At 44.7% G+C, this 71,607-nt stretch overlaps 5 protein-coding genes across 6 annotated transcripts in view; 3 read left to right on the forward strand and 2 right to left on the reverse strand.

Moving 5' to 3' along the window:
• Nucleotides 1-4,867: 4,867 nt before the first annotated feature.
• LOC136502836 (putative HVA22-like protein g) lies at nt 4,868-8,704 on the forward strand. Its single transcript, XM_066498091.1, has 7 exons — nt 4,868-5,088; nt 5,186-5,231; nt 6,022-6,120; nt 6,211-6,267; nt 6,343-6,406; nt 6,479-6,700; nt 7,888-8,704. The coding sequence occupies exons 2-7, from the start codon at nt 5,200-5,202 to the stop codon at nt 8,413-8,415; spliced, it is 1,002 nt and encodes a 333-aa protein (XP_066354188.1). The 5' UTR covers nt 4,868-5,088; nt 5,186-5,199; the 3' UTR covers nt 8,416-8,704.
• Nucleotides 8,705-19,160: 10,456 nt separating this feature from the next.
• Nucleotides 19,161-22,181, forward strand: LOC136548630 (uncharacterized). The gene is made up of 4 exons (XM_066540088.1): nt 19,161-19,747; nt 20,774-21,313; nt 21,437-21,565; nt 21,678-22,181. Exons 1-4 carry the CDS (start codon nt 19,448-19,450, stop codon nt 21,891-21,893), a joined length of 1,185 nt encoding a protein of 394 aa, XP_066396185.1. The 5' UTR covers nt 19,161-19,447; the 3' UTR covers nt 21,894-22,181.
• A 124-nt stretch (nt 22,182-22,305) lies between these two features.
• On the reverse strand, nt 22,306-25,628 carry LOC136548639 (uncharacterized). The gene is made up of 6 exons (XM_066540092.1): nt 25,273-25,628; nt 24,683-24,778; nt 24,506-24,601; nt 24,306-24,437; nt 24,165-24,235; nt 22,306-22,836 (listed from the first exon to the last, which is right to left on the reverse strand). The coding sequence occupies exons 1-6, from the start codon at nt 25,486-25,488 to the stop codon at nt 22,548-22,550; spliced, it is 900 nt and encodes a 299-aa protein (XP_066396189.1). The 5' UTR covers nt 25,489-25,628; the 3' UTR covers nt 22,306-22,547.
• An 810-nt stretch (nt 25,629-26,438) lies between these two features.
• On the forward strand, nt 26,439-27,532 carry LOC136548645 (uncharacterized). Its single transcript, XM_066540097.1, has one exon. The coding sequence runs from the start codon at nt 26,803-26,805 to the stop codon at nt 27,199-27,201; it is 399 nt and encodes a 132-aa protein (XP_066396194.1). The 5' UTR covers nt 26,439-26,802; the 3' UTR covers nt 27,202-27,532.
• A 40,071-nt stretch (nt 27,533-67,603) lies between these two features.
• Nucleotides 67,604-71,607, reverse strand: part of LOC136548654 (UDP-glucuronate 4-epimerase 3-like) — a 4,114-nt gene continuing 110 nt past the window's right edge. Inside the window, exons 1-3 of one of the 2 annotated variants that reach the window (XR_010781807.1) lie at nt 70,113-71,607; nt 68,075-68,170; nt 67,605-67,938 (exon numbers count right to left, since the gene is read on the reverse strand). The exon at nt 70,113-71,607 is cut by the window's right edge and continues 110 nt beyond it. Coding sequence is in view for 1 of the 2 variants with exons in the window: in XM_066540101.1 (XP_066396198.1) it covers nt 70,148-71,590 (1,443 nt within the window). In the remaining variant the exon portion in view is untranslated. Of the gene's footprint in view, nt 68,171-70,112 lie in introns of both variants that reach the window. The other variant, XM_066540101.1, reaches the window with a different exon arrangement.

The raw sequence follows: 71,607 nt of genomic DNA on the forward strand, positions 1-71,607 counted from the left end.
GCTACTCAGGTTGTTTAGAAAGGTTCAGAATTAGTAGGATCATAATATCCACAACTTGTGTCCTATATATATTACCTAGCTTTCTGATCAGTGTTTTGGTGCGTTAGGCTATCTTTCGGTGGACTAGCTAGGCTATGGTTTGGTGGGTAAGAAGAGCCTAAATTGAGTTGCAATTAGTTGTGTTAAAGAGAGAGAAAAGATTGTACAACTTGCTTAGCCGATTTTGTCAAGGAGTAGAATGCATAACATAGATGATCTCACACAAATTATATACATAAACAGAGGTTGGACTGAAAAGGAGAAAATGATGGCGTTTTCACCTGCCTGATTGTATACTTTGCTATTTGTAATTGGTCTGATTTTGGTATTCCCCTGAATAGTACAAACAGACTGACCTCAACGTGGCTTGACAGCAAAGATTGTTTAGATACACAATCCTATCTGCGAAGCTCCTACAAGATGTAGCCGATCGTTGCTTGTTTGCATGATGGAGAAATATGATAATGGCAAATAATTGTGATGAACAAGATGCGCTAGTAGGTTGGGTTGCTGTGACATAAAAACGAACCAGGCATCTGAATGCTGATGAGAAACACACCGATTGCAATGCTTTCCGGCCATGACGTTAGTGACTGGTCACGAAACCACCTGTCCCCTCACCAACCAAGGAATTATGATCCCAAGGACCTATGTCTAACAAGCAGTTGGGCGTCGTCATGGGGTCGAGACAGAGAAAATAAGATAAACGACGAGCGCAGAGACGATCTAGGGCCCTGTTTAGTTGCACCCTAAAATATCAAATTTTTCAAGATTTTCCGTCACATCGAATCTTTGGACGCATGCATGAAGCATTAAATATAAATAAAAAATAAAACTAATTACACAGTTTAGATGAAATCCACGAGACGAATCTTTTAAGCCTAATTAGACTATGATTAGACACTAATTGCCAAATAACAACGAAAACGCTACAGTAGCGTTTTGCCAAAAAATTTGGCATCCAAACTGGCCCTAGCTACGAAAGGGCACAGTTGAATTCCAAGTCTTTTGCTAATGGCAGAGAAAATGCCGTACAAAGGAGAGTGTACAATTGTAGGACTGATCTGGGATATGTAATAGCCGCTGATTCTTGCAGCAGCATAGCAACTTGTGAATTATTCCAGCGACAAAAAGGGAAACAACAGCGCACCATTTGTGGCCATACATGATACATATCACGTGTTACAAGAGAACATGGGTACATATCTAGACAAAATGACATACCCTGCGGTGTGCCTAACACTCCCTCCGTTCTAAAATATAGGGATTTTTAGCTGTCCCAAAGCTAAACTATGATAAGTTATTCTATTTTTTTAAGTACATATATAGCTTTAGGTACACATATAGATATATATATTATATTTAGATACATAATAAAAATCATACATATAGAAAAGTCAGAACGACTTACAATTTAGAAATGGGGAGTTGGGGTGATGGATCAGCGAAGCTTTATTTGGTCGAATCGAAGGCACGGAGTAGTCGGTGGGGCACATGGTGATACGGATATGAATTTAGCTTCTCTGCATTCCGAATTAGGGCCAGTTTGGTAGGGCTCTCTAGCCGCTTTCAACGGTTCGACTCCTACTTCCCACGGCTCCAGGTCTTCTCGCTCCTCACCTAAAAAAAACCATTTGGCAGCGCTTCCTCACCAGCTCTAGCTCCGTCTTGATGAAGAGGCATGGTGCTAGCAGAGAGGAGGGCGGGGCGGGTGAGGAGAGGAGGGGCGGGACCGGCAACGCAGCGTAGGCGGAGAGGAGGGGGCAGCCCTAATGCCCTGCGAGGGGGCGGCACAAAAGTCCTGAAGTGGAGGGAGCGATTCCCGGGCGTAGCGCTACGGAGCTGTGACGTTTTTGCAGCGCTCCATGACTTCTCGCGTGAAGCGAGATCAGAGGAGCATTGCTAGACAGAGCCTTTTATTTAGCTGTTTTTTTATAGTATTTTAAAGACATACTTACATGTAGCATAAAACGTCGCTTAATTTGGAAGTGGAGGGAGTACGCACTGGGCTTCTTGCATTCTTCTCTTTATTTTCCTCGTCCCTATTATTACGCAGGTGCCGGTGGTTGATTTATCGGAGTAAACAAGGCCAGCAGCAAATCACTCTGTTCGCTTGTTGGTTTCAACCAGCCCAAACCAGTCAGCCAACAATATTTCTCTCTCACAACAAATCAGCACCAGCCAGCCTAAACCAGCCCAGAAACCAACCAACGAACAGGCCGAATAAAGGGGAGCTAGATTTAGCTTTGAAGGAATCAATCTACCCTCCACCCATGCATGGCAATCATGTGAAACCATCTTAAAGCTGAGACGTGCTCACGTGCACGCTCTTTCGTACCAAATCCTTGTCCTTGGCTTTAGCTTATATATACAGATACAGACTATTATAACAACTCATGCATGATATATTGTACACGGCTACATCAGTTTACAATACCATGTTGACGTGTCGTCCTACATATGTAAAAAGAATGTATGTACTAGTAGGGAGCTATAGAACTGTCCAAACTACCGTGTTTTCATGATTTGGCTCACTCCTGGATAGTACACGAAAAGTATTTCGTGACAGCTTGGGCAACAAACTCACCGTACAAGCAGCAGCTAGTCTGGTGCACGTATATATGTTGCCTCCGACATCGATCGGCGATTGGTGAAACGTGCACATGCATGCACAGTGAGCAGCTAGCAGCTAGGCCATAGGAGGTCCGCCACCTTGCGATTTGGACGCACGTCGGTGGTCACGTCCCGGGCGGACCAAAGAATTTTTACGTGCGACGCAGAAAGGAAGGCCGGAACGCCCAGATCCGATCAGAGCGCACCCAGGGGGTCCATTGCCTCTCCAATCCACCACCAACCTCTGCGCCTCCCCTGTCCCTTTGCTCCCTGCGAGTACCCGACTCCTACATGTAAACTGCACTAGTACATGTGAGCCGTGCGTTCAAAGCTACTACTAGTAGTAGTAGTACCAGCACTTGGTCTCACACTCTCCCCCTACCTGCTTTAACCACTTTGCCACTTCGCGCGGTGAGCTCCAGGGACCTGGAAAAGCACCTCACACTCACACTCCACTCGGCAATGGCATACGAGAGTTGAGCCCTACCCCTACTGTTGCAGTTCCAAGGTTAGATCTCGCAGCCGCAAGTTAAAACCACCAGCCATAACGTTTTAGTTCTCCTTAATTATTGTACTGAATTGAAAACTTTCAACATATATGTGGTATCGAATAACATGATTGTATAGAGAAAAGGCTAGACATGATGACCATACACATGGATCTCGACTAGAGACAGCGGTATAATATTAGGGTCACATCACAATGATCCAAAAATGATACATAGACAATCATTAATAATGGATGTACAACTGTTGTGACCGGGCATGGAGAACATTAATTACTGTAAATTGATTTACATGTTATTTAATTTTAAATATAAACGAAACGAATCATGTAAATATACTTAACAAACATGCATGCAGCTCTATAAAATCCACATGTTTGCTAAAGATAAAGATCCGTCAATTATTCAGTTCGTGACTCCATCAGTAATAAAATACTAAATCATATCAAACACTTTGAAGAATCCGTTGCTTTATTATTGTCGATGTTTAGTAGATAGATTACTATTTTAGATTTAGATCAGCGTTCTTGGGCCACACACAAAAATAGTATATTCTACACTCAGGTTAAAGATAGTAGTATTTCGATATAACTCATTTTTTATATACTGATTTTCTTTATATTTCTAAGTATATTAAACATATGAGGTACTCCGTCCGTCCTAAAATAAGTGACGTTTTTTATTTTTTGATATCGTTTTTTACCATTCGTCATATTCAACTTTTTTGTGCAAACTATAAAATAAATAAATCATTATTAAAGTATCTCTAATGTTAAAATAAGTCATAACAAAATAGATAATATTTATATAAATTTTTTGAATGAGACGAACGGTCAAACAAGACGTCTAAAAGTAAAAAAGAAAACGTCACTTATTTTGGGACGGAAGGAATACTAATTATACAACACACGTGAAAAGGAGAACAGATTGGCACAGTACATTTCTATACTTGACATGTTCAACACGATCTCAAAATACACAGGTTTAACTAGCAATGTTTGCTAGAAACATTACTAATGCATAGTAAATATATACTTTATGAAATCACATTTCAAAAACAAATATACTCATAGTATTCTTAAACACCTAAGATCAACATGAAAATTAATTTGTGACAAAGTTTTGAATGGTTGGCTAAGATCACTTTTGTTTCTAGAGAGTGTATTAAAAAAGTTTCATAGCGAATTCTATGGCTAAACGGTTGGATAAGGGAAGAATGTGTATACCACAGTATAAAATACACTACACTGTTGAATATAGGGCGTGTTTAGTTCGGCAAAATTTGCACCTGTAAGTTTTGTATAGTGCACGATTCTCTACTGTAGCATTTCGTTTGTATTTATGAATTATTGTCCAAACATTGACTAATTAGGCTCAAAAGATTTGTCTCGTAAAGTTAAAGCAAACTGTGCAATTAGTTTTTGATTTTGTCTACATTTAATACTCCATGCATGTACCGTAAATTTGATATAACGAGAAATCTTTTTTTTACGCTTTTGGAGAACTAAACAGGGCATAGAATTTCCCCCTTCCCCAAGAGTCGATAGAGAGGGACAACGGTAATATTATTAATAGTTGGTTAAAGAAATGTTCGCTGGTACACCCATGGTTGAACTTGAACAGGAGAGCAGAGGGAGAGGCAGTCGGGTTGGTTAGAGAGTGCTGACGGCGCGGCGGCCGTGCTCGCCTCTCCTCTGTCCTCTCCACTCTCCACTCTTCCTGCTCTCTCTCTCTCCGCACGCCATTCCTGGCAACGCATTACCGGTATTTTTAGCCGCCGGAGTAGACGGGTAGCGTAGAGAGAGGGGAAACCAGAGCTCCTGGCCGTTCCTCTCTCCCTCCTCACGGGCGGGCTCCGTCTGACTGTTCCGTCCATCCACCACCCGGGTCGTCTCCCGTCCAGATCCCTCACCTGCAAGGTTTCTTCGCGGTATGCTCGGTTCTCTGGTTTCCCTTTTGGAATGTGCTGGTGCGGTGATGGTGTTTTGATTTGTGTTCGTCGCTTTCGTGGATCTGGTTGTGCGCAGAGTGGGCGGACAAGATGATGGGCGGGTTCCTCTCCAGGGTCCTCCTGTAAGCGCTCTCTTGCTCCGAATCTTGTAACGTGTTCTTTGTAGATTGACATTTTGAGGTTGGGGCCTTATCAGTGTTCGGGTTTTAAATTTGTTTCCTTGAAATGGGGATTCGTGGGTACCCATTCGGAGACTTCAGTCTCTCTCTTGGATTAACTTCATCCTTAATATACTGCTTTCTTCACCAAAAAAAAATGAGGAGATGCGTTCCTTCTTGTCGATTTGTCCACCTTCTTCTTCGCCGGAAAATGAGGCTGAGAGCACGCACCCATTCAAAAGTATTTTATTGTTCTCGAGGAGCATGGGACCAAGTTTTCAATGCATTGCACAACGGTCAAAGGTTCTGTTCGTTTATTCTTCCGGTCCGACTCATTCGTTTTGAAGATGATGTTCTAATAGCCATATTTCTTCAAATGGTTAAGATCGGAGAATACTATGGTTTGAGTTAAGACATGTCGAATTGCTGTGCACTTTTTATCTTTGACCTGCTTCATCAAGAACTAGATTTGAATATTTGATCCTGTTCATCTGTGTGTTGATGAATTATCTACAGTTTTGCTGTAAGCGCATCTAAAATGTTAGTCTATTGAAGGATACTTTGATACTAAAACCATGCATCTTTAAATTGTCAGCTTTTCTTTTTGTGGTTTATTACTGAATAAAGGGGAAAACAAATAAAAAATAGTCTTTTACTGAAATGTCAACTTACTATGAGAAAGAACAGGCTTTTGTCACAATATACAAGTGCTAACATGCCATTTATCTTCCTTTGATATGTCAATTTCCTGTAGGTTGGCTTTTGGCTATGCCTATCCTGCCTATGAATGCTACAAGACTGTTGAACTGAACAAACCAGAGATTGAGCAGCTCATATTTTGGTGTCAGTATTGGTAAGGTGTTTCAATAAAGAGTTATTATGTGGTCGTAATATTGACTTCCATGAACAATGTGCCAAATTTAGTTTTGTTTCCTGTGTCTAGGATTTTAGTTGCCCTGTTGACAGTTTTGGAGAGATTTGGAGATTTTACAATATCATGGTGAGACTACGTAAGGTTGTGATTTTCTTCAGTTCATTGACGAGACTCTTAACATTGTGTGCGCTCTTGTTGAAGGCTACCGTTTTACTCGGAAGCAAAGCTGATGTTCTTTGTATACTTGTGGTTCCCTAAGACAAAGGTACTTTGTTTGTCCTTTGCTTCTATCTTCTTCTTTTTTTTGGCACAGGACTGATGTGTGCTTTCATTACAGGGAACTACATATGTTTATGGGACTTTCTTTAAGCCATATATTTCTCAGCATGAGAATGAAATCGACCGGAATCTCCTTGAGTTGAGAGCTCAAGCCACCGATATGGTTGTCCTTTATTTCCAGAAGGCTGCTTCAGTAGGACAAAATACTTTCTTTGACGTTTTAAAATATGTTGCTGCCCAGTCACCTTCTCAGAAATCAAGGCAGCAGCGCCCTCATCAGGTGTGTATCAAATGACTACTACTATTTTTTGTCAAAAAATTCCATTGAATCATTTGTTGTTCACTGCTCATCATGTTTACACAGATACTCAAACTTGTTTTATTGTTCTTCTCTGATGCAATATTGATCATGATGTTATACTAAGTTTAGCTCTATGTTGTTGAAAGATGCATTCGCTACTGCTTCCAAGTGGTGTTGTTTAAGCAGCTACTGCTTCCAAGTGGTATTGTCAAAAACGCGGGAAAGCTGCGTTCATTTCATTAAGAGAGAAAGTAGTACATAGGGAGAGACTATAAACACCCCCTCCCTGGAACACACTCACACACACCCCAAATTAGAAAGTTTTAAGTGCTCGCCAGTTTTTATTATGGCTAAACCACCCACAACAGACTAAGCGGCCAGGGCGATTGACCAAAGGAGGAACTCCTGGAGCGCATGGGCCCATGCTAAACACCAGATGCTACTTTCATTAGCAACTGTCTGCAGGGTCACCGATATGTATGTACATATTTGGAATATATCATAAACTGTGATAGCATGTCAGCATCCTTGAGTCATATCCTGCCAAGTACTAAGTCATCATGTTCAACCATTTGTGTCCTGGAGTTTTATGTATTTTGGTATCTTGAACCTTCCAAAAACAAAGCCATTTGCTGATATTTCATCCAAAGGAGATCACAAATGCTATGTATTTTGGTATCTTGAACCTTCCAAAAACAAACCCATTAACTGATATTTCATCCAAAGGAGATCACAAACACCATAACACATATACACTTGCACTGAATACCTGCTAAATAAGCAAGGCACTTATGGTCGTTTGCTTCCTTTTTGTCTTGCTTAACTCGGTAGGTTCATAGTGCAAATTGTCCAGTGACGCTGCCAGCACCATTCTTTTCTTGAGAGAGAGGTAGTGTGACTCTTATGTTGGATGGTTGAGAGAATACTCAGAATAAACTCAGAAATTTGCTCCATGTAGGCATTCCTTCTGTATGTCATAGGAAGAGATGTAGTACAAGAAACGTCATCTAAATCAAAAGATGCATGGTTGCTTGTAGATATTCTTTTTGGTGTATCCTTCAAGTCCGTCAGTTCAAAATAAGTCACAGAAATGTGTGCTCTGGTTTTACTGATGTGGTAGTGTTATCTTGTTACCCATGTTGAAATCATGCTTTGATGTCTTCCAGGAATCACAGCAACCACAGCAGCAGCAACCACAGGTGCAGGTGCAACTGCAGCAGCCGCAACCTCAAAAACAAGCAGCACCTGTTATGCGCAGAGCAGCATCTATTGCTGCTCGGCAGGCAGCAATGGCACAGCAATCTCAGGAGACTAAACCCATTCCATCTTCGCCCAAGATCAAGCGTCAAACATCAGGGAAATCTGGTTCAGTGGCACCCACAAAGCCTGCAGCAGCTGCATCCACACCAAAACCTGGCGGTAGCCCAAAGAAAGGTGAGGTCAAACCTGCTGCCGACCCAGTTCAAACTCCAGCCACAAGTGCCGATTCACCAAAGTCCGAGCCTAGCGCCCCACCACTCCCTGAAGCCGAAGGAATAGACAAGATGGCCATTGACGAGGTCAGTGGTGATGCTGCAGAGGGCGCAGAAGGGCTTGACCCTGCGCTCGAGGAGACGCCGATGGAGGAGACGATCCGTGTGACGCGCGCCAAGCTAAGGAGGCGCACGGCCACTGAGGATCCTGCTGGGAATTAGCTGCAGGCCGTTGTTTTCCCTGCACATTGTGTTGATTTTTTTTTTTTTTTTTTTGAGTTTTAGGCTGTCATGTTGTTTGGTGGAATGGTGATATGTTGTTGTTCACTTGGTCCTTGTGACACACAGTTAATTATCTTATTTCTGTGTTTTCTTAGTGCCCTTTTTCTGTGATTTCAGTTGTAAATAACACTTTCGCTACGCATGTGTATATAGGTTAGCGGCATGGGCAACGAATGCCTGTAATTGCTACATTATACACTTCAATCTGGTGACTCCCTGAGTATCTTCAAGATGTCATTCAACACAGTTTTCATCCGCTGGGGCAAACAAGAGCAGTTGTTTCTCTATCAGTCTCTATGTACCAGTACTTTGTTTGAATCCTTGCGGCACGCTGCAGTTAGGCCCTGTTTAGCAGTGCTCCTACAGAGGAGCTGGAGCACGAGAAGCTCGAAAAAAAAAATGTTCGGTACAGCTGCAGAAGCTGCTTTTAGAGCCGGAGTTAGAGCTATGCCAAAAATTTCTTGACTACATCAAAGGCTTGTTTCACTCTAATTTAAATGTTGTAACTCCTACATATTTTATATTAATTAAAGCGCGCATGGCTACTGTTGACGCCGAATTGATACCGGATCACACACCAGCTAGGGTTAGATCGTCCGGCTGCCACAGACCGAAGAACGCAGCGAGGATCTCACACTTACGTGGTGAAGAACGAAGATATTTACGAGCAAACCACCAAAGGATAACCACTTGTGCTTGCGTGACGGAAAAACGGCTAGTTTCCGAGCAAACTAGCAAAGGAGTCGTCGAAGCTCTCGCCTAAAAGGGACCTCGGCGAGGCCAGGACGTCGTCGGGTTACACTAGGTCGGCCGGCAAGCCTAGGGCACCATCCTTAGTTGTCAGATCAAGGGATGATCGGATGTTGGGTACCTCAATCGGGTATGTACCTTCTATTTTATAGGGAGTAGGGGTGGTTTTATCCCATTGAAAAACGAATGTGGTATTATTATTATTATATCGCTTTATAGAGTTTTCTTTAGGATAAAAGCTAATTATTGGCCTCTTAAAAGTTGCCTTGGTCCAATTTGAGTCTCAAACAGCTGTTTTCTTCTCATTCTTTCTTCTTTGCACTAATCTAATGGTTCTATTCTCCCACCGAGAGGTTATGATACTAGCAAAAGTCTTATTCTTCTCCTCTCGATCCTATCTCGGGTTATTTTTGACCGAGATGGTCAATGAACTTATATTAGATTTAAAGGAGGATAGACATTCATTGGGAAGTCTCGAAAGACAGGGCCAGTTTCACAGAAGCTTTTTATAAAATCATTGGAAGGTATCATTGAACTTTAACATGCGGTACTAAAAATTTAGTATAGTTAATTAGAGCACGGTAGAATCTTACGTTTTAAGTACTAAAAGTTCTATGGATAAATTTAGTACGTACAACTGAGAAAAAATAATTATGTTTATTCTCTATTAATTTTCTAATACAACACCAGTTTAGATACTCTCAAATCTATATATACGGTTTTGATAAAGTTTTAGGAGAGGACCGAAGATAAAAGTATGGAAAATGAAGAAGGGACACACTAGATAACTGTCGATAGATTTAATAACTTCAAATCTGTCAATTTTTTTACTAATAGAATATTGACACGTCTGTTTTGAAAAATTGACAGATATTGCAAGCAAAAAACTGTCAGATTTAAATAACACTTGTCAACGTTAAAATAAGATCCAAAACCCGTTAATCTTGAAAACCAGACAACCCAATAATCAACAATATCTGACTGCAACAAGTAGATGGACCGCTCAGCATTTTTCATGATCACGAGTTCTACTTCTGAGTAGAGCCAAAAGACAGGGACAAATCACGGAACATTGGTCCCAGCACCGATGATACATCCATTCGGATCAAAATTTCTCAACAAGGAGAAGGATGGTTTATCACTTAACACATAGGCTCTGCCAAAATTCAGGACGGAGAATTCAGGGCTTCAGTTTCACCGATGAGTCCAGTGACCTGCTGGCCCTTTCACCAAACAGCAGCCCTTCATTCCATTGGTTGCCGCAGAGTTCTCTCTCACATCTGGAAGACAAAATAGATGGATCAGTACATACAAATACAGTTGTTATAAATCCAAAAGACAACATCCCTGTCTGAAATCAAATGAAACTAACAAAGAAACTAACAAATGAAATCAAATGTGGCAAAGTCAATTTAAACTTCATCTCTGCACTTTACTAGCAAAGAATACAGGTACCATGATCAAGTATAGAGAAACAACAACAACGACAAAGCCTTTAAGTCCCAAATAAGTTGGGGTAGGTTAGAGTTAAAACCCAGTAGAAGCAATCAAGGTTCAGACACGTGAATAGTTGTCTTCCGAGTACTCCTATCTAAGACTAAGTCTTTGGGTATATTCCATCATTTTAAGTCTCCTTTTATTGCCTCTACCCAAGTCAACTTCGGTCTTCCTCTGCCTCTTTTCACATTACTTCCACTACGCACCGGTGCCTCTAGAGGTCTCCGTTGGACATGTCCAAACCATCTCAACTGGTGTTGGACAAGTTTTTTTTAATTGGTGCTACCCCTAATCTATCACGTATATCATCGTTCCGAACTCGATCCCTTCTTGTATGACCGCAAATCCAACGCAACATATGCATTTCCGCGACACTTATCTGTTGAACATGTCGTCTTTTCGTAGGCCAACATTCTACACCATACAACATAGCAGGTCTAATCGCCGTCCTATAAAACTTGCCTTTTAGCTTCTGTGGTACCCTTTTGTCACATAGGACACCAGATGCTTGCAGCCACTTCATCCACCCTGCTTTGATTCTATGGCTAACATCTTCATCAATATCCCCGTCTCTCTGTAGTATTGATCCTAAATATTGAAAAGTATCCTTCCTAGGCACTACTTGACCTTCCAAACTAATATCTTCCTCCTCCCGAGTAGTAGTGACGAAGTCACATCTCATATACTCAGTTTTAGTTCTACCGAGTCTAAAACCTTTGGACTCCAAAGTCTCCCGCCATAACTCCAGTTTCTGATTCACTCATGTCCGGCTTTCATCAACTAGCACTACATCGTTCGCGAAAAGCATACCCCAAGGGATGTCCACTTGTATGTCCCTTGACCTCATCCATCACTAAGGCAAACAAATAAGGGCTCAAAGCTGACCCTTAATATAGTCCTATCCTAATCGGGAAGTCATCCGTGTCACCATCACTTGTTCGAACTCTAGTCACAACATTGTTGTACATGTCCTTAATGAGTCCGACGTACTTCGTTGGGACTTTATGTTTGTCCAAAGCCCACCACATAACATTTCTTGGTATTTTATCATAAACCTTCTCCAAGTCAATAAAAACCATGTGTAGGTCCTTCTTCTTCTTCCTATACCGCTCCATAACTTGTCTTATTAAGAAAATGGCTTCCATGGTTGACCTTCCGGGCATGAAACTAAATTGGTTCATAGAGACCCGTGTTATTGCTCTCAAGCGATGCTCGATAACTCTCTTCCATAGCTTCATAGTATGGCTCATCAACTTAATTCCCCGATAATTAGTACAACTTTGAATATCCCATTTATTCTTGTAGATCGGTACCAATATACTTCTCATCCACTCATCAGGCATCTTCTTCGATCGAAAAATATGGTTGAACAGCTTGGTTAGCCATACTATAGCTATGTCCCCGAGGCATCTCCACACCTCGATTGGGATATCATCCGGTCCCATCGTCTTACCTCCTTTCATCCTTTTCAACACCTCTTCGACCTCAGATTCTTGGATTCTCTGCACAAAGCGCCTATTGGTGTCATCAAAAGAGTCATCCAACTGAAAGGTTGTGTCCATATTCTCACCATTGAATAATTTATCAAAATACTCTTGCCATCGATGTCGGATCTCATCCTCCTTCACCAAGAGATGCTCCCTTTCATCCTTAATGCACTTAACTTAGTTGAAGTCCCTTGTCTTTCTCTCACGAACCCTAGCCATCCTATAAATGTCCTTCTTTTCTTCCTTCATACTCAAATGTTGGTAAAGATCCTCGTACGCTCTACTCATTGCCACACTTACAGCTTGCTTTGCAGTCTTCTTCGCCACCTTGTACTTCTCTATGTTGTCCACACTCCTGTCATGGTACAAGCGTCTATAGCATTCTTTCTTCTCCTTAATAGCCATTTGGACTTCATCGTTCCACCACCAAGTATCTTTAGCCTTGTCTTCCCTTCCTTTGGTTACTCCACACACCTCTAAGGCCACCTTCCGAATGTTGGTTGCCATCTTCTCCCACATGAAATAGAAGAGTTTACCCGATCCATGAAACCACGAGAAAGCATTTCATCAGCTTCATCAAAGAACAAACATCTTGATGTTATCAGGGCAGAGGGACTGCCTACACAGCATGTCAAACACACAGCCAGGTGTACCAAACAACATGCACACCACTGGCAAAAATTGTTAGGTTCTCGCGGACATATGTTCCTCCCACACATGCATGAAGAAAGATATTGTACATCTGCATTTCACCAAAGAAAGAAAGTCAGCAGGCATAAATCAATCAGAAATAGGCTATTGTGCCGTGGTGAGCAGACCTTGAGCAAGAATATCGACTAACAGATAATATGGCACACACAGTACTAGGATTCTACATATACCAGAGTTTGACTGAGCTGCGCATGTATGTACTGTATGGGAGAACAGAACAGTGATTGATGGCTACCTTGGCAGTGTTGACGTGAAGTTTAGGGCCCATGAGGGTGAACTGGAGAGACGGCAGGCTGTTCTTCCTCCGCTGGAGATAGAGCGGGAGCTCACCAAACTCTAGAGCCTAGTGGCGAGGCACCTGGAACTCGAGAAACTGCTGGAGCTCTTCTATGGGCGGCTTGTCTGGTTCCATTCCACAAGCAGGAAAATAAATGAGCAACCGACGATTAGACAGGACATCCAACACAACACACATCTGATGAACTCCAGATTAGACTAACAGTTTGCTACACACACAAAAACACGCTTACAAACACACAGAGAGACATACAATACATAGATAAATCTGTCAAATTCAACATTAACAAATCAGACACCCAATTACGGGTTTTCCAATCCCAACATCCAATAGCAGGGAAGAAATAAACATGCACCTTCAGCATAATACAAGCATAATACAGTGAGGGACTGACCTGTAACATAGTGAGGGACCAGCAGTAACCGTAAGTAATCTGTTAACTGGAGTCTCTAATTCTAAGGTGATGATGATCTAAGAAAGTTACACCTAAAGGCATTACACGGAAGGACACATAACTGCTAAGTTTTACAAATTGCAACAAATCTTACTATACTGTGAAACTTACTGCACTGCATATGTGTGCAGATGGAGAGAGTTTACGAGAACACAGTGTCTATTGAGTTCAAGCAACTAAGCTGAACAACAGATAGAGAGAAGGAACATTATAACAGACCAAACAACAGTCAATCAGGTAGGCTAGATTCCTCTGAAGGTGTCAATAGCTGTTGAAGTATCAAACAGAAGGAGGCTACATTCCTCTGAAAATTACTACTGTGTACAGTAGAGATAGCAAACAGAATGGGGTTCATACTACAGTCGGGACAAATTGGCATACAAAGATTGAGTAAATATGGTTTTCTCTTTTCTAATTTCAAAATACTACAGCTGTTTATTCAGCCTCATTGGAATTCTGTAGATCTAACTTATTGGTTTGGTAATTTCAAGAACTAAGCAAATAAGGTAGACCATGAATGAGCAGGTCGATGCACAGATTGATCTTATCTTATTGATTTATCCACATAAATGAACCAACGGAATAGCTCCAATCATGCATCAGACAAACTCAAATATAATATCCATTATCTAACATCCATACAAGGGAATTAGATGTATGGCAGATCAACTCTGTCAAATCTCATACAACTAAAAAAAATTAAATGGTCACTGAAAAAAACACCGACCTAAAAAAACCTAAAACCAATCATAAAAACAACCTCCAACTACAAAAAATTTGAATTACAATGAAAAATAAATGTTAGTCAGCTAGGGTTTTGCTTTTGAATAGTTAGAGAGAAGGGAGCAAACAGAGCAATATAATGGCTACATGTATGGACTGTCCTAGAGTAAGACCGTGTCAAACCAGCTGGGAGCTAGTGGCAGTTTCAGAAGAAGTTACACGACAGGAATCTGCGAAACATCAGCCTGATGATTCTTTAAGATGCATTAAGATTGGTTCTTAGTCTCACTGAAGACTTAAGCAGCTAGCTGCCCTATGTATGTGGAGTCTCGAATGCTCCAGGAAAATCAAAGAGAAATTCATCTTCTTTTCTTAATTCTTTTTTACTTGAAGAAAATGACTGTATGTATGCATGTAAAGAACAATGTAGTTACCAGTTTATTAAAAAATATTGACAATGACACTTCAAACTTGGAAGTTATCAAAATCATGTCGTTCTTAAAAACAACTTCAAAACAACCTACAGGCCATCTATTAAAACAGCACATCAACTACCTCAAGGTCATGCTCAAATACAAATCCAAAACACATGAAAGCAGAGGCATAATCAACTCTAAAAAAAGGGCGTACCCAGTGCAGAGAGCTCCCGCTCTGTGCGGGGTCTAGGGAAGGGTGTTAGTGGCAAGCCTTACCCTCGCCTGTGCAATGCGAGGAGACCGCGACTCGAACCCGGGACCTTCCGGTCATAGGCGGTAAGACGCTACCGCTTGCACCAGGCCCACCCTTCAGGCATAATCAACTCTAATCAACAAAAATGAGTAGTCATAGCAGAACACACAACGACACACACAGCCACACAAACACACACAGAGAGAGAGATAACAGCTGCCCCAGAAAACACATGCACCCACACCCAAATGACCAAACAACCACACACACACACAACAAAAAAAGACAAGAAAAAGCTGCCAGCACAAAACAAAGTAGAGGCAAGCAGTAACATACTCAACTCTAAACATCACAAAAACAAAAATCTACAACACACCGGTCTACAAAATCGAATACACGCTTTAAACATCAACTGAGCTAAAAATCCTATGACATCTAAACACAATCATCAACTCAACTCAGCTAAATTCACCATTACAAATCATAATAACACAAAATCATAATTACTCAAAGACATTACAAATCATAATTACTCAAAGACATTCTCAGAACTAATAAACTATTCCAACACATAGAAAATATGATTACTGAAAAAACATCACAAATAAAATGATAATAGCCATTCGACAGCCAATCTGAACACTAGAAGATTACTACTACTAGAACAAAAAAAATCAAACAATCCTTAAATCACCACATCCAAACAATCCCTCTATTGCTCCCTCACACATCACACAAACACCACATCAAACTAAATCAGTCAACTATAAAAACATTGATTGAATAAAAAACACTCTAGACAGACACAAGCTATAATCAACTACTCAAATGCACACTCTGGACATCAACTGAACTAAGAAAACCTTTGTCAACTAAATAAAAAAACTACTTAGCACCACTAACAAAAAAAACTAATCAACTACTTATCACCACTAACATATACAACTAAACATAATCAACTACAAAAGCTGCACCTTTCAGAAGGAACCTACAAACAAAAAAACCTCACCCTAGCCTAAACTACAAAACTTAAAAAATACATAGGGCACCACCTAATGCTCATCTAAAAATCACAAAAGAAATAATCTACAAAACTCATCCAAAAAGAGACATACACAAAAGAAAGAAGAGGCAAGCAGACACATACTCTGATCTAAACATCAGAAATAAAAAAAATACAAAAAATCAAAACACATGACAACCTAAACACTCAAATGCACACTCTGAACATTAACTGAGCTCAAAATAAAAAAAAAACTATAAAACTACGAGCTAAGAAAAATACACTCAGCTAATGAACAAAAAACAGCTTAGCACCAGATAAGAAAATGCCACCAGGAAACTACAAAAAAAAAACAGGTTTAAGAAGCCTAGAATTTATATTGGAATTTTTTATATGACGGACTTAGCTCTTGACTAGAAATTAGAACATATATATAGATTCTAGTCAGTCTCATATTTATGATTTAGCATAACAAGAAAATGATATTTTACAGCAATGAAACAACTGCCTCTCGATTGGATAGGGTAGCTGCAACTGCCTGCATATTTTATACTACAAGTGGGTTTGTGGATAAACTGGCTTATTCCACCATGGAAATAATCATAAAAATCAAGTCATCAGACACGACTATCAACCCATGGCATAGGTTCACCCTAAGATCATAGAGACACATAACTGCAAAAAATGTAGAAACGTCAAACTGGATCAGTCAAAACTAAACAAAGCAGACGGTAAAAAACTAAACAAAGTAGACAAGCCAGCTCGGTTATCAAAGCAACTTCACAATAATTGGAAGTTAGAACTAGGAGTCTGAGGACCAAACTTATAAAGATCAGGGCGCAAGTCCAATTCAGCCATCATACCCATGGCACCACTCCAAAAATTGACGTACGCTATGTACTTATGCATTCAGATGCTCCCTCCTCAGATAACTACATCAAAAACAGAATCAGAGCTACTTAAATATCTATGGAAACAGATAGATAATGCACGCTAGCTTATGTATCAATGAAGAACTCAAAACACAAAACACGTTGCTGAAGAGCTACAACTATCAACAAAGTAAAAAACGCTGGTTGCACAATTAAATTGAACAGAAACTCTGAAAAAATCATCTGAACTTCCATTTGCCTCAGAAAACCAAAGAGGTAACAACTCGAGCCGCTTAAAACATTCAGAACTCAAATAAATAAAAACAAATTCCGAAACGAGAGATTTAGCTAAACAATATTTGTTGGGCACTAAAAAACAGCATATGCAATTTTGAAAATTAGACAGTAAATTATTTGATCAAACGAGATAGAAAACAATTAAAAATTAATGCAGAAAATAAATCTACAACCATATACAAGTTTTAAACTGATAACACTCTCAGATGGGAACTAGTTGACAGAAAAATAAGAACCTCAAATAATCATCCGTATAGGTAAAGGTAACTGGCTCATGTTGTATGCACCTCACAAGTCATTATAACAGAAATACAAAGACTCTTAAGAAAAATATGCATGGTTCCTCTTACGTGCTGGGAACATATATATATATATATATATATATATATATATATATATATATATATATATATATATATATTGGAAGTGGCTGGATTTAGGATAGACCCTTTAGGGCCTGTTCGGTTTGTGGGGTTAGGTGGCCCAGAATCATTCCTTCCAGAATTGCTTCAGTGATTTATACAGTGATCGTTCACCGGGAATAATTTCTGGAGTTGTTCCCCTTCAAACGAACTTGGCCTTAGGATATTTCCTCTGTTTTTCCCCTGCGCTTTCCTGCTAAGCAGCATAGCTGATTGCGCACATGGAGAGGACGAATGCCTGAAAGCCTGAAAACCGGTGTAGCACCACAGTGTTTCTTTCGTGCCTTTTGTGCTGGTGTGGCCCAGCAGTGCTCCTAGGCACCACACATGAATGAAATGAAAGGACAAAAAAGTTTGTGACACCAAATACACTTGGGATGCTTCTGGAGCAAGCGACGTATATATATGAGGCAGAGACAAACGAGCTCGCCTCAATCAGGTCAAGCCGTTTGTATTTTTGTAAGCCTAACAAGCGGCATTGGGATGCTCCATGTGTACACTCCATACTGCCGACACGTCCCACTAGTTTAGAATATACATACATCGATCACCTGTGGAAATATTTGTCAGGAACAGAATAACTTAGGACCTGATGATCAAGGGGTGCTGATGGGGCTAGTGCCGTGGTAGGTGGTATTTCCCTTATTAAGTATCATCCATAATCTGATACCGATACACCAGTGTCCCAACCCAACCATCATGTTCACACAAATTCTCAGCTGTTGCTGTGTACATTTGATTAGTAGTAGTAAAGATTAGAGTGCATTTCAACCCATTCTAAAAAAAAAGAGAGTGCATTTCAACCTTTTTGTTTATTTTGCGAGGAAGAGGTAGACGCAGAATTAAAGATGCATCATCTCGTTTTGTCAAAAGAAGACATGTCCATTTTATTCCTGGTTAGCCTAGCCTGTCCCTTTGATCATCGCATCCAAGAAAGCTTCAATCGCCGCAGCTGGAGTGGCAGGCGTGCCAGGACGACAAGGCCAGGCCGGGCCGGCCACCACCCTGCCGTCGCTTTCCGGCCGGCATCCTCCCAGCTGCCAATCATCACGGCGCGCCCGCGCGGCGACCATGACATATGCCTTCTCCCGCCGGAGACGCAAACGCCACAACACATACCAACGCTACCTGCTTTCGATCATGTACATACGCGGGCCAAGTAGCGTGACGGGCAACGGGATCTCGCGGACACCCCGCTTTCCTTCCATGGTCGACGCGTCGTCGTCGTCGCCGCCGTCACGGTCACCGCGCGATCGATCCGTCGCGCGAACGACGCGGACAGAGCGAGAGACCGCCTGCGGTCGTGCGGGCGGGCCGGGCAGGCTCGAGTGGCCGTCGCGTCCGTCGACAACAGCAGCAGCAGCGCGGAACATGTGGGCGGGCGACCAAGTGGTGGGCGCCGTCCCACACGTACGTGTCCCTCTCCCCGCGCGTTATCCAGCCGCCGACACCCCCCGCCCCAGCTAACCTTTTGCCCGGCCGGCTCGTCTTCTTCTCCTGCCTTTTAGTCTCCACGCGGGGACAAACAAATCAAACGCCAAGACGCAAAGCGACCGGCCGCGCGCACGACACGAGCCAGCGAGCGAGCTCGACCCTCCTGCTGCTGCAGTGCTGCTACAGCTAAGCTTAGTGGGAAAGGGGAGAGAAGGCGGGCAGAGGCGTCGTCACGAGAGGCACGTCCACCGGCTGAGCTCACTCACCGCCACGCCACCGGTGCAACTTTCCATACACGCCGGGGCTAGTACTAGTCGTGTTGTTATATATAAAGGGCGAGGGGGTCGTGGGCGCTATGGAGAGGAGTAATAGCTGGTTCGGGCGGTGGCGGAAGAAGGCGCGGGAGGGGGAGGGGCAGGGCGGCGGCCGCCCCCGTGACCGTGAGAAGGTGGTGGACGGATCGGAGATCCGGGAGCTGATGGAGGACCGGGAGGCGTTCGGGATGCTCGTGGACAGCAAGTTCCGCCAGCTCGACGCCGACGGTCACGGCATGCTCTCCGTGAGCGAGCTGCGCCCCGCCGTGGAAGACATCGGCGCCGCGCTCGGGCTGCCCGCGGAGGGGGCGTCGCCCAACACCGACCATATCTACTCAGAGGTATGCATCTGTGTGTTCACCGGAATTATGCTTGCCGCTTGCTGGTTTTGCTTATCGTGTGTTGTTAGTTGCTACTCCTACGTACTATACTTCCAAGACAAAGCTACTATGGTAGCTGCTGAAGTGAGATGATCACTGGCGGTTCGAAGCATATGTGGTTATATATGGCCCTTTCTTCATTTCTTGGTTTCTTGGAGGTTTATACATGCTGCTTTAGTTCGGGATCAACGAATGCCTCAAAGGCATGTGATTTTTTCCGACAGCGTGGCCCATGTTTGAAGGGCTCTGGTCCTCCGTTCCATGTCAAATTTGTAGTTTGTCTAAGCTAAAACATAGTGCTTCAATATCCAGTTGTAATCAAAATAATAGAAACAAAATAACTCGCTCAAACATCCTTGATGAAATTGACTAACTTTTTGGAGCTGAAGCTCTGCCAAGAAAAAACTTTACTTCCATTTATTCTACATACTTGCATCCTTGACTGAGGATTGAGTACTCAACTGATCTATAGGATGCCAGTTGCCACTTGTCCCAATGAAATCGAGTCCTTGCGGATTTGGTCACTAAATTACGACAGGTCGAATTGTCAGTGCTATTATTATTGAAAAGTTGTAGTATGCATTATTGGCCCCGTTCGCTTCGTTGAAAAAATAAGTCGAAATATTGTTTCGGCTGATTTGTTGTGAGAGAAAAACACCGTTCCAGCTGAAAAAACAAGCTGAAAAAGATGGATTATTGAAAAGCATGTATATTTATGACATGGCAGCGACTTTGGCGCGCGCGTTCTGTCAGTATCAGATGGTGATACTAGTCTCTCGACCACTGCCGTACACTGTACTGCATTACATGTACATGCTTGGAGTGTCAATGCTTCAACAATAATTGAATTGTCAAACAAAGGAACGTTAATCATGAATTCCTGATCAACAGAACAGATGGCAGATTTCGAAGGCAATGGCAGAAATCTCAGATTGATTGCAGGCTTCCACTTACCTTGTTTCACAACCCTACTGGCGTGGCGTGCAGGTGGTGAGCGAGCTGACTCATGGGACATCCCAGGGTGAGGTGAGCAAGGCCGAGTTCCAGGAGGCGCTGTCAGACATACTCCTCGGCATGGCGGACGGGCTCAAGAGGGACCCCCTCGTGATACTGCGCATGGACGGCGAGGACCTCAGGGACTTCGTCGCCGGCAGCATATACGAACCCACAGCTGCTGCCATTTTCTCGCAGGTCGGTTTCGGTTCTGATTCAGAAGACGCGTCGTCCCTGCGTCAGTGCGTGTTGGCCGCTCTCCAGAAGCTGACCGTCGACCACGGAGTGCCACCGGCTTCAGACACCTGGGTCGCGGAGAACATCGTAGAGCCGGCATTGCAGCAGCTTCTTCCTGCCGATCAGCTTGAGCAGCAGCCGGCCTCCCGAGACGACTTGTTCCAGCAACTGAAGAAGCTGCTGGGCGCCATCGCTGATCGACTCCAGGAGCAGCCTGTGATCGTCGCGCACACCGAGAGCCACTATGACGGGAGCGGCGTCAAGAGACTGCTGGCCAACAAATTCGAGTTGGACAAGGTACACCAAACCAAAGTGTTTTTCTTTTTCTCGAACTCAAAGTTGTGATTTTCAGACCGTTTAGTTGCTGTTGGGGAGTGCCAATGCTGATGTGTGTTAAATTAATCTTGTTCTGTGCACCAGCTATTGGATTCTGTTTGGAAAGGTTTACCAGCAGAACATAAGAGCAAGGCGTCCAAGGAGTACCTCATAGCGGCGCTTGATAAGATGGCCGATGCTGCAAGCCTGCCATACTATGGTGCTGTTAAAGAGGTACCATCTCCAAATGGCACACAGCATCCTCTAACCCCTCTCCTCTGGAACTAACAATGATGATATATGCTCAATCGGGACGTAGATTTTGATGTTTCTAACCATCTGTCAGGTGGATGCTGTCGTGGAAGAGTCAATCAAAACAGTGGGCGTCGAAGAAGGAAAGGCAGCAGATGAAGCAGAGTTCAAGAAGTCGCTCACAGATATCCTTAGGGCCATCATGCTGAGGCTGAACGACAACCCCGTGTTCATCTCTACCGACATCGTCGTGCACGAGCCTTTGTCCGGCTCATCCACCCTGTTTTCATCGCCGCCGTTGACAACTTGACATCATCGATGGCGAATTGAAGTGAAACGTAGTACGACGAAAACATACAGGAAAACGGAACAGACCAGGGTTAATAGCTAGGGTCAGTATAGTATTTGAGCAGTGCCTGTGTTATTGCTTTTTGTTTGATCACAGGCACTGCCCTGCCGCAGCATGCTATGCTAGCTTGTTGCAAGTTTGCATCATGACAAGATGTCAAGATGCGAAGATGCAGGCCATCTGGTTTGTTAACCCGATTGACATATAAATTTGGAATAAGGCGTTCAAGCCATACATAATTACATATCATCAATGGCAACCTAATAGCTATTCTAAATTTTGTTTTGGTTGGGGATGCGCCTATGTGGAGCTCGAAGAAATATGTTACTCTATGCAAATACAGTCAATCAAATGTTACACTCTACTAGTCAAATGGTAACAAAGTGACAGTTTGCAGAAACTTCCCTTCATTCTGGATCTGAAAAGCAATCGACACGCTTGAGTTCAACAAGTGGTACTTCTTGATACAACACGCCACTTCACAGAAAAAGTTCTGCTCCAAAGGAGCAATCCAATGGAAGGAACAACCATCTCATCGCCTCCGAAGGTTATCCTTATCTAGAAATTGTCTGAAGAACACGTCTCATTACTAGGAATAAGATTGCTAAGACCTAACTAGGCCTTGTGCCTCTTGGTCTTTGTCTTGGGAGCCATGAAATCGTCGTCATCATCGTCATCTGTGTCATCACTTGCCTTTCTCTTCTTTTGAGACGTCAGTTTTCCAGCACTCTTTGCAGCCCCAGCTGACTTCTTTGCAGATGATGGCAGTGCCTTGGTTGGAGTTGGAGAAGAAGGCTTTCTCTTTGCCACAGGTGTTTTGACTGGTGACTTAAGCTTTTGGCCTTGTTTCTTCTCAAAAACTTTTGTAGCCACATCCAACGGGAGCAAACCCCATTCCATCAACCTATGCGCATCCAAAGAGTAATTGAATATATTAGTTTGCTTTAATAAGAACATTCACGCATATCCTTGAACTCCTGACACTGAAGGATAAATATATTAACACAGACTGCAGAAAAACCAATTCGGTTCATAAATATGCATTCAGGTCTGGGAGCTGTGTCAGCGGACATTTGATCATTTGACCAGTTAATGATACCTTCCGGAATGTTGTAGGTGCACTCAGTAAGATGGAAAGTTAGTATATTCTATGGCAAGAGAATGATCTAGCCCAGTGATGAATTTGCTGGGAACTAGCTGAAACCAAGACACAGCAACTACCAAAATATATATAAAAAAAAGAGTTGCCAAAGGATTCTTTTTCATAACAGAAAGTAACCAATGCTAGAGGCTAACTCTTTAATATTTAAATTTAAACCAAGTAAAAAGGCTTAATATTTGGCATTATGCATGTTTTTTAAGGAATTCATATCAGAATGGCATGGTTTAAAATAAAAGGAGTTATTTCAGCTAACCTTAGTTTATCTTTCCACAAGATATTACTTCACAAGATACCTTTCAACTAATCTAACATCAACCAAACATAATGCTAAATATTAATTCACAACATCATGGAAGCACAAAAAGGCATGATTCATTTCTTTATTATACAACAAAGGACCCATTTCGTGAGAATCACAATCAGATTGGCCTTTGCGTGCAGGTTTACATGTTCAAAATTAGAGCTCCGCAAATACATGCCTAAGTTTGCTACGCTACAGCTTAATCATGCCATAGTGTCTTAGGCAGTTGTATGGCTCAGACGCACATGGCGCACCACACTTTCTAAGCACCCTGTCCCACACGTCAGACTCTTTTTTTCTAGCCAGAAAATGTTGCCTTAGTTACCTAAGCTATAGTTGTGGACTTGTGGTACCCTTAGGCATCAACCAAACAGGATGTGCAGAATACTATGTTTCCTGCTACATTATATTATTAACACAGACTGTAATAACGAGTTACAAAATCCTAGAAAAATTCTTGTTTGTACTGTTGTTTACACAGTTACAGAATGTGAGCGTTGTTGCCATAATGATGCGTGTCACCACTGTGATTATCTTGCCAAAGGTGTGGCCTGACTGCTTGACAAACACTTTGTGAAGACGAATAGATCTCCAAAAGTTATGCAAGCTTTGGCAATGATTTATCAAACATAAGACATATTTTATACCATTGGTTCTCAGGCACCAGATTGGTCTGTACTGATCCAACACGATATGGGCCACACTACAGCTACATCTAGTTGGCTTGTAACACAAATCTTTACAAGCTTATAAACATTTAGTATCTCACCAGGTAGCAGCCATGTCACTGGTGGGGACCTGCTCGTAGAGTGATTCGTAGAATATCCTCAATGCATCCCTCTGCAGCAAAAAGAAAATTAGTTTGTTTTGCAGATGCATATCAGATTGGAGAAGGTTAGAATGGTCATACTTCTGCAGGAGGATCATGCTTCTGCCCTGGCAATTCATACACTTTCCTCTCTTTCTTCACCTTCTCTGCCTTTACAATGGCCATGTTTGCCTCTTCTTTGACACCCACTCGTTTCTTCCTTTTCTTAACCTCCTTCACCAAGCCACAAGACAATAAGTAAATTTACAACAACAGAATATCAGCCCAAGTAGATTGCATACCTTGAGATCTTCCAAATCTTCATCTTTAAATTTCTTAACCTTGGATGTCTTGGCATTACTTCCAGCAGCACCTGCACTTTTCTTCTGTGATATTGGCTGAAAGGTGCATAATTGTTAACCTCAAAACAAGAAGCTAGAGAAATATAGCTGAGAACAATAGGGCGTGAAAATTGCAACCGTAAAATCACCATCATCATCAGAATCAGCTTCTTCTTTCTTAACTTTCGAAGCCTTCATATTGCTATTCGTGGTGCCTTTCTGCTTCTCGTTTCCCTACAAAACAGGACAATGTTAGCTTCTTTAGAAGACACAAGAAAGAGTACCACCGTTCAGTAATCTAAGGCTACGTCATGTCATGTGCTCATTTTAGGGCAATAACATTTAGTGAAGACGAAAATAGTGAATAACAAAACTAAATCGAAGTTCAAAGTTAACAACCCTCAATTTTTGAACTAAATCCCAAAAATTCCGATAAAATTCCCTGAGACACAGATAAGTTCCAGGTTATCCCAACATTGGCCTGGAGGCCGGGGCATATCCGACCGACGGGCGATGGCAAAGCTTCGCCTCTGCGTTTACAAATCCACAAATAAAGTTGATAAAATGAGCTAACTGAAGGTAACCTAGCATTGCGTCCAAACAAAAAAAACGGTAACCTAGCAAAAATATTATCCAAAGAAATCTCTCAGGACCTAGCGTCGCTCGCACCACGACGCCCGCCACGCCACAGGCCAGAAAACAGAGATCTGGGGTAGAGGCAAACAAACCTTCTTTGCCCGGGAACGCGAAATCGGCAGGTTGTCTTCCTCGTCGTCCTCCTCCTCCTTCTTGACCTTGGAGGCGCTCGCATTACCCGATTTCTTAGCCCTAGAAATTGCCAGCGGGACGTTGTCCAATTCGTCATCATCTTCCTCCACCTCCTCCTTCGGGGGCTTCCTTACGGCTGCGGGACTAGCGGCGGCGGCGGCGGCCTCTCCGGCCATCGCTAACTCGCGCGGCGAGGGTTCACTTCGTTTTTCTCCTGCTGCCGCTGCTTATTGCCTACCGCGGGGAGGAAAATACTGAGGCACCGCCACGGCCCGCGAGTCCGTCAGGAATTTGCTGCGAACTGGCCGCGACCTTAATGGGCCCTTCCGATCCATAAAGGTGGGTAAGGTCAGTGCATCACGGGCTCTCGAACCAGATTTCTCGCACACGATCCAGGGGAGCAACTGTCAGTCAAATTGCCTGTTTCGACTACAGGCAAATTTGGTACCGTACGCAACTACAACTGCAGAGGATCCGGCGCTTCAGTTTCGCTATAATCCTGGTGACGATTTTTGTGATCCAGATCCAGATATTGGAAAGCGTCTTTTGTTGAGGCTTGACTAGACACGAAAGGTCCATCACGAATCAGACAGAACGATTTGTACTAGTAATACCTCTAGCTCTAGGGACCACAGACGTCCACATTGATATGTGTGGATCACTTCAGTTCATACATGGAAACTGCCGGAGCATAGGGCATCCAAATCCAAAACCGATCAGGAATCCAGAGAATTACGCTCCACTCCAATTAGGCAATTACCACCGGGGAGTCACGTCAAGGAAGCATATCATCAGCCTGCAATCGCACGAAATCCTCCGCTACTCCAAGCAACGACACGGATTTTGCTCTCCCCCGGAAAGAAGGGAAAAGTAGAGGACCGCGCTGCCGGTCCGCACCAGACGTGGCGCACCGACCCCTCAGATGATCCGTACCTTCTTCTCCTATAAAAAGTAATAAGCATGTTCGTTTCATCGTAAATGGTCGTGGATTATTCACTGCTGACTGATTTGATGGGAGAGAAAAATACTATTCTAGCTTATAATCCACGATCGTATTGGAACACGTGAACATGCTAATGATATGATCTGCTTATATTTATTTGTGTATATTTGTGCAAATCCTACTCGATCATACTGCTGCTACACGAGGAGTATTTGTATCTGTGTGAGCGCCCTTTCCGACTGTCAGGTGTCAAATCAGCAGCAGGCCTCGGCGTCCGATCCTCTGCTTCCACGGTCCCTGCGTGCGATCTCCACACGTCAGCAGGAAGAGCCTGTGCTTTGGGTCGTTACACGCACCTATCCATCTCCGCGCACACGACACGATACGATCGTGGTTGGTTACACGCGCCTATATCACTATCGTCGGTTCGCCCCCACGTCCGCCTCCCCCTCGGCTCGCTTTCCCCTGCCTTCGCCCAACGCTCCCCGAAACAAGCAGGAGAACCAGAGCAACCAACCGGCGCAGCAGGCAGCCAAGGCAATCAGCCATGTCGTACTACGGCGACCGGCGCGCGGAGTCGTCGATCGTGGAGGCGTTCACGCTGTCGCCGCTGCCGTACCCGGTGATCCTGATCCTGCTCATGGTGACGCTCCTGCTGGGCGTCTCCTGGTTCTTCACCTACGAGGACTTCATCGAGGAGGCGTCGCAGCAGCTGAGCTGGGCGCTGCTGGCCGTGCCCATCGCGCTCGTCCTCCTCATCCGCTGGATCTCCTCCGTCGACTCCTTCGAGGGCTACTTCGGCTTCTACCCCAGGGAGAGCCGCTGGAAGGGCTACGAGCGGCCCCCCGCCGAGGGCAGCTCACCCTGGGGCGTGGCCATGGTCGTCCTGCTCCTCCTCGTGCTCGCCAGCTTCCACTCCACCATCCAGGACATGTGGAGGCCATGAACGAATCGACGAATCCTGCTTCCATCTCAATCTCATACGTGATTCTCTGTACATGCATGCAGTGTGCTCGATCAGCCTTTTCTTGCGCGCTTGGTTGGTTTCAATTCCACACGCGCATGTATGCGCTTAATTGTACTGGTTGGTTGCTGATCGATCGATAATTCGATGTACATATACATTTATGTTATTATTAGGGGATGCTGCAGCTGGCTGTTAGCTGCAGGATATAGAGTTTGAGGGTGATATACTCATCAGTTAGCTGCCTGTAAGACTGGTTTTGGTTTTGGTTTTGCTACAATCGTGATTCCTATCTTGGTTTCTGTTCTGGATGTATCCTTTTTCAAGGTTCCTTTGCTTTGGTTTCCCTGTCTTGAATTGACTGGAACCATCTCACACTTTGTTCTCTCTTTCCACCAAACTATATTCGTGCGTGTACTATACGTGGACACTAAGGAACTGTTGGCTTGTTCGTTGCTGGTTCGTGAGAAAGTACTGCTGGCTGGTTTATGTGAGAGAAAAATACTGTTTCTAACTGAAAACATTGTTTATGTGAAAGCGTGAGAGGGCTGGCCAACACCAGCCAGCCAGCCGCTCCAGCCGAACAGGGCTGTGGCCGGGTGTGTGAGATTCTTTACTTGGCCAGCAGCGCTCATCGTCAACATGGAAACAACAGTTGGCCTGGTTCGTGGTAGATAATATACTTCAAACGTGCAAGTGCAAGTACAGCGGCGCCACTCGATCAGGTCATATATGTATAGGACTAATTGACGGGCATGTATATGATATGCACAGGAAAAAAAAAAGGTGTACGTAGATGTGATAAGAGCGGGCACTGCGTTCGGCGCCGGCAATCATGCCACTCGCCTCCTACTCTATCTTTCCGTTTGGCGATACTTGGATGATTCAGACTTCAGAGTTCACACCGCTGAGAGTTGCGCGTCTCCATTCTCAGCCCATGCTTGTCCTGTTGTCCGGCCAGCACTCGTGTTGGAGAAGCGGACAGCACTTCGACGAACACACGGAGGAAGACAAGGAGTGGTGGTGGTTGGGCCGTCGCCCGTCGAGAGGGAGCCTTTTGTGCTCCAAATCCAATTTAATTTTTCATTCGGCAGAGAGAAAAGCTGCAGCAGCTTCTAGGGGATTTGCAACGTTGGCAGCCCCTCGATCGACCAGTGGACCGGCTGTGCCTGTGGTGTACGAGGAGTAGCTTTATATTCCTGGACTGGAAAATTGGAAAACCTCCAGCCAGTTTCACCCTCCGAAAGGAATTCGTTTTCCGCGGTCACCCGTCGCCCTCGGAGGCAGCCCATCGATCAATTCACGTCTCCTCTCCTGTCACGGCCACCTCCTCGTCATCCTGTGTGGGCGTGTGGCTCGCCAAGCAACAACGCATCACCGCTACCGCCCCGTCCTTCCGTCCCGTCTGTCGGGCGGTGCGTCGGCGACGCGGTTTTGTGCGGTGTCGCCGGCACGGCACATCCATCGGCAGTGCACTGCTGCAGAGCGGAAGGCACAAACCTAACAACATCCATCACCTAGCTGTTCGAGCGATCTGCAGTCTGCACCCTGCTTAATGAACGTTAAGTTCCGTTGCAATGATTCAGAGGACCACAGCAATCAACGGCGATGGTCCGCGCGCGGCGGCACCAATCATCGGAGCAGGCCTTAATTCGGGAAGGTCCGAGCGGAGCGCATCGCCCGCTGGTGCGCGCGGTTGGTGTTACGCAAGTCCGCACCGGAGGGCGGAGGTGCAAAGCCTACCGGCGGGTGCCGGGTTTTCTTTTTTATCTCTCTGTGCTGGTCCTATGGATGCCTTATTGCCTTTCAGCCTTTCGCTGAAGCCGCGTGCGCCTTGTGCGAAGTTTACGCTCCAGTATCTAGCTAGCTAGCTGTAAGGATTCGTCCATTTGCTGCCGACACTGATTTAATTACTTCCGCTAAACAAAAGTGGAAAAGAAGCTAGGCGTGGCTCGCAGTTGCAGCTTGCCAGCTTACACCAACTTGTTCTGCCCTTTCATCGCTCATCGGTCGGGGCGTACGTGTGGATTTTTTTTAACCCTTTTTTTAATATAATTTTAAATCTAACACTGACGGATTTTTTTTAAAACTAACACTTTTGGCCGTGTCTATTGTCCTGGCGTGGCCAAATATCTGTGCCACGTCATGCATGGTGGCGCGGTAGAGGGCTGACGTGGCGTGGGCCGGCCTGGGGGACCGATGACGTGGCAGGTCCTGCCGCGCCACCGACCCTGGTGCATCACTGCCGCGCCACCGACCCTGGCGCGGCAGTGCCTCTGGACCAAATAAACCGCACGAGCAACCATACCACCTGGCTGTTGCGCCTGCCGTCGGCCCGGGCTACCTGGATGGTAGAATCGAAACGCGTCGCGCCCGTATTTTGTTGAGTTTTTTCACGGCCGAATAGAGAATTTGATAAGCCAATGATTAGTTTTTCGTCTTTCGTAATACGGTTATGCACCATTTTAACTAATCAATTACGAAAAATTGCCACCGGCGTCCAGATACGCCGGGACTGTCGGTTCCCGAACGCAGGGTACTTAATCTCGCTGGCAATGCTGCCGCGACTCAAAAAACGAATAAGAAGCAAATTAACAGGCTGCCACATAACATATTCATTGTTTTGACATAAGTTTGAGATAACATAACCAAATAACCCCATAAGTTTCGGATGACAATATTCGTTTGACCTAACAAACTAAGACCCAGGAGTGTAAGGATCCTTCGGACGCCTTTGTCTCTTCGGATTTGTTGGCAACACATTGGGAGTGTAGCCAACGTCGGTATGGTCGCGTCGACGGTGCGTACGGCTCGTACCCTGCAGGTATATGATACGCACGATTACTTATAATTCTTTATGATCGTTAGTTCATGGAGCCTACGTATTTAAATAAATTATCTTTGATAGTACCTGTGAGGCTCCTTGGGTACCAAGCGGGGCACCACCTAGCTGAGACATGCCGATCTCGTGCTGCGGCCATTCGTCCCACTGGTCGTGCTATCCGCGGAAGCCAAGGGGTTCGTCGTCGTCGTCGTCCTCCTCCTCCTCGTCCTCGGTTGCAGGGTCCTTCCCAGCGCTATGATGTGGTGGTGTACGCACCGCGGAAGTGGCACCCTGCGTCATCGGCTGAGAAGAGCCGGCTGGTGTCCTCAAAGAGGCTGAAGACGTGTCACCCGACCACGCGGGGAGTGGCGGTTCCTCATAAGGAGTGTCCATGCAGCTCAACTTCTGAGCTAGCTTCCTGCAGCTCTTCTTTACCTTCTGCATAAATAGACGTTAAAGTTAGTTCATTACCCAAAGGCATATACACTAAAGAAATATTTTCGAAACGGACTAGTTTATGTTTACCTCCACAAAAGCCGCGAGAACGCCTGGCCCCTGCCTTCTAGACTCGTGAAGCCGGAACGTTGCTTCGTTGGATAGCCTTAACAATTGTGTCGCTTGGGTACAGAAACACGGTTGGACAGTTTTAGTACACATACTTAATACCAAAAGGATAACAAATTGTACCATTCAAGTATCTTACCACGTATCTTTGAAGCGGGGCTCTCTATAGCTGTGTGTTCTCCCTAGTGGTAACGTCGTACACATCTTCGATGACATCTTCCTCCGAGTCCTCGTCAATCGCCACGTCAGTGTATGGGGGCTTGATATGTGTCCTCGTAGACCTATGAAGCCACCGCAGGTACTCGTCGAAGGTGTGCTGATCGTGTGGAGGACCCACAAGGACCGCATGTGGTACCCTAGTCTGACACAAATGGATGTACGAGCTGTGTGTCATGCGCCAATCCTTGGTCTTATACCTCTTCCTTTGGTCAAACCTACAACAAAACGATGTTAGTTGTACCAAACACACCTCTGAATTGTAGCATTGTTATTAATCGATAATGCACCCGTGTAATGCTTGATTGGAGTAAAGCGGTGGTGGGTAGCCTATCATTCTTCCAAACTGTCTGCAGACCCGGATGGGCAAGTGAATCTCGACCACATGTAAGAAAATAAGAGGGACGTCGCAGCGATACTCGTGTGACTCGTCCCTAGTGACAGGACTCAGATAGCCCTGGAGCTCCGGAGAATCCCAAGGACACCAAAACACCTGAAATTTCATAATTGTGTTAGGTTGTGATATAGTGTACATCGAAGAAGACACTGCTATGATAGTATAGAGAGCGTAACCTGGTGCTGTGTCAGGACGTTGAGACCGTCCGTATACTCCCTGTACTTGCACCACGCATTCCCTCTAACTAACTGTGCTTCCGTCCAGATATACAGAGCTGTAGGGAGTGTATCATGCCCGTTCCATCGCTGCATTGAACATGATAATAAATTAGCAACAAATAATCTCATTATATCTAACTGCCTGGAAGATAATGAACCGAAGTACTTACCGGTAAACCATTATTAAGGGGCCTCCCAACGGGCAATCGTTCCCAACACCAAACCTGGAGTAGGTAGGAGCAACCCCTAAGGTTCGCATGTCCTGAGGTGCGATGGCAGGCAACGCATAGCTATCAATATGTCCATGCCAGGACTATGCTGCCCCAGCTATGCCCCGATATGTTCTCCCACGGCTGATGAAGTATGTCAAGGAAGATCCAGCTGATGGTATTGCCTAAGGCGTCTGGGAAGAGGAAAGCACCAAGAAAGTGCCAGAGCCACACTCGAGCGAACCTGTCGATCTGTGCCTCCTCAGCTTGTGGGTCCAAGTACTCAAAGCACTCTGTGATCCAGGACAGCGAAACACCGAAACTTTTCTTGTAATTGATCAAAGAAAATAAGACCCGATGCCAGCTGTAAAGCAATGCAAGTATTAAATAGGCTTGAATTACTCACTTATTTTCCTTGGAAGCATCGTCGTCCGGTGGAAGAAAACTAGTAAATTGAGCCACCAACTCCCTCCATTGATCATTGTCAACTATCCCTGTCACTGGAAGTCCCCCCAACCGAATGCCTAAAATAGCCTTCACGTCCTGCAACGTCAAGGTCATCTCGCCACAAGGTAGGTGAAACATGTGGGTCTCAGGTCTCCACCTGTTATAAGAATAGAACAACTGTTAATTGCCTCCAATTTGTTAGAAGAAAGTTTACGTACAAAGAATACACTCGCACCTATCTACAGCTGCAGTAAGTAGTACTGGGTCAAGGGGTGGAAGACTATGGTTGACAACACGGACAAGCTTGAGGAAGCCGGCATGCCATATGTACGGCGTATAACGCTCATCCCACTGATGCGCCCTGGTGTGAGTGCAGGGCCTCAAAGGAGGCAATGACACCTCTACGTCGTTGTCACTCAAGATGTGTGCTCGGTGTTGGTCGTCGTACTCCACCTTAAGAATGGGGTACAACGGATGCTGCGTGGGAGGGGCCATCCTGTTACAAATTGATAAATAAAGCGTTAGAGTATTCAAATTAACAAAATTCAAGTTAACATTAGTAAGTTCACAAACAAATCACAAACAAATTCACTAACCTAACTAGCCTAAATCCCTAAACCCAAAATCCTAACTATACTAGATAATAAATACATAATCAATCCATATAAAACTTTGGTTCTAAAATTACAAGTAATCTCTCCGTCTCAAAATAAATACATATCTTGTTTCTCGAGTAGTCAAATATGTTTAAGTTTGATCAAAACAAAAAAAATGGTATCAATATTTGTATCTCCTAATAAGTTTATTACGAAAGTATACTCCATGCTTAATGTAATAGTACATATTATGTATCATAATTATTAGTATGCTATTATATAAATTTGTTCAAATTTTTTAAAAAAATTAACTTCAGGAAGCGAGATGTGCATTTATTTAGGACGGAAGGGGTACTTCCTCCATCACATAACAATAGTCGTTCTCAGATATCGCAAAGACACTAATACTCAATGAAAATAGCCTCGATGCCTCTACATGCTCCTAGAAATGCTAGCACTAGCAGACCATAATCAACTCTTTTGCTTCTGCGCCGGCCGCTCGAGGATTGCGAGGGCACGTGGGGGTACCGTAGGGATACAAAAAAATACTAATTATACTATATAATAAAAAAAATATGAAATCGAGAGGGAGGTACCTTAGGAGCGGGTGGCCTTGATGCGCTGGCGTTCGTGGCGCGACCGGCTAGGGCGCTGTGTGGCGGGAGTGGCCGGGCGTGACATGGGCGAGCGGCCGAGGCCGGGCCATGCGGGCGAGGGCGGGCGCGTGCGCGGCGTGGTCGGGCGGGCGCGGGCGCTGGCGGCGGGGCGCGTGCGGCTGGCGGCAGCGGCGGCGGTGTTCGGGCGGGCGGGCAGGGCAGGGGTGCGTGCGGGTGGGCGAGCTCGCACGCGGTATATATTTGGTCCAGCCGCGCCATGGATCAGGGCGCGGCAGTGCCGCGCCAGGGTCGGTGGCGTGGCAGGACCTGCCACGTCATCGGTCCCCCCGGCCGGCCCACGCCACGTCAGCCCTCTACCGCGCCACCATGCATGGCGCGGCATAGGCATTTAGCTGTGCCAGGGCAATAGGCGCGGCCAAAAGTGTTAGTTTAAAAAAACCCGTCAGTGTTAGATTTAAAATTATATTAAAAAAAGGGTTAAAATTAAAAAAAAATCTACGTGTGTGTGGTCAGATATCATTTGGGCATCCAGCTCGTTCAAGCGGCCATACGAGGAGGCATGAGCTCCCAACCGTACCTCGAAATAGTGGAGAAAATGAGCGTTCGAGCTAGTAGAAACCTGTGAAAGGAACAGGAGACAGCTTGTCCAGCTACTGGGCAATCTGTGTGGCCTATACCGTTCGGCAGTGGGCATGGCGTCGTGCGCGGTGGGTGCAACGAGTTCTACTTCTTCCGCTGTCCATGTCCATGTCCATCCCCTATCCCATCGGCGCGGCCAAGGGTCGCGTGACATGGGCAGCCAAACACACCTAAGCTAAAAAGCGCTGCTGCACAGAAATCTGCGGCTAATGTTTGGCAGGCCGCTGGGGACTAGGGCAGCCCACGAAGCACAACGACACGAGGCCCAAGCTGGAGGGTGCCTAGGTGCCACTATCTGGGTGGGGATCATACTGTTTTTAGAAGGGACAATTGGCCGACGGACATCCAAAGTGATGGTCGTTAGTTGGTGGACACCCCGTTTTGAGTAGTTTGCTAGAAGACACTCTGGTTTCGTAAAATTAGGCCATAGGACACCGTGGACCGGTTGTAGCCGGTTGAGGGGAGAGAACAGCGGTGAAATGACATTTTTGCCCCTACCACTTTCTTCTTCCTCTCTCCCTTTCTCTTTTTTTCTGTTTCCTGTCCCCATCACCCTCTTCGCCTCCCGCACCCGCCGTCACGTATCACACCGTCGTGGGTGGCTATGCCTCCGACGCCGCTCCTCCGGCGGTCCACTTCGGCGCCGTGCGTGGGCCATGGCTGCTTCATCCACATGGCGACAACAGCGGCTCTCCATGGCGGCAGCGCTTCCCCAAGGCTGAGCGTCGTCCACCTCCATCCTGGTGGCCGCGCGACCTCCCTCTTCTCCCTTGCCAGCGAAGGAGTGGCCTGAGGTGCTCCTAGCCGCCGTAGGCCATGCACCTCACCTCTTCCTCGACTGGTGGATCCGGCAGCCTCTCCAGCGGTAGCGCCCTCCATGGCCCGATTGGGGGCGGCGGCGGTGCCCTCCATGGTCACCATGGCATCTTCGGCAACGGCGGCGGCGGTCGAGCACAAGGTGCAGGGGAGGTGCGGTGGCCTTCCATGGTCGCCTCTAGGGCTACAGCGGCCCTCCACGGCAACCTCTACAGCGGCAGCGCCCTCCATGGCCAGATTGGGGCCGCGGCACTCCTATCGCCGGCAACAACAGTGCCTTCCATGGCCCGATTGGGGGGTGCCCTCCATGGTCACCTCGACATCTTCGACAACGGCGGCGGCAGTCGAGCACGAGGTGCAGGGGAGGTGCGGCGACCTTCCATGGCCACCTCTAGGGCTATGGTGGCCCTCCACGACAACCTCTACAGCGGCAGCTCCCCCATGGCCAGATTAGGGCCACGGCGCTCCTATCGCCGGCAGCAGCAGCGCCCGCATGGCCATGGCTACGGTAGCTCGCCAGCTCGTCTGTGCGCTGTCGTAGAACCGACTAATTTATAAGAGTATAAGTACAATGGCAGCCCGCAAGCGGTCGTACTATCATACTTGAACCCATATAAACCCGGTAGTCCATCGAGTACCACGACGGGTCTCGATAAATGATTTACAACAACCAAGATCGTACATGATTCAACATACATGTCACATATTACATAAAGTTCATAGATACATTTCCATCATTAGAGTATGAAACTAAGTTATTACAAACCAAGTTTGATAGATAAAAGCAAAAGCAAAATAAGTTTGAAAGTAGCATTTGCCAACATAGTTTGATAAAGTGCCAACATATGATCACAATCCACAAAAGCATGTAGAAGGATTAAATAAGAAGCCTGCCCAAGGCTTACTCCTCATCCACAGCGGGATAGAAGCAACTCTTGCAATAACCATGATACACAGTGCCATCTGCAACAATGAGAAATAAAACCCTGAGTACGAGAAGGTACTCAACTAGACTTACCCGTCATAAACCAGAAATAAAATGACTTCAAGGATCATGCAAGGCTATATAAGTGGATGTAGCTTGACAACATTTTGCATAAAAAGCGATTAACTCAATTACACAATTATAATTCAGTTATCAAGTTAATTATGACTATCCATCTCTAAATTAGCAACTATCCTATGCCAAACATGTGGTATGTCATTTTAAGAGCATACAATAGTAACCATAGCAGGTATTATAATTCTATGTTTAACCGAACCATCATATTCCATAATACAATTACTACGATGTTGGGGCTAGCCAAGTTTCTCACTATTCGGGAGAGATAGCGATTCGAATCGATTTCAACCAGCTGGGAATTTATTTCTAACACAAACCCAGGCAGACCAGATCAATAGTCACCTTAGGTCACCTTAGGTACAACTCAAGTACATATTTCGTGGGTTCACCTAGCGCCGCACAATTAGGGACAACCAAATGCCAGGACGTTCAGGCCTAGCCTACCCTTGGGCTTAGTCTGGCTCCCCGCATATCCTTACTACCATCCAGAGTGCGCACTCTTACAGAGCGGGGCCCGACCTGAGTTGAGCTACTCGACTTCGCGGTCGGAATGAGTTATCTGGCCAGCTAAGTGATAGGCATGCGTTCAATCTTGTCAGAAGTGCCAACAACGGTACAGTCCTTACTCGGCATAGATGGAATCACATGAGTCAACCTACCATAGACTCCGCCTAGCCTTGATTTACTTTTACCCCATGGTTCTTTTCCATGATATCAAATATAGCCAACCGTGCTTCGATATCCACCTATATCTCGCAGGTGATAGGAAATCACCCGACTTCTACCGGTCTAAGCTTGGCTAAGCATATACTCGATCCTGGACCTGTATAGGGTTAAAGGTAGTACTTCTGGACAAGGAATTTATATGCATCAAGTGGTTCTAATCAACTCTTATAACCTAATGCATCAATCATAAGGACTTGAGTAATATTTTGTAAAATACTGGAAGACTTAGAATGCTTCAAGGCTTGCCTTTCAGAAAGGAAGTGGGGCGGTGGTCGGGGCACTCCGAAAGCTCTTCTAGGGTCTGCTCCTCTCCTTCAGGAGCTGTGGCTTGAGGAATCTCCTGCTGGTCCCCTTCCTCTTCTTTGTTGAACTCCAGCAACATTATCTCCTCCGTCGATCCTAGATGCATGAGTATGACATAAGATATGACGAATGCATTCATGTTGACAAGTATAGCATGGTGAATTAGGGATGAAAACGGTACGGATATTTTCTGACCGTATTCGAAACCGAATCTGTTTAGAGGGGTTGAGACCTGTTCGTATCCGAGTTCGGATATCCAACATCCGATACCGTATCCGTATCCGAATACTCAAATCGCATATTTATGATGTCGATATCCAATCGTATCCTATCCGACATAGTTGACACTATCCGTATTTGAATCCGAATCTAGACAGAAATATGAAAACAAATGTAATATCAGTGATATCCGTCCGTATTCGATCCGTTTTCATCTGATGAATGGATTCTTGTAAGCATTCTTAACAACATGGTATTAAAGTAATAACAAGTGCATCACATTTTACTGAGTATGTGTATATCTCTTCTTGATTATTTAATCAACTACTTCAACAATGTATTTACTTATACCACAAAACAGCAGCTACTTGTTTTACTCATAACTAAAGTTCTACTTATCCAAATGTGGTGATCTTGGACTTTCTAGAAAGCTTATAAAATTATCTACAACTTTCCTTTAATGCTCTTACTATGATTCAAGAGTTATATAGGGCAAACAATTCATTCAATGAAATATATCCAGGAAGTAAACCTTTCGGACAACAAATTTGTAACAGCTAGAACTCGAAAAGCCTAAGTCCTATGACTGTGAAAATTTAACACAAGGTAGATTAGTAAGTTATATACAACTTTGTTATTAACAAGTTTTACAGCAGAGACCATTATCCATACGAAACCATCCACACAATCAAAATTATACATGCAGTCTTGTATTTGAATGACAAAGCGATAATTAGTTGTACACCATCAATGGCTTCTAAGCCATACCATTGACATCAACAGTTACTATGCATCATAAGAACCATAGAAAACATTATGCTTAATCACAATCTAATTATTTAAATGCCTTTATTAATTTAATTAAATAATTAGGATAAATAATAAACATATACCAAAGGTGCATCATAAATTCTCAAAAATTTATAGTGGCTTACTAGTGCTACCAATAGACTATTGTAAACGTTTCATGCCATTTTAGCAAGTAAAACATCATATGCAAAAATGACAAGGCATAAAGGCTTAAAATAGCATAAATAGGAAACCCTAGTGAAAAGTGTCAAGCAACAGATTTTATAATTTTTTTAGCATCCATATGGTACTAGGACAACCTCCAATAAATTTCATGAGTATTGGATTCATAATTAATTTATAAAAATTCATACAAGGATCACCTAATTATAAAAGGAAAATCTATAACTAGAAATCTATTCATGCTATGGCCCTCAAATTTTTACCAGAGCTTATACTTATCAAGAACAGCTCACCACATAAGTTTCATAATTTTTGGAGCACAGGAACTCCAGATATAAATTAAACAAGTTTACATACATTTAAAAACATATTTCAAGTTTCATTTTAAATCTTCTAGAAACTCTACTACAAATGCTAATATCATATTTTTCATAAATACTACACTTCCTAAGGAACACTACAAAATTTGGTTCACAAATTTTGGATCTCTATAGCTCAACTTATCAATTTTCAAAGTTGCACACAAAAACAGGAACAAATGAACTAGCCTACTACACTACAATCGCTGACAGGCGGGACCCGTTGTCAATCGACCCCACACGTCAGTTAAACAAAAACAAGGCACGACGCTGCATCGACGTGGTTCGGCCACAGCTCGTCGCCGGCGAAGACAAGTGAACCTATGTGTTCTACAGAGTAGCGCGCGTCTACCGCAGTGAAGGTGTGGCGGAGCGTGCTTGTCGCCGGCCATGGCGGCACGACGGCGTTGCTCTACGGTGTACTAGTCATCAACGGCCACGGCGAAGCCAGGCGAGGTGCGCTACATCATCATGGTGATCGTGCGAACTTATCTAGACGACCTAGGTGGCTTGAGGCGCTCTAGCAAAGCATGGCCACGGCGACGGCCATGGCGGAGCTCTGGCAAAGGCATACTCACGGTGGCGCAAGGCAGAACATGGCTTACCAAAGGCACGACGGTGGGCGCGGCAAGGTGGGAAGGGTGGAGCAGGGTGAGGCGGAGCTATGAGCGCAACGGATTGGAGAATGTGGCGGCGGTGAGCGTAGGTGGGCTCGGCAGAGCGTCTGCGATGGCGACAGCAAGCGTAGTGAGCAAGGGAGCGCGAGGAGGTGAGTGAGAGCAGACGACCGGCTCGGTGGTGACTTAAACGCGTCGCTGAGGTCGTGCTGGCCATCGATGCCTGATGAGCGGGCCCAGCGCCGACATACGGCCGCCAGATGGGGCACGCGGCCATGGCTGGCCACCACGCGGCGGGCAACTCCTGCTGGCTAGTCGGCCACCAAAGGTCGGTTCAGTTCAGTGCCCGCGATGCAAGTCTGACAGTGTGATTTCAAGCATCAAAATCTCCTGGCTCGTAGCTTGTTAGTGCAAACAACCTAAACATAAATTGTAGACCTATGCACCAGCTCCAATTCTTGTTTAGAACTCTAGTCTCAATTCTCAACCAAACTCGAGTTATTTCATCCCCAAGTCGAGCTTGTCAAACTGTCAGTGTAGCTGACTTAGAAAAATTTTGCTAACTATTGAAAACAGGGAATTGATGATTCTTGTGAGCCTAATTCAAGTATGTTAGGAGCTAAACTAATCTATGACCCAAAAATAAAAGTTGTTCCTCTTATCAAATACTACAACTTTACTTTAGTGACCACCTCCATGCAAGGTCTCTATCATATGGTTCAAACTTGGTCAAACACCTTACATTCAAAAGATGGCTTATACATGAACTAGTACTTAGTGACCAATTTAGCACTAACCATGAATACCAAAGTTGTTCATAATGATCTTCTAAACATGTTTAAACTATTTGCAAGGTCACACAATCATTTCTTGCATTGGTTACACATAGAGCTGTCTAGGTCAACATATATAGCATCACTTAAGGACTTGATCATGAAAAGTGACCTTCATAACCATTGTTCCGCTAGTCATCATAACTGTAGCTAATATGCTTTAGTGACTCACATAAACCATTTACATGTATTCACTCATGATCATATGCATAGATACAAGGAGACATGAAATAACAAGCATCTTTCATATGTTTCAATCACATGTTTCAATTGTAAAAGCTTATATATGAATGCTCTATACTCATGCTCATGCAATGCAAGTCAAATTATGCAAGGTCAACACCTAGGGTGTTACAGCCCCTCCCCCTTATAAAAATCTTGTCCCGAGATTTGCAAGACCTACCATTCTTGGAAAAAGGTGGGATAAACCTCTCGTAAATAATCCTCCCGTTCCCACGTAGCATCTTGTTCACAGTGATTGTTCCACACCACCTTATAGAACTTAATGATCTTACTCCGTGTTACTCTTTCCATCTCTTCTAACACTCAGATTGGCTTTTCTTCATAGGTCAAATCCGATTGAAGATTTATGTTGGTGGGTGCAATAGCTTCTTCAGGACACGAAGACATTTTTCAACTGAGAAACATGGAAGACATCAAATACTGCACTCATCTCGGGTGGAAGTTGTAACTTATAAGCGACATTCCCTTTCTGTTCCATAATCTTGTATGGTCCTACATATCTAGGTGCAAGCTTCTTTTTCACTGCAAACCTCTTCACCCCCTTCATGGGTGATACTTTCAAGTATACATAGTCACCCACTTCAAAAGTCAGTGGTCTTCTTCTTTTATCAGCATAACTCTTTTATCTTGATTGAGCTGCCTTCATATGATGTTGTATAATACGCACTTGCTCTTCAGCTTCATTGACAAAGTCAATACCAAAGTATCTCCTTTCACCGGGCTCAATCCAATTCAACGGAGTTCTATATTTTTTGTCGTACAAGGCTTCAAACAGAGCCATCTTGATGCTTGCTTGATAACTGTTGTTGTAGGAGAACTCAGCTAAAGGTAACCATTTCTCCCATGAACCTTTGAAAGATATAACACAAGCTCTTAGCAAATCTTCTAAGATTTGGTTCACTCACTCTGTCTGTTCTGAAGTTTACGGATGGTATGCTGAACTTCTGATCAATTTAGTCCCCAAGGCCTAGTGTAAGTGTTCTCAGAAATGAGCTACGAACTGTGGTCCTTGGTCTGAGATTATGGTCCTGGGTACTCCATGTAGTCTCACGATCTGAGAAACATACAACTCAGTGTACTTCCCCACGTGATACCTTATGTTCACAGGTATAAAATGTGCTGACTTGGTGAGACGATCTATGATGACCCATATTGAATCGTGACCTTGCTGTGTCATTGGAAGGCCTATGTTAAAGTCCATACTGATTTTTCCCATTTCCAACCTGGAATAGGCAATGGCTGAAGTAACCCAACAGATTTCATATGAATAGCTTTTACTCTACTGCAGTTATTGCACCTAGCGACATAGACTGTGATCTCCTTCTTCATCTTAGTCCACCAAAAACGGGTTTTCAAATCTTGATACATCTTACTACTACCCCGATGGATAGACAATTTGGACGAATGAGCTTCCGCTAGAATTTGATTTCTAAGCTCACGGTCTTTCGGTACCACAAGTCGGTCCTCAAACCATAGTACACCCTTTTCATCTAATCTGAAATGCTTGGTTTCTTGATCTTGCATCTTTCTCTTGATGTGACTTATACCTACATCTGTCTGCTATAGCTCTATGATTTTGCTCTCAAGTGAACAACTGATAGTGATATTATGCAGTACAACAGGATGTAACAAATTGAAGCCATCTTCCAACAATGCTTCCACAGTGTTGCAATGAGATTTCTGACTGAGTGCATCGGCTACAATATTAGCTTTCCCTGGATGGTAATGCACTTCCAAATTGTAGTCCTTAATCAGCTCTAGCCATCTTCGTTGTCTCATGTTCAGCTCTGGTTCGATAAAGATATACTTGAGACTTTTGTGGTCAGTATATATATAACATATATTGCCCAACAAATAATGTCTCCATATTTTTAATGCATGAACAACTGCTGCAAGTTCTAAACCATGTGTGGGGTAGTTGACTTCATGTTTCCTCAACTGCCGACAAGCATATGCAATAACTCTTCCTTCTTGCATGAGCACACACCCCAAACCTATACCTGATGCATCACAAAATACATCAAATGGCTTCTCAATGTCGGGTTGTGCTAAGACAGGAGCTACAGTTAACAGAGTCCTGAGGGTGTGAAAAGCTGCTTCACATTCTGGTGTCCAATTGAACTTTTCATCTTTCTGAAGTAGTCTAGTCAAGGGCTTAGCTATTTTGAAGAAATCCGGAATGAAACGACAATAATATCCTACTAACCCCAGAAAACTCCGAACTTCATGAACCGAAGTCGAGGCCTTCCAATCCATGACCTCTTGTACTTTTGATGGGTCTACAGAGATTCCATCTCTCGATAAGATATGACCTAAGAAAGGTACTTTGCTCAACCAAAATTCACACTTGCTAAATTTTGCATATAGCTTATGCTCCCTCAATCTGGATAGAACAATCCTCAGATGCTCTTCATGGTCTGCCTCATTTTCTGAATAAATCAATATATCATCAATAAACACGACCACGAACTTGTCAAGCTCGGGTATGAATACTGAATTCATCAGGTACATGAAGTAGGCAGGAGCATTCGTTAGTCCGAAAGACATAACTAAATACTCATATAAGCCGTACCTAGTGGAGAAAGCAGTCTTAGGTATATCCTCTGGCCTAATCTTTATCTAAAGATAGCCTGATCTCAAGTCAATCTTGGAGAATACCTTTGCCTTTGCCAACTGATCGAACAAGATGTCGATGCGGGGCAATGGGTACTTGTTCTTGATGGTCACAGCATTGAGTGGTCTGTAATCTACACACATTCTCAGGGACTTGTCCTTCTTCTTTACAAACAATGCTGGACATCCCCATGGAGATGAACTAGGTTGAATAAGACCCTTGTCCAATAGATCCTATAACTGAATCTTAAGTTCTGCTAACTCATTTGGTGGCATCCTATAAGGCCTTCTTGAGATAGGTGTCGTACCTGGCACTAACTCAATCTTAAATTCTATATCCCTATCAGGTGGTAAACCTGGTAACTCCTCTGGAAATACATCCAAAAACTCACAAACCACTGGGATATCACAAAGGATAGTGGTTTGGATAGCACAAGCTAAGTGTTGGAGTTCAAAATTTCGGGAGAGTGGTACTAGAAAAGCATTTCCTCCCTTGGGTTCTCTCAACATAATAGTACGAGTGCTAGTATCAATGAGAACACCATGATCCTTCATCCAATTCATGCCTAAGATTACACTTATGGATAATCCGGGCAATATTATCAAATCCGTTGTATACTCCCTTTCTAATATAGAGATGAGCACGTTCCTGACTATCTTATTTGTAGAAATAGTACCCTAGCCAAACTTATATTATAACCACCCTTGCTTACTTCAATGATTTTTTTATTGTCGGTACAGGACCCACGGGATACCCCACAAGGAAGGAAGAAGATCTAATCTAACTAGGATTTTTTCCCTATAATCTTAGTAGTAGTATTATTCTATGATCCTACTAGGAACCTCATTGTAAACCGACTAGGACTCTGGCCTTTTGACTATATAAAGGAGGGCGGAGTTCCTGGAGAAAAGAGAGACAATAGATAACGCAACACAACACTTGACAATCAATCCAACGCAAAGGCTAACGCCGACTGGACGTAGGGCTATTACTCGATCACGGTCAAGGGCCCGAACCAGGATAAATCGACTGTCTTTTGTGTTTACCGTCGAGTTCTGCATATGCTGAAGCCTGAACAAACTGCCTCGGGTACCCCCATGGCAGGCTATCGGTGGTGAAACATCGACAGCTGGCGCGCCTGGTAGGGGCTTTCGGTGAATTCACATCCGAGAGCTCGATGGACCTCGATAACATGATCTTCTCGACGGGATCAACCTTCATCTTCGGTTCATGGATCTACGAGGTAGGCAATGATGGCAAGCTCCAAAGCCGTCTCCTCAAAGATTCGGATCACCATAAAGACCTTTTTATTTCGACAACTACGACAGATCAATTCACCAGAAGATTTGCACAGCTCGTGATGTCCGATCCAACTCAAATTTTGCGTCTTTGCGCATCCGACTCAAACTCAGGCTCCGCATCCAAGATGGAGTTTTACCCGAGTTCTTTCGGGAAATCGAGTTCTTTTTTGGCGGGGATCCAGAATGTGGCCTCGGCCTATAAAGAATACAGCTCGGAGTATACTCAGAGTTCTTTCAAGAAGTCAGAACCTTTTCCGTTCGAACTCCACAACATGGTAGAATCATATCAGGCATAGCCCGAAGGATCCCTCGATCCGGTGCTGAGAATGCCACTAAAAGGAGCTCAGGAAGGTCTTGTACTAACTATAACATCTCAAGACTGTATCGTCCACTGGCCAGGTTCTGTTCCTGAAGATAGCAGTACCCAACTAGACGGCACGACGGCTATAGCAATTCTACCCTACCAAGAAGGAGACTCAATCTGCGACCTTATGCCTCTACTAAAATCATCAACAACTCCGACAGTGTGGAAACCAACACCAGCAACATAACAATTCACACACGAGAAATATTCATGGTTCGCCGTCCTCGTTCACCTCTGGTCCCCCTAGAAGCACCCAACATTAGATCATCAGATGAATCTAAGTCCAACATATCACCCTTTATCCATGGACATGATGGTGAGACCGAGAGTCAGAGGCAAGCCAGAGAAAGAAGAAACAAATTGAAACAAGGACGCCAATGCCGTGCTAGGTAGCGCAAGGAAGCTTGGATTAAATATGAGTCAGACTTGGCTGAGTATGACAGAAGAAAATCTAAATAAGAAGTCGAAGAAAGACGCACGGTGAATACACCCTACAGTAGAATCTGAGAAGCACCAGAAGAACTCGGAGCAACATCACTTCCTAGTGAAAAACAGGAATAACTCTGAGACCTCCTCTAGTCAGCAGCCCTAAAGACGCACGATGGAAGAGCACGCTCAAGACTACCTGCCAGGTCAACATCTCATAGGAAGGAAGATCAAAACCAAAAGAAGTCCGCTTTCGAGAGACTTGGACCAGGCGAAAGTCACAACAGAAAAAGTAGAAGGGACCATAGTCAAAATTACCGAATCACACAACCAAGGAAGAGCAGAAGCGAAGCACCTATTCAGACATCCCCGTAGGACTACTCTCGCCAAGACGACAGTTGGCAGGAAGGAGGTGCCGAATCGAAATACAAATAAGGAGGAGCGCACGATAGATTCCCCTGTTTTGCAAATAGACTTGTTTCAATATGACTGCCTCACAAGTTCAAGCCGTCCAACCACTCTAAATATGATGGCAAGACCGAACCAAAGTAGTGGCTTAGAATTTACTCGCAGTCGATTGAACTAGCCGGAGGAGACAACGATATCAAGACCTTATTTTTTCCCATGGCACTAGAAACCATGCCCCTCCAATGGTTCGACAAATTAAATCCAGGGTCAATCAGAAATTGGGAAGACTTGTAAAGAGTTTTCTGTGGAAATTTCGTGGGTATCATTACGCACCCCATCACCCACGCAGAATTAAAAGGACTCAAGCAGAAAGGAGGCAAAACTCTCAGAAATTACTATCGATGATTTGGCGAACTACGTGCCCAAGTACATGACATCACCGAACGAGAAGTAATCGAAGCTTTCTCTCACGGAATTATGGCTAGGTGGCAATTTCAAGACTTTTGCAAAGAAAACCCAAGAAGCAATGAAGAATTCAGACACACAGTAGAAAAGATGATTACTATAGAGGAGAAGACACGAGAAAGGTTCCCGGATAAAAACAATCAAGACAACTCGAACAAGCGAAATCATCGAAACATCAGACATCAGGAAAGAAAACGTGGACCAGACAACACTGTGGCGATGGCTGATAAATCAAGAAAGTTTTCCAAACCCAGAGGGTATGACGACATTGAAAATATGTGTTGCATTTTGCATCCTAAAGAAAATCACACCACTAGAAACTGCTACACATTCAACGAGCGATACACGAGAAAGGATAATAAGGTAAACACTAAGGAAGACAATCAGAAAAAAGATGAAGACAACCACAAAGGAAAGGGATTCCAAAAATCCAAGGGGACAGTAGCAGTAATTTTCGCTGGAGCTCTAGATTCTAGAAGTAAACATCAAGAAAAGCTAGCTCTACGAACCATCATGGCAGCAGAAGCGGCTACTCCAAGATATCTCAATTGGTCACAGTATCCAATCCAATTTTCAAGAGAAGACCAATGGACTAGCATAGGGAACGCGGGCCATTACCCACTGGTTCTAGATCCAACTATCGCTGGCATGACTGTCACTAAAGTACTAATTGATGGGGGAGCCGGACTCAACATTATCTTTTCAAAGACGCTAAGGAAGATGGGACTACAACTCGATAGGATGATTACACCAACAAGCACCCCTTTTATGGAATAGTACCCAGAAAGGCAGTTATGCCACTTTGACAAATCACTCTACCGGTTACTTTTGGCACTCCCTCAAACTACCGAACAGAGTTCATCAAGTTTGAAGTTGCAGACTTCGACTCATCATATCATGCAATCCTCGGGCGCCCAGCACTAGCAAAATTCATGGCAAAACCGCATTACCCGTACCTATTGCTAAAGATGCCAGGGCCTAACGGTGTCCTTTCCCTTCGAAGTGATTTAAAGCGCGCTTTTGACTGCGATGTTCAGGCAATTCAAATTGTAGCCAAGGCACAAGCCGCCGATGGTAGAAAAGAAATAGCCACTATTGCCGCAGAAATGAGCTCGGAAGAACTAGAGATACCGGCTAAAAAGCCTAGCATCCTCGCACCCCCAAAAGAAGCCGACATCAAGCAAATCGACCTGGGCATCGGTGATCCCTCCGAAACAGCAACCATCAGCGCCCACCTCTCGGCAAAATAGGAACTCGCGCTCACCAACTTTCTTCGGGACAACAAAGATATCTTCGCTTGGAAGCCGGCCGACATGCCAGGTGTCCCAAGAGAGTTGGCTGAGCATAGAATCGATGTCAATGAAGGATCAAAGCCTGTGAAGCAATGGCTACGACGATTCTCACCCGACAAGAAGGCGGCAATTAAAAAGGAAATCACAAAGCTAATGGCAGCCGGATTCATCAGAGAAATCCTTCATCCAGATTGGCTAGCAAACCCAGTTCTAGTACAAAAAAAGAATACGGACGAGTGGTGCATGTGCGTTGACTACACAGATCTCAATAAACACTGCCCGAAAGATCCATTCAGGTTACCACGCATTGATCAGATAGTTGATTCGATAGCAGGGTCTGCCCTGTTATCCTTTCTTGTTTGCTATTCAAGATATCACCAGATTGCATTAAAAGAACAAGACTAGAGCAAGACATCTTTCATCACTCCGTTCGGCGCCTACTGCTATAAGACCATGTCGTTTGGACTCAAGAATGCTGGTGCTACATACCAAAGAGCTATCCAAACATACCTTGGTGATCAGATTGGTGAAAACATAGAAGCATATATTGATGACGTAGTAGTAAAAACAAAGAACCCAGACGCACTAATTGAAGACTTAAGGCAAACCTTTGAAAACCTGAAGAGGTGGAGGTGGAAATTGAACCCAAGCAAGTGTGTATTCGGAGTTCCTTCAGGGCAACTGCTAGGATTCTTGGTCAGTCATCGTGGAATCGAAGCCAGCACTAAGCAAATTTGAGCCATAACAGATATGGGCCCTCCTCAAAGTGTCAAGGATGTGCAGAAACTAACAGGCTGCATGGCGGCCCTCAATCATTTCATATCAAGACTCGGCGAAAAAGGGTTATCTTTCTTTAAACTACTAAAGAAGACAGACAAGTTCGAGTGGACAGAAGAAGCCAACGAAGCTTTCAAAAGACTCAAGACGTACCTCACAACCTCACCCGTTCTCATACCTCCAAAGAAATACAAGGACATGATGCTGTACATTGCGGCAACTTCTACTATGATTAGCACAGCGATAGCCGTAGAAAGAGAAGAAGAAGGGCATGTATATAAAGTACAATGACCTGTATACTACATCAGCGAGGTACCGTTAGAATAAAAAATCCGGTACCTGCATGTGCAAAAACTACTCTACGCCCTTCTGATCACTTCACGCAAGCTTTGCCACTATTTCGAAAGCCACAAGATTACCGTGGTGACAGATTTCCCACTCGGAGACATCCTACACAATAAAGATGCAACAGGGCACATATCTAAGTGGGCAGTTAAACTTGGTGCTCTCAATATTGATTTCACCCCACGAAAGGCAATTAAATCTCAAGCCCTTGCCGATTTTATGGCCGAGTGGACAGAGATTCAACAACCCATGTCAAATACCATCCTTGACCATTGGAAGATGTACTTTGATGGATCACTCAAGCTAGGCGGAGCCGACGCAGGCGTTCTCTTCATTTCTCCAGATGGAAAACAACTCAAGTATGTCCTTCAGATACTATGGCAAGCTACAAACAATGAAGCAGAATACGAAGCCCTCATCCACGGACTACGAATAGCAATTACCCTTGGAATCAAGCAATTACTCATATACGGCGATTCGGCAGTAGTCATCAACCAAGTCAACAAAGATTGGGACTGCACCAAGAAAAATATGGGCGCTTACTACGCTGAGATACGAAAACTCGAAAAACATTTTCAAGGATTGGAAATTCTACATGTCCTGCGCGATTCTAATATTGCAGCAGATGTCCTCGCCAAGCTCGGATCGGACAGGGCAAAGGTCCCACCCGGCGTATTCATAGAGGAGTTATCAGCTCCCTCTATCAAACAACCCAGTGAGATAACCCCTAAACTCCCAGCAAAAGGCACCCAGATTTTGGTAATCACCACCTCATGGACCCAGGTTTTTATCGATTATATCAAAGAGAATAAGTTGCCAGCAGATAAAGCAGAAGCTACTTGAGTTGTTTGCAGAAGCAAGAACTACATCCTAGTAGGGGACAAACTGTACAGAAGAGCTGCATCCTCAGGGGTACTCCTAAAATGTGTCTCGTTTGAAGAAGGCAAAGAGATCTTAGCCAAAATACACTCAGGGTGCTGTGGGAATCATGCTGCTTCAAGAACACTAGTCGGCAAAGCGTTCTGCACCAGATTCTATTGGCCAACCGCTTTGATAGACGTAGAAGAACTCGTCAGAAAATGCAAAGGCTGTCAAATGTTCGCAAGACAAGCTCATGTACCAGCTCACAATCTTATCTGCATCCCTCCTGCTTGGCCTTTCTCCTACTAGGGGCTGGATCAAGTAGGACCTCTCAAGAAAGCAAAGAGCGATTTTGAGTACATCTTCGTAGCAATCGACAAGTTCACCAAGTGGATTGAATACAAACCACTCACAAAAATACAGCGCAGCCAAAGCAGTCGAGTTCATCTAGGACATTATGCACTGCTTCGGCATGCCCAATCGAATCATCATAGATTTGGGTTCTCCCTTTATAGCTACAGAATTCCAAAGTTGGGCACAGGATTGTGGCTTCGGCATAGATTACGCGTCGGTCGCACATCCAGAAGCCAACGGACAGGTAGAAAGGGCTAATGGATGCATACTAGCCGGATTAAAACCAAGATTGTATGAAGAACTAGTGGACTATGGATCCAAGTGGATTGAAGAATTACCCAAAGTAGTATGGGGGGCTACGAACTCAAATAAGCAGAGCCACCGGATACTCACCTTTTTTCCTAGTTTATGGATCAGAAGCCGTACTACCCGCCGACCTGATCTGGACGTCGCCAAGAATAGAACAGTATGACGAAGGAGAAGCAGAACATACCCGAAGATTAGAACTCGACAGTACAGAAGAAGTCAGAGTAAATGCTACCCTTCAATCAGCAAGATACCTCTAAGGTTTAAGACGCCACTACAACAAGAATACCTAGCCTCGATCACTCCAAATCAGAGATCTAGTACTAAGAAGAATACAAAAAACTGACGGACGCCATAAACTACTCAGTCCATGGGAAGGTCCTTTCATTGTCACAGAAGTCACCGGACCAGGCACGTACAAGTTGATAAATGAAGATGGAAAAGAAGTCAACAATACATGGCACATCAGCCAACTAAGAAGATTCTATGCGTGAAAAAACAAATCTAGGAAGAATACACGTATGAGCCACAAGAGATCAACGTTCATGATCAATAAAGATGGTGTTCCGCAACAATATGTGTATTACTATGGATTTCCCCTAGTTGTTTTCAATAACCATGTAAACGATCATGATCAATAAAGATGGTTCTCCTCGACAACAGATGTCTTATTACGAATCTTCCTGAGTTGTTTTCACTAAGCATACCGGCTGAGAGCAAAAGAGCTGAAAAGATGCTTGAGCCCGCCGATGAGGGTAGCTAATAAGCTAACACCCGATCCAAAAAGCAAAATGGCTGAAATCACGCCTGAGCATACCGGCTGAGAGCAAAAGAGCTGAAAAGATGCTTGAGCCCACCGATGAGGGTAGCTAATAAGCTAACACTCGAACCAAAAAAGCAAAATGGCTGAAATCACGCCTGAGCATACCAGCTGAGAGCAAAAGAGCTGAAAAGATGCTTGAGCCCGCCGATGAGGGTAGCTAATAAGTTAACACCCGATCCAAAAAGCAAAACAGCTGAAATCACGCTTGAGCATACCGGCTGAGAGCAAAAGAGCTAAAAAGATGCTTGAGCTCGCCGATGAGGGTAGCTAATAAGCTAACACCCGAACCAATCCTAAGATGCTCTGAGTTGTTTACACGACGCATATGAAAGCCACACAAGAACTCAACAAATCAAGAAAGTTCGTCAAGACAACGGTCTACAAAAACCGAGTTGTTTACTTGGCGCATATGGAAGCTAGACAAGCACTCGACAAATCAAGAAAGTTCATCAAGACAACGGTCTACAAAAATCGAGTTGTTTACTTGGCACATATGGAAGCCAGACAAGTACTCGACAAATCAAGAAAGTTTGTTAAGACAAAGATCTACAAATACCAAGTTGTTTACACAGCGCAGTCAAAAGCATGACAAACACTTGACTAAATCAAAGACATCCAGGCAAAGAAGACATCAACAAAAAATAAAGGATCTTCATTTAAAAAGAAGTATAATATCCTTATTACAGAAGCTGGAGTACTTGAAGGGTCGAGATGGCGGACTAGAGGGAGGGCGAATAGTCTTTTCTAAAATTAATTGCGTCGGCTAACCGAAACAAGTGCGAAATTATAACTATCGGTCTAGCCAAGACTACACCCCTCTATCTATGTTCTCTAGCACCTTTCAAAGATACTAATCAAGCAACAAAGGTGCCAGGCTAGCTAGAGCTCTCCTAACCAATTCTAGAAGCAAGGTCACACAAACCTATGCCACTAGTACTTTAAGCAACAAGGGAGCTCTTATACATGCTAGTAAGCAAAAGCACAAAGCCAACTAAGCTCACTAGCAATACTCAATAACAAGGCAACCAATGCCAAATTAGAGAGCGCAAATACTTAGCTACACAAACTAAGCAATGTGACTAACAAGGTTACACAAACCAAATTAGCCACGCAAGGGAGCTACTTCTATGCTACACGAGCAAGAAGATAATTAGTAAGCTACACAAGCTAACTAATTACTAAAGCAACAACACAAGCTCAATGTATATGAAAGTAATTGCAAGCTTGTGTAACGGGGATGCAAACCAACGGGAAGAACAAGGTTGACACGATGATTTTTCTCCCGAGGTTCACGTGTTTGCCAACACGCTAGTCCCCGTTGTGTTGACCGCTCACTTGGTGGTTCGGCGGCTAATTGGCATCACCCGCCAAGCCCGCACGTCGGGCGCTGCAAGAACCTACCCCGGAAGTGAGGGTAGCTCAATGACACGCTTTACTAAAGTTGCTCTTCAGGCTCCCGTGGGGCGAGCATAATACCCCTCACAAAGCACTTCTCCGGAGCGCCGCACAAGCTTCTTGTGGGCTTCGACGGAGACCACCACCAAGCCATCTAGGAGGTAGAAACCTCTAAGAGTAACAAGCCCCACCGGCTTGCAACTCGATCACCTAGTGCCACTCGATGCAATCTCACAATGCAACGCACTAGAATCACACACTCGTAATCGATTCGCACTCTTGCAAGCACAAGTGAGTTAGAGGGCATCCAAGCACTCCTACACGAGCCACATAGGCGTGAGGGTGCTAAGCAAGTAGCCCAAGTCCGGCCACCACTTCTATTTATAGCCCCATGGGCTAAACTAGCCGTTATCCCTTCACTGGGCAAGATTCGGGACGATCGGACGCGCAGGTCATAACGACCGGACGCTGAAACCCAGCGTCCGGTCACTAACAGAGAGGTTCCAGCGACGTTTTTCAGCGACCGGACGCGTCCGGTCATCACTGACCGGACTCTCCCAGCGTCCGGTCACTTCTGGACACACTAAAAGCACTGATCGGACGCTGGGACCGGATGCTAGAATCCAGTGTCTGGTCATTTTTCGCGCAGCGTCCGGTCACAGACCTTTCGGCGCTAAAACAACTATAACTCTTAGCTCCGAACTCCGATTTCAATGATCTTGGACATTTTGGAAAGCTTACTCAGAGGGCTACACATCCCACATGCATACTTGATCCAAATCATAATGGATCAAAGCAGTATTCCAATCCAAGGACCGTCCTATAGTTCGGAGTACACCAAAAAACCTTTTTCTCTTCTCTAAGTTGATTCACAACAACTCTAACTTCTTCTCCTTTGCAAATGTGCCAACACCACCAAGTGTACACCACCATGTGTATGTGTGTTAGCTTTTCACAAACATTTTCCAAAGGATTAGCCACTCAACTTGCCACGCCACTTGATCCTAGCAATGATGCAAAGTTAGATCACTCAAGTGGCACTAGATGACCGATATGCAAACAAGTTTGCCCCTCTTGATAGTACGGCCATCTATCCTAAACCCGGTCATCAACTTCTCTACACACCTATGACCGGTGAAATGAAATGCCCTAGGTTATACCTTTGCCTTGCGCATTTCATTCCATCTCCTCCAATATCGATGCAACACATGCACCAACATGATCAACAATGATATGATCCACTTTATATCATCACGTGATCATATTGGTTCATCGATCTTGAATTCACTTGCTTTTCACCGTTGCCTTCGTCCATCGGCGCGAAGTCTTGCTCAAGCTTCACCGCCATGTAGTCCATCGCTCCAAAGCCTCTAACTTGCCCTTCACGCTTGCAACCAGTCCATCAAGCCAAGTCTTGTCTTGATCTTCTCCACCTTGATCACATGACTCAATGTCATGTCTCATGTGCAATAAGCTCCTTCATCATCGCATGTGTGAGCTTTGCAACATCTCCAAACCATTTTCACCTTCACGGCATATGTTGCTCACACACATGTACTTGTGGACTAATCACCTGTGTATCTCACATAAACACAATTAGTCCACCTAGGTTGTCACTCAATTACCAAAACCAAACAAGGACCTTTCAGTACTAAAGTCAAAATACATCAAGCATCACCATCAGGAGAAGAAATATCAATATCAAGATTATCTACAATCCTACTAGCCAAATCTTCGACCTCAGGCTCCATCTTTTCAACAACATCAAGATATTCTTGACTCTCGGCTTCCTCTGCAATCTTGGACAGGGGCATCTCCGGAGCAAGAACCCGGACCTGAGCAAGAACATTTCTAGTACATAGTCGGGCGCATCTCTTCACGAACTCTTGGAAACAGGTCAAAACTTGGGGAATAAACTGAGCCCAAGATTGACCATCATTCGATGGAGTCCGGAGAAGATCGGCTACTGACCGAAATGACTTTCACAAAGCATTCCAGTTCTCAGTAGCCGTCGCCAACTTACCAGTCAAGGCTTCAACTATTTTTTGGGCCTGCACAAGATCCCTGTTAGCTCCTCGCCTAATCCACTTAGCAAGCGCGAGTTCTTCTTCAGCACAAATAATTACCTCTTCAGCCCTATTGTGACTATTGCGAGCGAGTGTCTTCATTTCCTCAATACCCTCCGAAAGCTTTTGCTTTTCAACTCGGAGAGCTAAAACCAGGCACCAAAAACAAGTCATCAGAAAGGAAAATTCGAATACAAGAGGAAACAAAAAGAACCCGCAATACCATTGCACTCATTCTTCATGGCCTCCACAGCTGCATCCCTCTGCTTTCCTGCCTCAACCACCTGAGCACGGAGAGCTTTCTCCTCCTTTTGGTGCGTTTGACGCTCGGTCTCCATCTTGGCCCGACAGAGATCAAGCTCTATTTTTAGGGCGCTAACCTCAGAAGACAACTTCTTCTCGGTTTCAGACGAGAAAAAGAAGCCGGTATGATCCCAAGAAAAAGACTGAGCAAAAAGAGAAAGAGAAAAACATGACATAAGAAAAGAAGAAAGATGAACATCCAAAGAAAGAACTTCAGAAAAGACTTACCTAGAGTTTTTCACAAAAAGAAGCCGCGAAGGTCCCCCAGGTAGTGGTCAGCTCTGACAACCGATGAGTGGCATCAAATTGTTGCACCACATCATCATCCAGACGTTGAACGCCACTAGGAAGAGGAGCAGAGGGAGAAGTCGGCTGAGGCAAAGAAGACAAGACTAGAGCCATACCCTAGGAAGCCCCGGCTACCTCCCTAGATGGCTCCGCCGCCGCGGCGACGGTCACCTCCGGAGTAAGCAAATCATGATCACCGGAGAACCCTGTCGCCCTCACAGCAACCTCGCCGACCGCACATTCCGAGTCTAGAGACTCAGAACGTAGGGACGCACCAGAAGACTGAAAAGAAGTCGACTGAGGGTTGAGGGAAGGCGAAGGCCTGCAAAATGATAAAGAAAATCGACGATAAGAATATAAATCAGAGAAGAGGAAAAACAAAAGCAGAGAAACATAACCAGAATTCACTCACTTAGCTATCTTCTTCTTCATGAAACCCCCAAGACCAGCAGAAGACCTTAGAGGAGGAACTATGGCAGCAAAAAAATCACCACCACCTTGAAACTGGAGTGGCGTGGTCGGTACCGGAGCTCCAGAAGAACTCGAGGTCGACGACCGCTTACTGCAAGAGAACAAGGTCAAAGTCAGATAAAAAAGAAGTGTTCAACAGCAGAAAAATAGGAAAACAACTCACCGACGCGTAACAAGGGTCGCATCATCATCCTCCTCTTTCTCACTCTCAAGCATGGCAACCACAGCGCCATCTGAAAAAGAAGAAAAGTACTCGGTCAGAGGCAAAAGCAAACAACAAAAAGACAAAACATATTAATATGCTCACCTAGGAGCACGCTACCTATAACTTGAGTACCTGGACGAGTACTCGATTGGTGAGGGTTCTTGGTGGAAGGCAAACCAGAAGAAGAACAATCTGCTCACCCCCTTTTTCCGCCACTGCGGGGAGCTCGAGGAACTGGACGAGGAACATACTCTACATGGGTGCCAAGAACAGCGGAAGAAACACCAGGAAACATTGCGGTGGTTTGAAACTTACTGGTTAAAGATGCCCCACCAAGATTCTCCCCAAGCTCCATAATGGCAGGGCAGTCATCAAGGGGGATCGGGTCAATGAAGTTACGCCCCAATTCCTATAAAAGAGTGAAACAACCAGACGAGAACTATTAAGCGAAAAGTGGAGACAACAAAGGAAATACGAAAAGTACCAGCATAAGAAAAAAACAACTCACAATAGGAGGCGAGTTGTTAGCACAATACTCGGGGACAGTATGCGGGACGACGCTCACTCCCTTCAACATCTTCTGGAGGCGCTCGAGCACCTCCTCACCGGTCAACTCAAGGACAGGGACCATACGAGAAGGGTCCTCCGCTCTAGAGTATTCAAAATCGTAGTTTTCTCGCTCCTTCAGAGGCTGAACACGGCGACGAAGAAAACTGGAGACAATACCAAAGCCGGTCAAGCCTTGCTGTTTCAGAGCACATATCTTCTCCAAAAATGGCTTGATCGCCTGGAGCTCATCCACCGTCATGGGATTCCTCTCCCATTGGTCATTAACCACGGGACCAAAAGAAGAATGGACAGCAAGAGGAGGGATCATATTGGCGGCATAAAACCAGTCGGCATGCCAATCCCTCATAGAATCAACCAAATCATAATCAAAGAACCTACCCTTATGACCCTAATGAAACTGAATCCCACAGCCACCAAGAACATGCGTGTCATCGCTGCAGGGTTGGGGCTTAAGACGAAAGAAGTAACAAAAAAGAGAAAGAGAAGGAGGAATTCCAAGAAAAGTCTCACAAAGATGAACAAAGACAGAGAGATGAAGGACAACATTGGGAGTAAGATGGTTCAGGCTAGTCCCAAAATAATTGAGAAAGCGATGAAGAAAAGCAGAGATAGGAAGGCAAAGACCAGCACAGATAAAGGAGACAAAAAAGAACAATCTCACCAGAGCCTAGGGTTGGAACCCGATGCTGGCCTGGAGCTCTCCACTCAGCAATCTCCTTGTCCTAGATCAGGCAATCACTGACCAGCTCACGCAACTGATCCTCAGTCATAGTCGGAGCCGGCCAGACCTTCTGAGCAGCCCTCATGACCATGAATTCTTGATTTTCGATCACAGAAAGTGATGCCTCCTCGTCTACAAAGGTTGCCTAGGACTTGCTCGCGGACTTCTTCCTACACATATACTAGCGAAGGCGATAAGGCACTAAGAAACGATGACGGTTAGGTGGCGGCGCTCAGATGACGGAGACAATGGCGATGGCGGAGTAAGAACTAGGGTTTCAAGGCAAAAGCAGAGCAGTAAAGAAAAAGAAGAAAGAAGGCCTTTAAGTAGATTTTTATGGCCCATTAGGCCCATTTTAATACGGCATGAGAACGCAACGGTTTATTTCCCAACACAACTGACAAAGCTAAAATGATGGGCGGCATACTTCTATACAACGGTACAGTTCAACGGGCAGATTTCAGACTTATCCATCCAGCACCAAGGCAGAGTTAACATATCGCTACAAAAAGAACTCATCAACAATGAAGCAATGAAGGGTTGCCTCACAAGGAACACAAGAACTCGGTTCTTATAGAAAGAACTCAGAAATCTCGCAAACAACCAGGACATCAGCAGAAAAAGGAATGACAACCCAGAAGACAAGATTCTTTCCATCATAAATGGCTTCAAAAATATAAGATTACACGTCTTACAAGACCCAACGAACTTGGTACTATGACGAACAGGGTAGCAAAAAGGAACCCGGACACAACTAGGCTCTAGAACGACTACGTGTTCCAAATTGCTACTCGGTAGAACAAACCGCACTCGGCTACATTGTTTTCTTCAAAGGACGAACATAGTACATCCAAGGCAAAAGTCAGTAGCATGGCAGGACAACATGGAACAGGGAAGCCCAGCAGGCATCTGTCTACCCAAGTCCGATGTGATAACGGATCAGACATTGATCTGCACCGGACAGTCGTAGAACAGGCAAGGGGGATCTACCCAGAACTGCTGGATGAAGGAACGTATCCCACATCACAAGACTTCCTCCAACTACGACCATGTACCTCCTGGTACAATACCGCTGCGAGATTAGTCTACCTCTAATATCTATCACAAGACTCCCTCCAGCTGTGACAAGATATACAAGAACTACAAGATACGTCTAGGGGCTGCTCTACTTCAGAAACTATCATATTCATGACTATGAAGATTTCAGACCACGTAGCAAAATGCCTAATGAATCAAAACAGCACACCAGGAGGGTATTTATAGACCAAAGGAGCGGTGCACATGGACCGGGAGCACCAATGGAACAAATCCAACAAAGGACAAAGTAAAAAGATAGAATTCAGTAAAAGAGGACTCAGGCTTGAAGGAACAATACTCAAGGACAAGCATATTCGAAAGGATATACCAACACTGTACAACTCGTGAACAAACAACATTTACACTCAACCACCACCATACAACTACATCTGACAACAGCAGACTACCAGACAATATGCCAAGACTCTGCATCCGACTTTTTTTAGAATAAAAGAACCTGGATACATGCTCGGGGGCTGCAATAGGAAAGATTTTTAGTTTTTTGAACAACTCAAATTCAAGACCCTCCAACTTTTTGTTCCAAATAGCAAGAGGCTCGGGGGCTACACTCAGTGAGTGCACTTTTTTCTTCGAAAAAGTGCACGTCACCAAGAAGACTTCTTCAAGACAAACCACTTCAAGGACTCATGATACATGCCACTCGAAGATCCCAAGAAGCGCTACATGGTTTCACTCAAGAAAGTACTCGGACGACGCTTGTTCCTACTCGGTAAGACCTGAAGGAACAAGATGAGGCTTCCTGAGCTCAACCATGAAGTGCTCGGGGGCTTGTCGGTACAAGACCCACGGGATACCCCATAAGGAAGGGAGAAGATCTAATCTAACTTGGATTTATTTCCCTGTAATCTTAGTAATAGTATTATTCTGTGATCCTACTAGGAATCTCATTGTAAACCGACTAGGACTCTGGCCTCTTGACTATATAAAGGAGGGTGGAGTTCCTAGAGAAAAGAGAGACAACAGATAACGCAACACAAAACTTGACAATCAATCCAACACAAAGGCTAACGCCGACTGGATATAGGGCTATTACTCGATCACGGTCGAGGGCCTGAACCAGGATAAATCGACTGTCTCTTGTGTTTACCGTCGAGTTCTGCATACACTGAATCCCGAACAAACTGCCCCGGGTACCCCCATGGCAGGCTATCGGTGGTGAAACATCGACACTGATCATGTCTAGATGCAAATGCTTGACTCATAAATGAATGAGAAGCTCCCGAATCAAATAAAACAATAGCGGGATGCTTATTGACAAGAAACATACCAGCCATGACAACTTCTCCAACGGGCACTTCCTCAACAGCGGTATAGTGCACGTATCCCGAACGTGCCCTTGAGTTCACCTGCCTCTAATTGTTCTGATTCTGATTGGCATTCTTCTTTGGGTGGGGGCACTCCTTGGCCCAATGACCCACTTGACTGTAGTTGTAGCAAGGTTGATTACTCCTAGGTCCTGTGGAGTTTCCCTGACCGCCATTTCCTTTAGGTAAGGCAATAGTGAATGCCTTATGGAACACTTTCTGAGGCTTGCCATTCTGAGCTTTTGGTGGTGGAGGCCTAAACTTGGGTGTAGGTGGGCGAAACTATGGCCTAGCTATGATAGGAGCTCTGGACTATGAAGATCTAGAGGCACCTGCCTCAAATGCCCTCTTGCGACCCTTAGCTATCGCATGCATGTTGTTATGATTTTTCTAGGTCAGAGCATCACTAATAAACTCGTTATACACTTATAGGTGGTGCACTTGGAATTTGCCATGGTCTTCATCAGTTTTGTGCCAAGACCCCGCTTGAAGCTCTCTATCTTCTTCTCCCTGGTATCCACAAAACCTGGAGCATACCTGAACAGGTTATTGAACGCATGCATATATTCTATGAGGGTCTTTGTCCCTTGGGTGAGCCTCATAAATTCAGCCGCCTTCATGCGCATTAGGCCTGGGGGAATGTGATGCCCCCAAAAGGCCAACTTGAACTGCTCCCATGTTACTCGTGCATTAGCAGGCAGAGAGGACAAGAAATGTGTCCACCAGATCCCTGCTGGTCCCTGCAACTGATGGGACGCATACTCAGCCTTCAGGTGCTCGGTGACTCTTAGCAGATGAAACTTCTACCCAATGGTGTTGAGCCACTCATCCACCTGTAGTGGTTCCTCTGCCACCTTGAAGATAGGAGGCTTCGTATCTAGAAATTCCTTGAAGGTACTGTGCTGATTAGGCTTGGGCCCTTATTGCTGTGGGTGGGCACGAGCTGTGTTCTGCGTAATGAGGCGCAGAGCTTCCTCCATTGTCCTTTGGCTCCCCAAGAATTAGGCAAAGAACTCATGAGCAGGCGGCGGTGGCAGTGGTGGTACGTCACCGTCATTGCCATCATGGCTGCTACTAGCTCCTGCACGGGTGCGAGTCTGTGAAGTTGCAACAATAAGCAATTATTGGTTGATGTCAAAAGATTACAGATGAATTTATAATCATGCCAAACTAAAATTACTGGAGACAATCTCAAATTCATACAATAAAGACAGAGGCATAATAATTCATTCTCGCAACATGACACCACCAATTTGATCACTTATCGGACTCATAGCATGTTAGCATTCATATCATGATCACTTATAAATTAACTGGAATTTGCATTAGCGTTTAACCAAACGTGCGATAGTCATGCAAATAACAATATTACATGATAGTCCAATCACCAACACCAAATTCAAACTACAGGTCCATTACATAACCAGCGATGATACATTAAGCATTTCTACTAAGTACTAGGCGATCTAATCCTCATCATGATCACTATCGAGGTCAGAGATAGGATCATCTCCTTCCTCAGGCTCCACTTCTTCCTCATCCTCATCATCATCTTCCTCCATATTAGGACCATCTTCTTCCCCATCAAGGATTGGGTTCAGCTGGTTGTTCAAATAATGCACCTCATGCTAAAGGTTCATCACTTGAAGTTGAGCCTGTGCAAGCTGCTGATGTAAGCCCCTTTCAGCATGGTCCTACGCGTTACTCATGTCGCGGTGCCTATCTCGTTCTATCCTTACTGCAGCGTCATGGTTTTCTACTGCATCTCGCTGGCGTCTAGCTGTGGACACCTCAACATAGGCGGCCTCCAACTGCTCCCATAGTCCTGCAAGCAATGCTTGCTCATCAGCTCTCGCTTCTTGGGCTGCTGCTCTCTATTGATCCACTTGCTCCATTTGGACATGGAGAGTGCCCAAAGCTGCATAGGCTTGGTCAGATTCCCATGGGCTTTACTTGTGGCTTTCTTTTGCTTACGCACACACTTCTTGAGCTTATGCTGTGCGGCTTCAGCTCTCATGAGCTTGTCCATGCAAGTGGTGTATGATTCCTGCCAGAAATCCCTAGTGTCCTGGCGTGTACAAAACATCTTCATCACCGCAAACATGGCACTCATAGCGGGACTAGAGCTATTTGCCCGCTCATCTCGATCTCGAATCAATGCATTTTAGTTGCGTTGTTCCCATATTGCTGTGGATGGATCCACCCAAGGAAACATACCCGCGGCACTGCCGGTAAGTGCATCCCCATACTGCTGACAGATCCGACTCAAAACCTTAAAGGCCACTACTTGGGCAGCCTCCCAAGGAGTTTTCCCTTTCGATTCCGCCTTCCACTCCTGCCAGAAGGGTGCTTGTGCGTGGGCTGGTATAGTTAGTCGCACCTCGTACCATGGCTGCCCCTCCAAGTACTCTTCATTCCAATGATAAAGGGGCGGTTCATGGTACTCCGTAAAGTGCAAAACTCTCCACAGTAGAGTAGGCGTTCCGAAAACCATTAGGAAATTCTCACATCCAACTGGTCCTGCCATCTGTACCATCAACATGTACAACTTTGTGAGATAAGGCCATAATGGATAAGAGTTACATAATTGAGTAAGAAATTTATAAGGGGAGGAACAATGTAATTATTTGGATGATACTTATCATGATGCATGCTCGTTCCGTACGTCCTCACAAACTTAGGAAAAATTATTTCTAACGACATATATGGTGGCATACATACGTTCTCTTATTTATAGCGTAACTAGTTGAGCTACACGTTTCGTTGTTAGTGTACCTGCATAAAAGTTTCATTTCAGCCTATCCCATAATTAAATATGCAGAATGTAAATCTAAATACTTCCATATATGTATACCCATACATATACTTCCGTATCAAAGCTACCCGATAACAGTTTATACCCACAATTAAATACGCACCACATACACATGCAAGCATGCATACATAGTCATACCAAAGCTAACTCTCCCCGACCGCATGCTCAAATCTTGCGGTCATGCCACTCATCAACTTACCTTGGCATAGAGGCATTTGATCCATACATTACCATTCAAACAAATGACATCCATACAATAGCACATCGTATGGACGACAAAATTAAAACCCCCAAGTTAGTGCTTAAGTAGCCACCTAATAGTCCTTAACTTGGGCATAAGGAAAGTGATCACTGGCACACTTTATATTTCAAATACCTATTTATATAGCTATCAGTTGCTAGAAAGGGTTTTGGAAAACAAAAACTTGTGTTTTAAATACACATGTGACAATTAACGTTGAACCTTGCTCTGATACCAGCTGTCACAGAACCGACCAATTTATAAGAGTACAAGTACAATGGCAGCCCGCAAGCGGTCGCACTGTCATACTTGAACCCATATAAACCCGGTAGTCCGTCGAGTACCACGACGGGTCTCGATAAATAATTTACAACAACCAAGATCGTACATGATTCAACATACATGTCACATATTACATAAAGTTCACAGATACATTTCCATCATCAGAGTATGAAACCAAGTTATTACAAACCAAGTTTGATAGATAAAAGCGGAAGCAAAATAAGTTTGAAAGTAGCATTTGCCAACATAGTTTGATACAGTGCCAACATACGATCACAATCCACAAAAGCATGTAGAAGGATTAAATAAGAAACCTACCCAAGGCTTACTCCTCATCCACAGCGGGATAGAAGCAACTCTTGCAATAACCATGATACACAGTGCCATCTACAACAATGAGAAATAAAACCCTAAGTACGAGAAGATACTCAGCTAGACTTACCCGTCATAAACCAGAAATAAAATGACTCCAAGGATCATGCAAGGCTATATAAGTGGATGTAGCTTGACAACATTTTGCATAAAAAAGCGATTAACTCAATTACACAATTATAATTCAGTTATCAAGTTAATTATGACTATCCATCTCTAAATTAGCAACTATCATGTGCCAAACATGTGGCATGTCATTTTAAGAGCATACAATAGTAACCATAGCAAGTATTGTAATTCTATGTTTAACCGAACCATCATATTCCATAATACAATTACTACGATGTTGGGGCTAGCCAAGTTTCTCACTATTCGGGAGAGACGGCGATTCGAATCGATTTCAACCAGCTGGGAATTTATTCCTTACACAAACCCAGACAGACCAGATCAATAGTCACCTTAGGTCACCTTTAGTACAACTCAAGTACACATTTCACGGGTTCGCCCAGCGCCGCACAATCAGGGACAACCAAATGCCAGGATGTTCAGGCTTAGCCTGCCCTTGGGCTTAGTCTGGCTCCCCGCACATCCTTACTACCATCTAGAGTGCGCACTCTTATAGAGCGGGGCCCGGCCTGAGTTGAGCTACTCGGCTTCATGGTCGGAACGAGTTATCCGGCCAGCTAAGTGATAGGCATGCGTTCAATCTTGTCAGAAGTGCCAACAATGGTACGGTCCTTACTCGGCATAGACAGAATCACATGAGTCAACCTACCATAGACTCTGCCCGGCCTTGATTTACTTTTACCCCATGGTTCTTTTCCACGATAGCAAATATAGCCAACCGTGCTTCGGTATCCACCTATATCTCGCAGGTGACAGGAAATCACCCGACTTCTACCGGTCTAAGCATGGCTAAGCATATACTCGATCCTGGACCTATATAGGGTTAAAGGTAGTACTTCTGGATAAGGAATTTATATGCATCAAGTGGTTCCAATCAACTCTTATAACCTAATGCATCAATCATAAGGACTTGAGTAATATTTTGTAAAATAAAGGGAGACTTAGAATGCTACGGGGCTTGCCTTTCAGAAAGGAAGTGGGGCAGTGGTTAGGGCACTCTGGAAGCTCTTCTGGGGTCTGCTCCTCACCTTCGGGAGTTCTTTGTTGAACTCCAGCAACGTTATCTCCTCCGTCGATCCTAGATGCATGAGTATGACATAAGATATGGCGAATGCATTCATGTTGACAAGTATAGCATGGTGATACATGATGAATGGATTCTTGTAAGCATTCTTAACAACATGGCGTTAAAGTAATAACAAGTGCATCACATTTTACTGAGTATGTGCATATCTCTTCTTGATTATTTAATCAACTACTTCAATAATGCATTTACTTATACCACAAAACAATAGCTACTTGTTTTACTCATAACTGAAGTTCTACTTATCCAAATGTGGTGATCTTAGACTTTCTAGAAAGCTTATAAAATTATCTACAACTTTCCTTTAATGCTCTTACTGTGATTCAAGAGTTATATAGGGCAAACAATTCATTCAATCAAATCTGTCCAGGAAGTAAACCTTTCGGACAGCAAACTTGTAACAGCTAGAACTCGAAAACCCTAAGTCCTATGACTGTAAAAATTTAACACAAGGTAGATTAGTAAGTTATCTACAACTTTGTTATTAGCAAGTTTTACAGCAGAGACCATTATCCATACGAAACCATCCACACAATCAAAATTATACATGCAGTCTTGTATTTGAATGACAAAGCGATAATTAGTTATTTGTACACCATCAATGGCTTCTAAGTCTTACCATTGACATCAACAGTTACTATGCATCATAAGAACCATAGAAAATATTATGCTTAATCACAATCTAATTATTTAAATGCCTTTATTAATTTAATTAAATAATTAGGGTAAATAATAAACATATACCAAATGTGCATCATAAATTCTCAAAAATTTACAGTGGCTTACTAGTGCTATCAATAGACTACTGTAAAAGTTTCATGTCATTTTAGCAAGTAAAACATCCTATGCAAAAATGACAAGGCATAAAGGCTTAAAATAGCATAAATAGGAAACCCTAGTGAAAAGTGTCAAGCAACAGATTTTATATTTTTTTAGCCTCCATATGGTACTAGGACAACCTCTAATAAATTTCATGAGTATTGGATTCATAATTAGTTTATAAAAATTCATACAAGGATCACCTAATTATAAAAGGAAAATCTATAACTGGAAATCTATTCATGCTATGGCCCTCAAATTTTTACCAGAGGTTATACTTATCAAGAACAACTCACCACATAAATTTCATAATTTTTGGAGCACAGGAACTCTAGATATAAATTAAACAAGTTTACATACATTTAAAAACACATTTCAAGTTTCATTTTAAATCTTCCAGAAACTCTACTACAAATGCTAATATCATATTTTTCATAAATACTACACTTCCTAAGAAACACCACAAAATTTGGTTCACAAATTTTGGATCTCTATAGCTCAACTTATCAATTTTCAAAGTTGCACACAAAAACAGGAACAAATGAACTAGCCTACCGCACTACAGTCGCTGACAGGCGGGACCCGCTGTCAGTCGACCCCACACGTTAGTGAAACAAAAATAGGGCACGGCTCTGCATCGACGCGGTTCGGCCACAACTCGTCGCCGACTCATCGATGAGCTCGTCGGCGGAGACAAGTGAACCTACGTGTTCTACGGAGCAGCGCGCGTCTAATGACCTAGGTGGTGGCAGTGAAGGTGTGGCAGAGCATGCTCGTCGCCGGCCATGGTGGCACGGCGGCGCTGCTCTGCGGTGCGTCGGTCATCACCGGCCACGGCGAAGCTAGGCGAGGTGTGCTACAGCATCACGGTGACTGTGCGAACCTATCTAGACGACCTAGGCGACTTGAGGCGCTCCGACGAAGCATGGCCACGGCGGCGGCCATGGTGGAGTTCCAGCAAAGGCATACCCACGGTGGCGCAAGGCGGAACACGGCTTACCAAAGGCACGACGGTGGGCGCGGTAAGGTGGGAAGGGTGGAGCAGGGTGAGGCGGAGCTGTGAGCGCAACGGATTGGAGAATGTGGCGGCGATGAGCGTAGGCAGGCTCGGCGGAGCGTCTGCAACGGCGATGGTGAGCGCAGTGAGCAAGGGAGCGTGAGGAGGCGAGTGAGAGCAGACGGTCAGCTCGGTGGTGACTTAAACGCGTCGCTGAGGTCGTGTTGGCCGTCGATGCCTGACGAGCAGGCCCAGCGCCGACGTACGTCCGCCAGATGGGGCGCGCGGCCATGGCTGGCCACCACGCGACGGGCAGCGCCTGCTGGCCGGTCGGCCACCGAAGGCCGGTTCAGTTCAGTTCAGTGCCCGCGATGCAAGTCTGACAGCGTGATTTCAAGCATCAAAATCTCCTGGCTCATAGCTTGTTAGTGCAAACAGCCTAAACATAAATTGTAGACCTATGTACCAGCTCCAATTCTTGTTTAGAACTCTAGTCCCAATTCTCAACCAAACTCGAGTTATTTCATCCCCAAGTCGAGCTTGTCAAACTGTCAGTGTAGCTAACTTAGAAAATTTTTGCTAAGTGTTGAAAATAGGGAATTGATGATTCTTGTGAGCCTAATTCAAGCATGTTAGGAGCTAAACCAGTCTATGATCCAAAAATAAAAGTTGTTCCTCTTATCAAATACTACAACTTTACTTTAGTGACTACCTCCATGCAAGGTCTCTATCATATGGTTCAAACTTGGTCAAACACCTTACATTCAAAAGATGGCTTATACATGAACTAGTACTTAGTGACCAATTTAGCACTAACCATGAATACCAAAGTTGTTCATAATGATCTTCTAAACATGTTTAAACTATTTGCAAGGTCACACAATCATTTCTTGCATTGGTTACACATAGAGCTGTCCAGGTCAACATATATAGCATCACTTAAGGACTTGATCATGAAAAGTGACCTTCATAACCATTGTTCCACTAGTCATCATAAGTGTAGCTAATATGCTTTAGTGACTCACATAAACCATTTACATGTATTCACTCATGATCATATGCATAGATACAAGGAGACATGAAATAACAAGCATGTTTCATATGTTTCAATTGTAAAAGCTTATATATGAATGCTCTATGCTCATGCTCATGCAATGCAAGTCAAATTATGCAAGCTCAACACCTAGGGTGTTACATGCGCCTGCGTGGCCGGGGCTGGTCGATGGCGGTGACTGCTGCTTAGCAATGGAAGAAGAGAAGAGGAGAAAATGAGGAAGAAGAAGATGGCAGGTGGGGCCCATATGTCAGTGAGAGGGAGAGGGGCGGACCCAACTGTGGTTCAGGGGCACCGGATGTCCAAAACGAAATTTTCTCTCTCCTCAACCAGCCGCAACCGGTCCGAGATATCCTGTGGCCTAATTTCACCGAACCAGAGTGTCTTCTGGCAAACTGCTCAAAACGGGGTGTCCGCCAGCTAACGACCATCACTTTGAATGTCCGCCAGACAATTGTCCTGTTTTCAGAAACATCAGTAAACGTCAGGGATCAGTGCATCTCTAAGACCGTCCCCAATGGCATGGTTCAAATAGATAGCGATGAGGAAATACAAAAATTGAAGAAACGTATGGCCTGATTGGTTGGCTACCAATTTTTACCCAACCAAAATTATGGCAAGCTAAAACTTAGACTTGCCAAAATTAAGGCTGCCAAAGTTAGGGCAAAAAATATAGGTGTGCATTTGATTGACTGTCAAAATCAAGGCTCATCAATTTTCTCTTCTATACAGTTTAAGAACTTTCTAGAGCCTTACTAAAACTTTAGCTATAAATATTAGTGTGTCAATTCTTTAACAATAAACTAATTAATAACTAGAAATTTTGACATGCCGTAATTTTGGCTGGGCAGGATTCGGAAGCCAACCAAACGAGCTCGTAAGCTGCATGGCAGCCCAGAAAAGGAACCAGGGTGTCAGAGACAGCATGTTTTTGGAATACCGTGCGAGCTAGTCGCTTCCCATCTCGCTAGCGAGGGTGTTTTCAGCGTTCTCTCTCCTATTTACAGAATAAAATACAATTTATACGAGCTATTTGAGTTCTTATTGGAGACGCCTAAGGCTGGCACGGAAGAGATTTGCCATGTTTTTCAGCAACTGGATTATTTCCAAGGCTTGAAGCGCGGAGTTCCCTTGGCAACACGGCATGAAGCATGCGAGCTCTCGAGTACAAAACAAAGTCCTTGGCAGCACATCGTCCAATTGTTCCGGAGTGCCGACACCCGACGTCGTCTCTCTCCGTCCCTCGATCACCAGCTGTCTCTTTGGTGACCTGATGGAGCCATCCGCCATGCATCTAAAGTAAACAACCGAGTAGCATTGTAATATCAAACACCTGTCACGTGTCCACCATGTACAGAAACAGGGAGACGGGCATGGGCAATAGGCACTGGAACTCGGAACTGAAGGTGGTGTGCCGCTTGCTTCCTTACATCAGGATGGTAATCATAGCAGCAAATTTGAATTCCAGAGCGGAGCGAGGCCATTTGAACGAAGTGGTAGATGACTGGGGGGCATAGAACTCGTGGCTGGCAATAACAGAGCACATGCATGTCAATCACAATCCATGATACGAGGACGAACGCACATGGATGGACGGAAACAGAAGGAAGGATGCACAAGCAAAAGGAGTATTAGTAAGCAGTCTCTATTCTCTTGGTCAACTAGTCACGGTGGAACTTTGCATTGGTGACGAACTGACAATGTTCGCACACATGCTAATTTTGGATCCGCACATTGGTTGCTAACCTGTCTTAATGATTTTTACTAATAGATAGCACAACTTTATGCATCGGTCTGTTAGGTTTCACTCTTGCTAATTCTTAGTTGCTAGAAATGCCGTTTGATTTGTTTCCAGGAAGGCCAAATGATGCAGCATTCGGCACACTAGGAAAGCTGTTCGAGATCCATTAATACTGTGAGAACCCCGATTAACCTAACATGCACGCGAGAGGAATACTTAACATAGGGTGTAATTCATTGCTTACATTGACTTTTTGCTTGAATTAGACCTTACGCAGCACAATCTAAGTCAGAATAATCGTATACGATATCTTAGCGTTTAGTTATCCTACACAAACATTTGGTAAAATTGTGTTTGGTTGCTAACATTGTGTTATATGCAGTCACATCCATGTTTTAGTAGAGACCTTATGTTTCTAGAAAAGGTAGAAAGTGGTGCCTTTCAAAAATAAAGGTAAAAAAGAGGGGAGAATTTTTTTTTTTTGTGTGTCCATCAGCTTGTGTAAATCTACATCGCCTAATTCAATGTACTAGCTATGATTTGAACATTGTTTAAGCCTGGATAAAATTTCCACGAACAACCAAACACAGGCAAAGTGCGCTGCAGAAGCCTAGATACATGCTAATGCAGGCAACCAATGAGTCCCATAATGGATTTTTCCTTTACTTAGAAGCATCAGTACAATCACAATTCACAAAAACCAGCTTTTAGGAAAATCATAAAGACTGAAGCCAACAATCATGTAGATCGGGGAAAAAACTACAGTTATAGTGCAACCACAATCATGAAATTGCAGAATCATCAACAAGCTTCATCATGAGTGAACATTTAATCAAAAAAATGCCACATATAATACCAATAAAGGGGTCAATAGAGTATCTTGACAAAACACGTGAACAACTACGAGTGCCTCAACAATCAACAATAAGCATTGTTTCATTTGGCATCATGTATGTAATCAGACAGGTATTGAAAGATAATTGTAGTACTTAAACTAATCCATATATCATTTGATTGCCTCAAAATTTCGTGTGATACCATTCACACCAATGAAGTACTAACTATAAATAAGAGAATTTCTAACACTGTCACAAATCTTAAATAATAACTCTAGCAATGATAACTGTGACTAACAAGAAAAATAATGCATTGAAAAAGACCTTAATAACCAAATGGTTTATCATTGTATGACCTGAAAACAAACTTCATGACATTCTATACCCAAGTCCCAAAATGAACACATAAGACCATAAGATTCTTATGGCGAAAATAAGTTTGCAATGCAGCTACTGAGCAAGTGAGCATATGTAGCACACATATCTATAGATAAAGAGTATGCACGTCAGCAAAACAAGAAGCATAGACAAATTGCTGATCATCGCCACTTCAACTTCAATTGAACAAAAGCAAGTCATGATATACTTAGTTCTCTTCCGTGGTACAAAAAGTCACTAAAAGAATCTATGGTAGTCTACGCAACAGAGTGCCATCCCCCAAAACCCATGACATGAAAAATCTTTGGAACAGTGTCATCCTAAGAACCAACTAATGGAACTAGGAATTAAATGCTTAGCTACGAGGTAGCAAAGAGAAGCATCAGGCTTTTGAATTATGATGGCTACCTAGTGAGTGTTTCTTAACTTCTGTTCCACTTTCACAATTTGCTGAGCAAAATGAGCCTCTCAATCTGATGAATTAAGGAATGGAGGTAGAATTCTGATACACACCGTCAGGAGAGGCCACGAAGACACTGAATAGACAGTCATCTTGCGCTACTTGAACTGCCATTCCGACCACGTGAACCCTTGCCATTGCTACTGGTACGCAGCTTCTGCTTCTCAGCCAGCTCAGGATGGTAGTACTCAAGATACCACCGCACAAACTTCTTGAGCCCTGTTTGCAGATCTGTGGATGGCCGGTAACCGAGCTCCCGCTGCGCAAGGCTTACATTAGCATGCGTGTATGGCACATCTCCATTCCTTGGCATCTTAACAACCTTCCTCACAGCCTTCACTTTGAGCAGTTTCTCCAGCAAATCCACTAGCTGTGTAACAGGCACAGGTGAAGTGTTGCCCAAATTGTATGTCCTGAACGGTGCCGTGCCTCGCTTCTTGCCTCCACTGCCTGTGCTCCGACCAGCTGTATCCAATGCCGCTACACACCCCTTCACAATGTCATCAATGTAGGTGAAATCCCGGGAAATTGTAGTCTGGTGTGAACCTCCACCGGCACTCTCATAGACCGTGATTGGCCGACCAGCAAGGATGTCCTTGGTGAAGAAGAAGTAGGCCATGTCCGGACGCCCCCATGGCCCATAGACAGTGAAGAATCTGAGGGCGGTGAGTGACAGACCATAGATGTGGTTGTAGACATGAGCGATCTCCTCACCGGCCTTTTTGGTGGCTGCATAGAGAGAGGCTGGTCGGTCCGTCCTGTCATGCTCGGAGAAAGGCACATGGGAGTTGAGCCCGTACACTGAAGACGACGACGCCCAGACGATGGCGGGCTGAGGGTTGGCCGCGCGCGCCGCCTCGAGCAGCGCCACGAGACCGGCAACGTTGGCGCGCACATAAGACATGGGGTCCACGAGCGCGTGCCGCACGCCGGCTTGCGCGGCGAGGTGGAGGACGTGTGTGAAGGGCACGACGTCGAACAGCTTGGCAAGGAGTTCGGCGTCGGCGATGTCGCCGTCGACGACGTAGACCCCGGAGCGGGCGAGGAGCACGGCGCGGCCGCGCTTGAGGGCCGTGTCGTAGTAGTCGTTGAAGTTGTCGAGGCCGAGCACGCCGTCCCCTCGGCGGCGAAGCGCGGCGGCGGCGTGGCAGCCGACGAAACCCGCGGCGCCCGTGACGAGGACGGAGTGACCCCGGGAGCGCCTGACGCGCGCCGACGCCCGCACCTTCTTCTCCCAGGCGGCGCCGCCCCAGGAGGCGGTGGACGAGGGAGACGCGTGGAGGGAGCGGCGCGGGGACTCGGGCGCGGCCCGCGGGGCGGGCGCCGCGGGGGAGAGGAGGAGGAAGGCGAGGAGGAGCGAGAGGGAGCAGACGGACCAGAAGGCGAGCTTGGAGAGGAGCGAGGTCGGCGAGGGGTGGTGGTGGCGCGGGGGCAGGCGGTGGTGGTGGTAGTGGTGGAACTGCGGCTTGACGGCCGCCGCGCCGCCCGCCGCGGCCGCCGAGCCGGGCGCGCCGGTCAGCTGCGGCGCCATCCCCTCGTCGATCCGCG

The sequence above is a fragment of the Miscanthus floridulus genome, chromosome 1, assembly GCF_019320115.1.
Source record: "Miscanthus floridulus cultivar M001 chromosome 1, ASM1932011v1, whole genome shotgun sequence".
NCBI lineage: Eukaryota > Viridiplantae > Streptophyta > Magnoliopsida > Poales > Poaceae > Miscanthus > Miscanthus floridulus.

What these genes read in the sequence shown, in the direction of transcription:
- LOC136548645 (XM_066540097.1), top strand. Translation starts at nt 26,803, where the DNA reads ATGTCGTACTACGGCGACCGGCGCGCGGAGTCGTCGATCGTGGAGGCG.
- LOC136548639 (XM_066540092.1), bottom strand. Translation starts at nt 25,488, where the DNA reads ATGGCCGGAGAGGCCGCCGCCGCCGCCGCTAGTCCCGCAGCCGTAAGG. An exon ending in CGCGTTCCCGGGCAAAGAAG is followed by an intron (nt 24,779 to 25,272) that starts GTTTGTTTGCCT and finishes CCTGTTTTGTAG; the next exon opens with GGAAACGAGAAGCAGAAAGG. An exon ending in AGCATGATCCTCCTGCAGAA is followed by an intron (nt 24,236 to 24,305) that starts GTATGACCATTC and finishes TTTTTGCTGCAG; the next exon opens with AGGGATGCATTGAGGATATT.
- LOC136548630 (XM_066540088.1), top strand. Translation starts at nt 19,448, where the DNA reads ATGGAGAGGAGTAATAGCTGGTTCGGGCGGTGGCGGAAGAAGGCGCGG. An exon ending in ACAAATTCGAGTTGGACAAG is followed by an intron (nt 21,314 to 21,436) that starts GTACACCAAACC and finishes TCTGTGCACCAG; the next exon opens with CTATTGGATTCTGTTTGGAA. An exon ending in ACTATGGTGCTGTTAAAGAG is followed by an intron (nt 21,566 to 21,677) that starts GTACCATCTCCA and finishes ACCATCTGTCAG; the next exon opens with GTGGATGCTGTCGTGGAAGA.
- LOC136502836 (XM_066498091.1), top strand. Translation starts at nt 5,200, where the DNA reads ATGATGGGCGGGTTCCTCTCCAGGGTCCTCCT. An exon ending in ATATTTTGGTGTCAGTATTG is followed by an intron (nt 6,121 to 6,210) that starts GTAAGGTGTTTC and finishes TCCTGTGTCTAG; the next exon opens with GATTTTAGTTGCCCTGTTGA. An exon ending in GGAGATTTTACAATATCATG is followed by an intron (nt 6,268 to 6,342) that starts GTGAGACTACGT and finishes CTCTTGTTGAAG; the next exon opens with GCTACCGTTTTACTCGGAAG.